Source organism: Ranitomeya variabilis, chromosome 1, assembly GCF_051348905.1.
Source record: "Ranitomeya variabilis isolate aRanVar5 chromosome 1, aRanVar5.hap1, whole genome shotgun sequence".
NCBI classification, from domain to species: Eukaryota; Metazoa; Chordata; class Amphibia; order Anura; family Dendrobatidae; genus Ranitomeya; species Ranitomeya variabilis.
The window spans coordinates 225,743,242-225,804,189 of NC_135232.1; the positions used below are offsets into that span (position 1 = coordinate 225,743,242).

At 46.6% G+C, this 60,948-nt stretch overlaps 1 protein-coding gene across 2 annotated transcripts; it reads left to right on the plus strand.

The window, feature by feature from the left end:
- Positions 1-27,894: 27,894 nt before the first annotated feature.
- On the plus strand, positions 27,895-60,564 carry DENR (density regulated re-initiation and release factor). 2 transcript variants are annotated; one of them, XM_077293165.1, is made up of 8 exons: positions 27,895-28,137; positions 29,889-30,007; positions 35,342-35,361; positions 39,570-39,654; positions 48,500-48,580; positions 54,992-55,108; positions 55,187-55,326; positions 60,303-60,564. In XM_077293165.1, exons 2-8 carry the CDS (start codon positions 29,899-29,901, stop codon positions 60,345-60,347), a joined length of 597 nt encoding a protein of 198 aa, XP_077149280.1. In that variant the 5' UTR covers positions 27,895-28,137; positions 29,889-29,898; the 3' UTR covers positions 60,348-60,564. The 2 variants fall into 2 exon arrangements, with proteins under 2 accessions (XP_077149280.1, XP_077149279.1); XM_077293164.1 differs by having other exon boundaries at positions 27,997-28,142.
- Positions 60,565-60,948: the final 384 nt, after the last annotated feature.

Below are 60,948 nucleotides of genomic sequence, written 5' to 3' on the forward strand. Positions count from 1 at the left end.
TCATAAAATGTTTTGGGCATGAGCTCTCCCTCCCATATACTCCGAAGTACCTTCAGTAAAAGTGGCGCCAAGTGACCTCGATATTTTTTATATAACTCAACGGGAAATCCGTCGGGTCCAGGGGCCTTCCCATTGGCCATATCCATAATAGCTTGTTCCACCTCCTCCAAAGTAAACTCAGCTTCCATGAAGGCTTGCTGAGCTGGGCTCAGTGAGGGGAACTCTAAGTCCGATAAATAATCTAGACATTCAGGGACATCAAGACCACTACCAGATCTATATAATGATTTATAGTAATCATGAAAACATCGGAGAATCCCTTCAGTAGAAGATACCAGTGTACCATCAAGTGCCCGGATTTGCAATATTGTATTAGAGGTGTTATGCTGTCTTACCAAAAAAGCTAAAAGTGTACTGGCCTGGTTCCCCAATTCAAAATAGGATTGACGGGTAAAGAATAATTTGCGTTTTGATTTAGTATCTATGTGTTGAGTATATAACCTCTGGAAGGTAAGCCATTCCACCCTGTTAACACTAGTCTGGTTAGCCACATAAGCGTCTTCCGAATCTTTCAGCCGTTGCTCCATCTCCTCATCCTTCCCCGCCGTTGTACGTTTAATATAAGAAATCGTGGAGGATAGACATCCCCTGAGGTATGCTTTTAGAGTATCCCAAAACAAACCAAGATTCGGAGGGTCTGGATGAGTGTAAATAAAGCATTTCAGCTGATCAACTGTTCTATCACTAGAATCTATTAATTTCAACCAGAAAGGGTTCAATTTCCAGGGTATAGTATTATTTAATTGACTGTATTTAAGTTTAAGAATAATTGGACTATGATCCGATACTCCCCTATTGCCATGTTCAACACTATCCACCCATAGTGCCAGACCGTTAGATCCAAATATGTAGTCTATACGAGACAGAGACTGTCTAGTTGATGAGTGGCAAGTGTATTCCTTTTTCTCAGGGTGACGTATTCTCCACAGGTCTAACCATCCACTGCCATCCATAAACAGTGCCAGTTGTGAGGGGGACTGGGAAGAGGGTTCCCCAGATATCGCGCCGTCTAACCTCAATCTATCCGTGGAAGTATCCATGACTAAATTAAAATCTCCCATACAAATGACATTAGCATCAGGGTAATTTAGGGAGAAGCCCATTGGCATGCGAAGAATCGATATATTAGCCGGGGGAGGGTTATAGACACATAATATCACGTATTCCCGTGTGTCAATAAAGGCGTGTACAAAAACAAAGCGACCCTCGTTGTCCCGCCGTGCCTCCCTGGCTTCCCATCTAACATTCCTATGTATCAGCAAAGAGACCCCTCTTGAATAACTGGTATCAAATGCGTGAAGAGACCACTGCACCCAGGGCTTTTGTGTACATTTTACTGTGTCTCTGGTCAGATGTGTTTCTACAAGGGATACCACATGGGGATGATAGCACTTGATCTGCGAAAAGACCTTGATTTTCTTACGAGGAGTCTTAATACCTCGTATGTTCCACGTCATACATATAATCTCAGACCCCATATCTACACCTCAGAAAAGGAAAAATGCACACCATAATCTGAATAGGAATCAGGGACATCCCGCAGAGCACAAAATTACCAATGGCGACTAACAAACTTATCAAACAAGCAAAACTAGTATAAAAACCCATACAAAACAAAACTTGAACAGAAGAGGAGTATAATCCTACACTCCTACAGTCAGATAGAAAAGGGGATACCCTCACTGAAACCAGCGTCCGGTATTGTTGAAAAGCTTAGCACCTACACGGAGAGCTCCAATTTGTAATGCCGTTAAACAAGTAGAACAGCTCAGGAGTCCGGCGTATCAGACGCTTTGTATGACCGCAACCATTCGGCTGCCTCCGCCGGATCTGTAAAAAACAAGGAAGAGCCCTCATGGACAACGCGGAGCCGTGCCGGGTAGAGCATAGAATAGACAATGTTTTTTTCCCTGAGTTGCCTCTTAACTTCCATGAACCGAACCCGCTGCTTCTGGAGCTCCATGGAAAAATCAGGGAAAATTGAAATTGTAGCATTATTGAACTTAATAGGGCCCTTCTGTCGCGCCAGGCGAAGGATCGCATCCCTGTCTCTGCAATTGAGGAGACGTGCCAAAAAGGGCCGGGGCGGAGTTCCAGGGGGAAGAGGTCTTGTTGGGACCCTATGGGCCCTTTCCACGGAAAATGTTGAGGAGAATCTATCTCCCAGAGAGGTTTTAAGCCAATCTTCCAGAAATTGCTCAGGTTGTTGACCCTCTGATCGCTCCGGCAGGCCGATAATTCAAATGTTATTGCGGCGCAGTCTGTTTTCCAGGTCATCTGCTTTTCGTTTCCAGGCATTCACGGAGCCGGTAGCCTTTGACAACTTAGCTTCCATAGGGGTAATGGTGTCTTCTATATGAGACACTCTAGTCTCCACTTCTGTGATACGTTCTCTCATAGCTTGCATATCGTGACGCAGGCGACCCACTTCCGTGTGTACGTCCCCTATCTTTTCAGTAAGAGAAGATCTAGTGAGGGATATGGCCTGCATTAATTGCTCAGACGCTTGTTTAAGGGTAAGTTCATTTTGCTCTCCCTCCTCATTACTGTCAGAGGGACGATTTTTCCCCCGTTGGCTCTGCGTAGGATTGTTTCTGAGAGTGCGTACATTATCAGGGGTATCTTCTCTGACATATTTGCTTAATTTGTCAGCAGCCCCAGCACCTTTGGAATGCTGCATGGCGGTTAGCAGAAGGACCCCACAAAAGGATCACTATTATAGTTATGGCTAGTCTATTCCACACCAACAGTCTCAGCAGAGTGTAGTATCAAAGCAAATCCCAGGTAGGCTACTGGCCAGATAGAGAGAGATTATCAGGGATTTATGCAGCAGCAGCCGAGTAGTCGCCCAGGCACTGCGCCCCGAAGCAGCCTCACAACCCCCACAGGCAGAGCAGCAGGGAGGGGGTTAATCCCTCCAGAGTTATGGCGCAAGCAGGGATTTATTGGATTAGGGGGATGCAGGGCCCAATCTTCCAGGGCACACACCGCATCACCCCCTTATTATTTCAGATTACCAGTACAATCCTTAAGCTGCACCGCAGGCGTACTGTAAAGCGCCGCTCTCCTTGCTGTTGGAGTGCGCGCTATAATAATGTCTGCTGTCTCCCCGGGCACCGCCGACCGGTCCGGACACCGCACCTGTAATCCGGCTCTCCCCAGCGTTCCTCCACCGCAGCGCAGGCTCCCGCTGTATCTCAGGGGGAAAAGCACCCGACTGGTGCTGCGTCCTGCCCGCCGGAGCGTGTGTGCAAAGATGGCCACCACAGCACAGGGATTCTGCCGCCTTCCAAATCGCCTCTGCTCCCGCCGCTCCAGGACTCCAGAACCGCCGACCGATAAGACCACCAGGCTCCTGAGGTCCCGAGGGTACCGTTCCCGCTGGCACAATCGGTAATTTAGGGGTATTTTATGGCAGAATATAACTCAGGATGGCCGGAGCTCCACGAGGTGCGTCCTCTCTCTAGTGCTGCATAGCCACGCCCCCTGCATGTCATATTTTAACCTTTGCCAATCCATGCCTGTTTTCTATATTTATATTTAATAAAGTTTTGTATTCATTGATATGGACTTTCTAATTGTCCTTTTTTTGTCTCTTCTCCCTCTCTATTATGAATATGTAGACAATTAGTCTCCACTCTGTCCAGTTTGTATGTTAGAAGCTGTGGATTTATATACAGCATTGCATTGCCTTTATGACACTATATGTATGATTCACTCCACTTCTAACATATAATGCCTGTCATTTACATCTTATGGTACAAGTTTATTAAAACTGCATAAACCGCTCTGGATAGCCAAAACAATAGCCTTTTCCAGCACAAAGTGAAAAGCAAACAGAAAAAAACCCAGTCCAAATAGTACTGTGGGTCCACCCGCTCAGATCAGTGTCTTTAGCACACACACACTGAAGGTCTCCATACCTCCAGCCACAGACATCGAATGAGACATTTGGCCTCCATTTTATTAGCCACACCATGCCCCTGGGGTTGGGGTATGTGAGCGGTCATTCCCACCCATCTCTTATGGCCATTCGTAAAACACGTGCTGGAGCATACTTCCGAGCTCACATCACCACAGCTAATAGCCGCAATGACACATATCTCCCCTCAAAGACTCGTCCGGCGGCCATCTTACATACCCTCCCCCTCTGCCCAAGGCCGGGGGAAACTTGGCACTTTCTGCCAACAAACAGTGGACTCTCGACAGAGCATCAGCATTGCCATGCAGTTCCCTGGCCTATACTCCACATGGAAGTTAAAATCCTGAAATGCTAGGAACCATCTGGTCACTTGGGCATTGCTCTCTTTTTTCTCCCTCATCCACTTCAGTGGTACATGGTCTAACACCAGCCTAAATTTCCTACCCAAGAGGTACTACCTTAGAGAGTGCAATGCCCACTTGATGGCTAAACATTCCTTCTCCACTATGGAGTAATTTTTCTAGCAGGTAGACAACTTCCAGCTGAGAAATATTATGGGGTGCTCTTCCCCATTCACCTCTTGAGATAGGACAGCATCCAGCCCGACAGCTGACGCACCTGTCTGGACCACAAACTCCTTAGAGAAATCAGGTACTAACAGCACTGGCTGTTTGCACAAGGCCAGCTTCAGTTCCTGGAAGGCCGTCTCAGCTTCTGGAGACCACTTAGCCATAGCTGACTTAGTCCCTTTAAGGAGATCCGTCAGAGGGGTGGCTACCATGGCAAAGTTCGGGATGATCCGGCGGTAATATCCCACAATGCCCAGTAATGCCCTGACTAGAGATGAGCGAATATACTCGTTACTCGAGATTTCCCGAGCACGCTCGGGTGTCATCCGAGTATTTTTTAGTGCCCGGAGATTTAGTTTTCCTTGCAGCAGCTGAATGATTTTCATCTGTTAGCCAACATAAGTACATGTGGGGATTCTCTAGCAACCAGGCAACCCCCACATGTACTTATGCTGGCTAACAGATGTAAATCATTCAGCTGCGGCGCTGAAAACTAAATCTCCGAGCACTTACAAATACTCGGAGCACACCCGAGTATGCTCGGGAAAACTCGAGTACCGAGTATATTCGCTCATCACTAGCCCTGACCTGTTTCTTCGAGAGGGGTTATGACCAGTCCTGGAACACCTCAACTTTATCTGGGGCTTTATTTCATCCCTGCCTACAACATAGCCCAAGTATCTCGCTTCCTCCTTTCCCAAGGCACACTTCTTTGGGTTTATGGAAAACTACGCCTTCCGTAGAGCATCAAATACCGCCTGGACCTTGCTCAGATGGCTTCCCCAATCCTGGCTGAAGATTACAATATTGTTCAGGTAGGCCGCTGCATACCTCTTATGAGGAGCTAGGATCCGGTCAATGGCTCCCTGGAATGCTGCTGGAGCGCCCTGTAACCCAAATGGCATCCTTGTGTATTGGAAGCATCCATCTGGTGTTGAGAACGCAGTCTTCTCTTTGGTGCCCTTGGACATGGGAATTTGCCAATACCCGTTTGTGAGGTCAAGGGTAGTAATGTACCAAGCTGGCCCTATCCTCTCAATTATATAATCAACCCGGGGTATCGGGTAGGCATCGGTCTTAGAAATCTTGTTCAGCTACCGATAGTCATGTAAAATCGCCATTCCTCTCCTGGTTCCGGCACTAGGACTATTGGGCTGGACCAGCCACACTTGGCTTTCTTGATGACTCCATGGCTCAGCATTCGCTTCACCTCCTTTGAGATCACCTCTCGACGTGCTTCAGAAATCCGGTATGGCTTCAAGTTGACCCGGGCATAAGGCTCCGTCAGGACGTCATGCTCTATGACCTTCATACAACCTGGAAGATCTGAGAACAGGTCTCTGTTACACTGTAGCAATTCTCAGCACTGCTGCTTCTCTGAGCGAGACAAGGTGTCTGCCACCTTAACATCCTCTGCACTGAAATCGGATCTGGCCATGAGACAAGGAGCTTCCACGGGTTCTCTGTCCTGCTACGGTTTGATCAGGTTCACGTGGTACACCTGGTAGGGCTTCAGCTTCCCTGGTAGGTGGACTTTGTAGCTGACCTCACCGACTTTCTTCACCACCACATAGGAACCCTGCCACTTGGCCAGGAATTTGGTCTCCACAGTGGGCACCAGCAGAAGTACTCAATGCCCTGGGTTGAACTGTCTTACCCTGGCTGACCTATTATATGCCCTGTACTGGGCTTCCTGAGCCTTGAGGAGGTGCTCCTTCTCAATGGGCATCACGTTGGCAATCCTCTCTTGCATCTGGGTAACATGCTTTACCACGCTTCTATAGGGGGTGGTTTCAGCCTCCTAGGATTCCTTCGCAACATCCAGGAGCCTTCGAGGGTGTAATCCATAGAGTGGTTCAAATGGAGAGAAGCCAGTGGGAACTTCCCAGATGGAGAACAACAGGTAAGGAAGCAGACAGTCCCAGTCTCAGCCTTCCTTCTCGACTGCTTTCATCAGTATTGCCTTCAACTTTTTGTTAAAAAAACTCCACCAGCCCATCAGTCTGGGGATGGTATACTGAGGTTCTGAGCTGAGAAATTTGCAGGGTCTTGCACAACTCCCTCATGACCTTCAACATGAAGGGGGTCCCTTGGTCTGTCAGTATCTCCTTCGGCAGTCCGGTTCGGGAGAAGATATTTAGCCAAACCACGCCCCTGGGGTTGGGATATGTGAGCGGTCATTCCCAGCCATCTCTTATGGCCCCTGGAAGAAGAATGGGCCCCCGGAAGAATAGGCGAAAGGCGCGTCGGGGTGAGACGCAGCTTATCGGTGTGAGACGCAGCTTATCGGCACTTCACAACAGGTATTAGTATGTGATTTTGCACGTTATCTTTTAAGCACTTTGCACAGAGACGCCTTAATATATCGATAGAAGGTGGCTGCTACAAATGGATTATCATCAGAAGTAATGTTTAAGTAGCACCTTCATGCACTCTGAATAGATTTAAATTGAGGTGTTTTGTTGTTACTATATCACAATGCCCATTTTGGTATATACCTGTATGTGAATTAATGTGTCTTTGGCTGTTAGTCGCTAGTTGTTCTGATGAGGCATCCATTATATACAATTTATGTGATTTTATTGAGCTTGATTGAAATAAACTTGATTTATTTTATGTACACTTCATGAGCCTCTTTTGTGGTTCTGTGAAACAACAGGGATGAAAACAGGTTCACACTGAGCAATTGACAGACGTGAGAGTGTGGAGACGCTGTGGAGAATGTCCTGCTGCCTGCAACATTCTCCAGCATAACCGGATTGGCAATGGGTCAGTAATGGTGTGGCAAGGCATTTCCTTGGAGGGCCACACAGCCCTCCATCTGCTAGCCAGAGGTACCCTGACCACTATTAGGTACCGGGATAAGATCTAAATCTAATCGAGCACATCTGGGATATCATGCCTCGTTCCATCCACCGTCACATTGCACCACAGACTGTCCAGGAGTTGACTGATGCATTAATCCAGGTCTGTGAGGAGATCCCTCAAGAGGACATCTGCTGCCTCATCAGGAGCATGCGCAGGCATTGTAGGGAGGTCATAAAGGCACGTGGAAGCCACACAGACTACTGAGTCTCATTTCTTTGTCTTCAGTCATTTCCACTGAAGTTGTATCTGCCTATAATTTGATTTTCCACTTTGATTTTGAGAATCATTCCAAAACCAGACCTCCATAGGATATTAATTTTGATTTACATTGATCATTGTTATGTTTTATTGTTCTCAATGCTTTCCACTATGTAACGAATAAAGATTTGCAAATGGAATATTACTATACAGGCCGAATGGACATCAGTTACAAGTACTGTATGGCTTCAGGGATAGGTGCGGTTAATAGAACAAGAGGAACAAAGCTATTACATTTTATATATTTAATCCAGAAAGATAGGCATATACAAAGGGATTACAAAATGGACCAAACAATATAGCATATACAATTACATAAAATAAAAAGTGATAACAAAAGAAAAGTACTAAATCTGTGTCAATGGAAATGGAGGAAAGCACTCCTTTTAGGGACTGAAAATGACAAAAAATTCAAACCTCTCATTTTATTATAGAAACACCACGCCTATATACCTCTGTTCAGTGACCTCATATGGGGGCTGGTCATGGGATGTGGCTAGGGTTCCAAAAAATTAAGTGATCCCCAACTTTCAGGATATCTTTGTTACACCCGGTCCAGTGCCTGTACTTTTGCGGGGTCCCCGTCGGGACTCCCACTCTGTGCCAGCTCCACACTGTCCTGATAGGGCCTCTGCTTCCCCTCCCTCCTCTGCTTCCTGGGATGCAGCCAGCATGTCCTCGGGCTGTGTGCTTAGGTCGCTCGCGCGCTCGCTCCCGGTCTCTAAAAGAGACAGCGCGCATTTTCCAAAAGGTGCTTCTGACCAATGGCGTGTTAATTACTATTTCTAGCCCCTCCACCATAGGGAGGGTGCCAAAACAACAAGTATCCTGAGTTGCTAACTTCCAGTTCCTGCAAGCATGTGCTTCTGTTTCTGAAGTCTCTGTCAGTGCTCCGCTTACACTGTTTGTCTCCACAGACTATCTGCTACCCGTTACCTGGCTTTCCTGGACGATCTCCAATCTGCTTACTCCAGTTCCGTCTCGTCCCTCCATTCAGTCACCTGAACCTCAGGACGTCAGTACCGCTGGAAATAGCTTCTACCTGTACCCCCGGTACCCACTGGTTAGCTCTACGTCACCCGCTAACCCTGCTTGTCCGTCTGTCCCGCTGGGTCAGGTACCACGAGTCCGGGGTCTAACTGGAGGTAGCACCTGTGTCCCCCAGGTATCCCATTCTGACCCTGTTCGAGGGGTCTTACCACGGGTGTCTGGGGCTCACGCAGTCACGCCACCTTCAGAGCCCCCCAGACCGTGGTCCAGAGGTTCCACGTTTAATTTCAATAAGAACGATTGTAAACTTCACAATCTGTGCCTCCGTTTCCATTTGTTACAATCTTCAACCCTGGAGGTCCCAGGAGGGAGATATTACTGCATAGTTTTGAGAATAAGTGACTTTTTCAGCACATTTTTTGTGCCCCCCCCTCGGCTTATACTCGAGTGAGGGTCTCAGAAGACGAAGGGAGAGAGGCAGCGGCAGAGCAGCAGGTCACAGGAGAAATGAGCCGGCTGCTGCGGCAAAAGCCTCCTGTGCCCTCTGCTAAAGAGAAATGAATATTCACTGCGCTGGCAGTGAATATTCATTTATCTTTAACAGCGGGTATGGTAGTCGCAGCCGCTGGCTTCCTGCAGTTGCAGGGTGATCACGTGTGCCTGCCGCTTAAGGGAATGAATATTCACTGCCCTCCACACCCATAGGCATGGAGGGCAGTGAATATTTTAAGTCGCAGGCACACGTGAATGCCCCACTGCTGCAGCTGCTGGCACCAGGACAAGACGCTGCGATGGAGCGCAAGGACATTAAGTAGGATGGGGATGAAGAGCCATGCATACCAGGGTAGGGAAGAGGAGCCATGCATACCAGGATAGGGATGAAGAACCATACATACAAGGATAGGGATGAAGAGCCATGCATACCAGGGTGGGCATGAGGAGACATGCACACCAGGATAGGGATGAGAGCCATGCATACCAGGATAAGGATGAGGAGCCATGCATACCAGAAAAGGGATGAAAAGCCATGCATGTCTGGATAGGGATAAGGAGCCATGCATACCAGGATGGGGTTGAGGAGGCCGAGCATACCAGGATAGGTATGAGGGGGCCATGCATACAAGAACTGGCATGAGGGGGCCATGCATACAAGAATGGGCATGAGGAGGCAATGAATACAAGGATGGGCATGAGGCCGTGCATACTAGGACAGAGGGGGCCATGCATACAAGGAGGAGAATGAGGAGGCCGTGTATACCAGGATAGGGATGAGCGGGCCATGCATCCAAGGGGGGCCATGCATACCAGAATAGGGATGAGGGGGCCATGCGTAAAAGTATGGGGATGAAGAGGCTATGCGTACTCGGCTTATACTCGAAGTCAATTTTCCCACCTTTTTGTGGTAAAATTAGGCTTATGCTCAGGTCAGCTTATACTCAGTATATACGGCAATATCATATTTCCAATTATGATTTTAGCTTCACATAGATAGAAAACATGGCACATATTGTCGTCCATATGTCAGATTTTAATTTGGGACTTGATGCGACGACCGCCCAGTGATGTAAGTCAATGCGTTACGTTTGTCACTTCGTCACACCGGAAATACATCTGACATAACTGTGATAGAAATATATATATATCATGTAGATCTCACTTGCATGTATACTCCTCTATAATCATATATACTCAGCTAGTTTATAATCAATTGCTCGACTTGACCACATGAGCTAGGCCAGATGGTTCCTTGGTACTTTCCAGACACCATAAAACAGGAACTTAGGCCAGATGTCCTGAAGTAATGCCTTGAATATCGCTGAATCTTGCTGAAATAGCAGGATAAGGGTGACAGCTACCTCCAAGAGTGCTAAATCAGCTTGTTGCCATTTAGCCTTAAGTCAGAATATACCATGTACTCAGTTAAATACATTATGTACTCAGTCAGCCAATGAAATAATAGCTAAATTGTATGGTAATTAACTAACCACCCCTAACCACTCCTTTCTATATGCAATTATAAATCCATGTATGTACAATAAATCATCAGTATTGATGGAATGTTATTGACACAATGGTGTGTAGTCTCATTCCTTGAGCGCTCAAAATACTCAGTCTTATAGGGAACGGCCGCAGCACACACAGGGATAGATTTATCCAAACCAAATTTCCATAACAACTGGCGTCTGCATGCGGGGCGTGGAAGAAACACACAGGGGACCCTGCTGACCGGAGAGAAGGAGGTGTTGGCCATGGCCTTGGTTCACAGGACGGAGACTGCGCAACTCCATAAGTAAGGTAAGAAAATGTAATCATCTTACCTGAAAGTCCCCTGTGCCCAGTCCGGGTCTATGCCTCTTGCCGGTCAGGTGTGGTCACCACCGCATTCCCAGGTAGTGTAAAAAGTCCAAGCCCGTATCCGAATCCTGGTTATAATATACTTATATAATATAAGTCAAGGTGTCTGCTGTGTGCCGTGTATGTGTTCCATGTTTGTGTAAGATCCAGGAGAAAGTTGGAACGGTGACTGTTTTGCTTGTGGTTGCTGGGTAACAGACCGCAGGAGGTCAAATTGCTCGATAAGTTATTGCAGGACTCCCGTGCATAGGAGGGACAGGTAGTCCCGGGGCAGGTGGTCCCAGGCTCCAGTAGTGATAACTTAGAGGGCTACTGCAGATTCCCGTAGTGCCGGCGAGCCAGTTAGGACGACCGGACCGGTGTGGTAGATTTCCCACTTGTGTTTCTCACTCAGGCAGCCAAGGCACAGGTGTGCTCAGTGCGATTGGCATTAGTCTGTTCCCAGAGCAACCTGCACGTGTCACAGAATAATAACAGAGGGCATTGATTCTCCCGGACGTCTGTATCTGTTTTTGTTCATGTCACGTACTGTTGCTTTAAAGTGCATACAATTGTAAAGGTAAGTTTTTTTTTTCTGAACTTCCCCTCCTCCATGCTGCTAGCAGAGATATATATCCATTGTAAATCACACTGTCACATTTGTTTTTGCAAAGTTTCCTGTTTCTGCATTCTGAGTAGTGCTACAGTGTAGCAATTTTTGGAGAAGTGAAACTAAATGGTATCTATCATTTTTGCTGTGACATACTTGTTTTCAGATACGTGATTTTAGACTTTCGATACAGCAGCATAAGAAAAGGGGAAGTGTGTGTGTCTGACTGCGTTTGAGCACAGAGGGGAAAAAAAAGAGAAAAGTCGTTTTAACTTTTTGCTCTTTTGAAGGTTTTCCTTCTGTCTGTTTTCATTTTAATTTTTTTTTTTTTTTTAACCCCTTAACGACCTTTGACGCATACGCTGCGTCATGAAAGTCGGTGCCAAAACGACCTATGACGCAGCGTATGCGTCATGGAATGATCGCGTCCCTGCAGATCGGGTGAAGGGGTTAACTCCTATTTTACCCGATCTGCAGGGAGAGGGGGAGTGGTGCTTCAGCCCAGGGGGGGTGGCTTCACCCCCCCGTGGCTACGATCGCTCTGATTGGCTGTTGAAAGTGAAACTGCCAATCAGAGCGATTTGTAATATTTCACCTAAAAAACTGGTGAAATATTACAATCCAGCCATGGCCGATGCTGCAATAACATCGGCCATGGCTGGAAATACTAAAGTGCCCCCCCCCACACCCACCGATCGCCCCCCCAGTGCTCCGTTAGTCCTCCGGTCCCCTCCGTCCGCCTGCCGGCTCCCCCGTCCTGCTGTCCGCTCCCTCCTTGCTCAGATCCCCCCCCCCTGTGCTCCGATCACCCCCCCTGTGCTCCGATCCACCCCCCCCACCACCCCTTCATACTTACGGATCCTCCCGGTGTCCGGCCGTCTCCTCCCTGGGCGCCGCCATCTTGGAAAATGGCGGGCGCATGCTCAGTGCGCCCGCCGAATCTGCCAGTCGGCAGATTCCTTACAGGTACATTTTGATCGCTGTGGTAGGTTCTATCACAGCGATCAAAATAAAAAAAATAATAAATAACCCCCCCCCCCTTTATCACCCCCATAGGGACAATAATAAAATAAAGATTTTTTTTTTTTTTTTTTTTCCACTAGGGTTAGGGTTAGAACTAGGGTTAGAACTAGGGGTAGGGTTAGGGTTACGGGTAGGGTTAGGGGTAGGGTTATGGCATGTGCACACAGAGCGGATCGGCCGCGGATCCGCAGCGGATCGGCCGCGGATCCGCAGCGGATCGGCAGCGGATTGGCCGCGGATCCGCAGCGGATTGGCCGCGGATCCGCAGCGGATTGGCAGCGGACCCGCAGCGGATCGGCCGCGGATCCGCCGCGGATCCGCAGCGGATCCGCAGCGGATCGGCAGCGGATCTGCCGCGGATCCGCAGCGGATCCGCAACGGATCGGCAGCGGATCCGCAGCGGATCGGCCGCGGATCCGCAGCGGATCCGCAGCGGATTGGCCGCGGATCCGCAGCGGATTGGCAGCGGATTGGCCGCGGATCCGCAGCGGATTGGCAGCGGATTGGCCGCGGATCCGCAGCGGATTGGCAGCGGATCGGCCGCGGATCCGCAGCGGATTGGCAGCGGACCCGCAGCGGATCGGCCGCGGATCGGCCGCGGATCCGCAGCGGATCGGCAGCGGATCGGCCGCGGATCCGCAGCGGATCGGCAGCGGATCGGCAGCGGATCCGCAACGGATCGGCAGCGGATCCGCAGCGGATCGGCCGCGGATCCGCAGCGGATCCGCAGCGGATTGGCAGCGGATCCGCAGCGGATTGGCCGCGGATCCGCAGCGGATCGGCAGCGGATTGGCCGCGGATCCGCAGCGGATTGGCCGCGGATCCGCAGCGGATTGGCCGCGGATCCGCAGCGGATTGGCCGCGGATCCGCAGCGGATTGGCCGCTGCGAATTCGAAGCAGTTTTCCATCAGGTTTACAGTACCATGTACACCTAAGGAAAACCAAATCCGCTGTGCCCATGGTGCGGAAAATTCCGTGCAGAAACGCTGCGTTGTATTTTCCGCAGCATGTCAATTCTTTGTGCGGATTCCGCAGCGTTTTACACCTGTTCCTCAATAGGAATCCGCAGGTGAAATCCGCACAAAAAAACACTGGAAATCTGCTGTAAATCCGCAGGTAAAACGCAGTGCCTTTTACCTGCAGATTTTTCAAAAATCGTGCGGAAAAATCTCACACGAATCCGCAACGTGGGCACATAGCCTTAGTGTTAGGGTTGGAATTAGAGTTAGGGTTGGAATTAGGGCTAGGGTTTGAAATAGGGTTAAGATTAGGCTTGTGGTTAGGGTTACGGATAGGGTTAGGGGTGTGTTGGGGTTACAGTTGTGGTTAGGGTTGGGATTAGGGTTACGGTTGGGATTAGGGTTAGGATTAGGGTTGGAATTAGGGTTACGGGTGTGTTGCGGTTAGGGTTGTGGTTAGGGGTGTGTTGGGGTTAGGGTTGTGATTAGGGTTATGGCTACAGTTGGGATTAGGATTAGGGGTGTGTTGGGGTTAGTGTTGAAGTTAGAATTGAGGGGTTTCCACTGTTTAGGCACATCAGGGGTCTCCAAACGCAACATGGCGCCACCATTGATTCCAGCCAATCTTGCGTTCAAAAAGTCAAATGGTGCTCCCGCCCTTCCAAGCCCCGACGTGCGCCCAAACAGTGGTTTACCCCCACATTTGGGGTACCAGCGTACTCAGGACAAACTGGGCAACAACTGTTGGGGTCCAATTTCTCCTGTTACCCTTGCAAAAATAAAAAATTACTTGCTAAAACATAATTTTTGAGGAAAGAACAATTATTTTTTATTTTCACGGCTCTGCGTTATAAACTTCTGTGAAGCACTTGGGGGTTGAAAGTGCTCACCACACATCTAGATAAGTTCCTTCGGGGGTCTAGTTTCCAAAATGGGGTCACTTGTGGGGTGTTTCTACTGTTTAGGCACATCAGGGGCTCTGCAAATGCAATGTGACGCCCGCAGACCATTCCATCAAAGTCTGCATTTCAAATGTCACTACTTCCCTTCCGAGCCCTGACGTGCGCCCAAACAGTGGTTTACCCCCACATATGGGGTATCAGCGTACTCACAACAAACTGGGCAACAAATATTGGGGTCCAAATTCTCCTGTTACCCTTGTGAAAATAAAAAATTGCTTGCTAAAACATCTTTTTTGAGGAAAGAAAAATGATTTTTTATTTTCACGGCTCTGCGTTGTAAACTTCTGTGAAGCACTTGGGGGTTGAACGTGCTCACCACACATCTAGATAAGTTCCTTGGGGGGTCTAGTTTCCAAAATGGGGTCACTTGTGGGGGGTTTCTACTGTTTAGGCATATCAGGGGCTCTGCAAACGTAACATGATGCCCGCAGACCATTCCATCAAAGTCTGCATTCCAAAACGTCACTACTTCCCTTCCGAGCCCCGGCATGTGCCCAAACAGTGGTTTACCCCCACATATGGGGTATCAGCGTACTCAGGAGAAACTGGACAACAACTTTTGGGGTCCAATTTCTCCTGTTACTCTTGCAAAAATAAAAAATTCTGGGCTAAAAAAATATTTTTGAGGAAAGGAAACACATTTATTATTTTCACGGCTCTGCATTATAAACTTCTGTGAAGCACTTGGGGGTTCAAAGTGCTCACCACACATCTAGATAAGTTCCCTTGGGGGTCTAGTTTCCAAAATGGAGTCACTTGTGGGGAGTTCCTACTGTTTAGGCACATCAGGGGCTCTGCAAACGCAACATGATGCCCGCAGAGCATTCCATCAAAGTCTGCATTTCAAAACGTCACTACTTCCCTTCCGAACCCCGACGTGTGCCAAAACAGTGGTTTACCCCCACATATGGGGTATCAGCGTACTCAGGAGAAACTGGACAACAACTTTTGGGGTCCAATTTCTCCTGTTACTCTTGCAAAAATAAAAAAATTCTGGGCTAAAAAAATATTTTTGAGGAAAGGAAACACATTTTTTATTTTCACGGCTCTGCGTTATAAACTTCTGTGAAGCACTTGGGGGTTCAAAGTGCTCACCACACATCTAGATTAGTTCCTTGGGAGGTCTAGTTTCCAAAATGGGGTCACTTGTGCGGGAGCTCCAATGTTTAGGCACACAGGGGCTCTCCAAACGCGACATGGTGTCCGCTAATGATTGGAGCTAATTTTCCATTCAAAAAGCCAAATGGCGTGCCTTCCCTTCCGAGCCCTGCCGTGCGCCCAAACAGTGGTTTACCCCCACATATGGGGTATCATCGTACTCAGGACAAACTGGACAACAACATTTGGGATCCAATTTCTCCTATTACCCTTGGGAAAATAAAAAATTCTGGGCTAAAAATCATTTTTGAGGAAAGAAAAATTATTTTTTTATTTTCACGGCTCTGCGTTATAAACTTCTGTGAAGCACCTGGAGGTTATAAGTGCTCACTATGCATCTAGATAAGTTCCTTGGGGGGTCTAGTTTCCAAAATGGGGTCACTTGTAGGGGAGCTCCAATGTTTAGGCACACAGGGGCTCTCCAAACGCGACATGGTGTCCGCTAACGATTGGAGCTAATTTTCCATTCAAAAAGTCAAATGGCACGCCTCCCTTTCCGAGCCTTGCCGTGCACCCAAACAGTGGTTTACCCCCACATATGAGGTATCGGCATACTCAGGAGAAATTGCCCAACAAATTTTAGGATCCATTTTATCCTGTTGCCCATGTGAAAATGAAAGAATTGAGGCTAAAAGAAATTTTGTGTGAAAAAAAAGTACTTTTTCATTTTTGCGGATCAATTTGTGAAGCACCTGGGGGTTTAAAGTGCTCACTATGCCTCTAGATGAGTTCCTTGGGGGGTCTAGTTTCCAAAATGGGGTCACTTGTGGAGGAGCTCCAATGTTTAGGCACACAGGGGCTTTCCAAACGCGACATGGTGTCCGCTAACGATGGAGATAATTTTTCATTCAAAAAGTCAAATGGCGCTCCTTCCCTTCCGAGCCTTACCATGTGCCCAAACAGTGGTTTACCCCCACATGTGAGGTATTGGTGTACTCAGGAGAAATTGCCCAACAAAATTTAGGATCCATTTTATCCTGTTGCCCATGTGAAAATGAAAAAATTGAGGCTAAAATAATTTTTTTGTGAAAAAAAAGTACTTTTTCATTTTTTCGGATCAATTTGTGAAGCACCTGGGGGTTTAAAGTGCTCACTATGCTTCTAGATAAGTTCCTTGGGGGGTCTAGTTTCCAAAATGGGGTCACTTGTGGGGGAGCTCCAATGTTTAGGCACACAGGGGCTCTCCAAACGTGACATGGTGTGGGCTAAAGATTGGAGCCAATTTTTCATTCAAAAAGTCAAATGGCGCTCCTTCCCTTCCGAGCCCTGCCGTGCGCCCAAACAGTGGTTTACCCCCACATATGAGGTATCAGCGTACTCAGGACAAATTGGACAACAACGTCCGTGGTCCAGTTTCTCCTTTTACCCTTGGGAAAATAAAAAATTTGTTGCTAAAAGATCATTTTTGTGACTAAAAAGTTAAATGTTCATTTTTTACTTCCATGTTGCTTCTGCTGCTGTGAAACACCTGAAGGGTTAATAAACTTCTTGAATGTGGTTTTGAGCACCTTGAGGGGTGCAGTTTTTAGAATGGTGTCACTTTTGGGTATTTTCAGCCATATAGAACCCTCAAAATGACTTCAAATGTGAGGTGGTCCCTAAAAAAAATGGTTTTGTAAATTTTGTTGTAAAAATAAGAAATCACTGGTCAAATTTTAACCCTTATAACTTCCTAGCAAAAAAAAAAAATGTTTCCAAAATTGTGCTGATGTAAAGTAGACATGTGGGAAACGTTATTTATTAACTATTTTGTGTCACATAACTCTCTGGTTTAACAGAATAAAAATTCAAAATGTGAAAATTGCGAAATTTTCAAATTTTTTGCCAAATTTCCGTTTTTTTCACAAATAAACTCAGAAATTATCGACCTAAATTTACCACTAACATGAAGCCCAATATGTCACGAAAAAACAATCTCAGAATCGCTAGGATCCGTTGAAGCGTTCCTGAGTTATTACCTCATAAAGGGACACTGGTCAGAATTTAAAAAAACGGCAAGGTCATTAAGGCCAAAATAGGCTGGGTCATGAAGGGGTTAAGTTTTTTTTAAGTTTTCTAAAGTTTTCCTTTCTGTCTCTTTACCTTTTTTTTTAAAGTTTTTCCTTTTGTATCAAAATTTTAAGGTTTTGGTTGTGTACCAAGGTTTTTTTTTATGGTTTTCTTTTCTTTTGGTTTCAACTTCTTGCACCAACTTTTTGAAGGTTTTCTTTTCTTTTTGTTTTTGGTGTTTTTATATACCAATCTTACTGAAGATTTTTGTTGTTTTTTTTTTCCTTTTTGTTTGTTTTACATTTTTGTTTTTGTCATGGGGAATAAGGTGGCCAAGCAACAGGAGGGTCTTTTACTTCCCGGAGAGAAAACGGCCCCCCAGATAGTGGCAGAACACGAAGGTGTTAAGTACCGTATGTCAAGAATTTTAGAAGGTATAAAGTATGTGAAATCCGTAAGAATGGCAGACTTCAAGCTGCGGAATGGCATGACATAGAAAGGAAAATAAGGGAAGTTAGCTGATGTTAAATTGCTAAATGCTAGTACATGGTATACAGTAGCAGCAGAGCTTACATCGCTTAGGTGGTACAGAAAGATATGTGAACAAACCAGGAAGTGATTTTTGTGTGTATATGATGGGGAAAGGTATTGAGCCATCAGTGCCTCCCCACACATCGGGTATGTGCAGTCTGCTCTCAACAGAATCCATGGTATAGGGAGTTTTTGCACAGCATGTGGCGCGCCCCGTCCCTCCCTACAGGGAGAAGGCATCATAGTTCCAACCATGCCCTCTGACACTCTTTATCTCCTCCTCTCTCACTCTCCTTTCCTCACCTCTTTCTCCACACTTTTCCCCTCTCTCTCCCTCTCTCTCCTCCACACCTCTCTACTCCTCCTTCTCTCTCTCCTCCACACCTCTTTCCTCCTTTGTCACTCACCCTGTCTCTCCTCCTTCTCCACTCCCCCACCACACCTATCTTCTCCTCCTGTTTCTTCTCCACTCCCTTCAACCAATCCTCCTGCTTCTTCTTCTCTCTCTCCACCTCCTTCTGCACACCCTGATTCTCCTCCTTTCTCTTCACCATACCTTTCTATCTCTATCTCCTCATTTTCCCTCTCCACACCCCTTTCCTCCTTCTTCACTCACCTTTTCTTTTTCCCTCTCCTCCACTCCTCCCATCTCTCTCCTCCTGTTCCTTTTTCTCACTCCTCACCTCCTCCTCCTATACACCTTTCATCAACCCCTCCTTCTTCTTCTGCTGGGCCAACGCCCAATTCAAACAATGTGGTGCTTATGGCACAAGGCACCCCTTCTATGTCACTGGCACAGTCCAGCCATTGCCAGTTGTAATATCGGGGAAAGGTGAAAATCCCCCTACACACAATGCAGTAGGCAACCTCCAGACACATCAGGCAGCAGACAGCTCACGCCTGGGTGCAGAGGGGGGAGGACTGCACTTACATCACCATTTGCTGATAATGTACAACTTCAGCACCGGTCAGAGCTGCCTACATTCACACCAACATAGAACTATAAGCCTATGCTTCAGCAAGGGGGGAGACATCCTCACACAAAAAGGCAACTTCTAAGTCCAAAATCAGCCAGTGTATGACCCTAGTACATACTTTCACAACTATTCCTCTGATGAAGATGAAGAGGGAACGTCATACATGCTGCCCAGTACTAGGAAAAGAAACCCACAGGCACCAAGAATGCAGGGGCAGATAGAGGCACCACCATTACACTATGTGCACTTCACCTCAAGTCAGGTGACAATCTTCCAGACCCAGGGATGCATCCCATGCCATTTTACCGAAGAATGTAGCAGAACCAGCGAACATATGCAGCCACCTGGAATGATCTCTGGGCCATAAATGGAAATAAAAGCAGGTGATGCACTCTGGCCAATCATGAAGGAACAATTCAAACTTCCAGCAGAATTAGATGTACATGCTTGGGAGTCAGGGCCACAGCTAATTGAACAGCTGAGAGAGTGGGTCAAAGGCAGATTGGCAGGACAAGCCCTCAGCTTACATGACATGAGCCAAGACAAGATGGAGTCTGTAAAGAAGTTTCATGGCAGAGTAATGCAAGTTTTCCAAGACTTGGGCTTCCCCACTCATGACCAGATACACAAGCAAATGTTGGCACAGGCTTTTGTGCATGGACTGAGACAGCCAATCAGGAAACCCCTGAAAGTGGCTAGGCCCGAGAACGGGTCAATAGCAGTGGACTGACCCAGCAAAACGGGTTATGTGCGCCTAGGAGACTGTTTATTGCCGATTGTCGCCAAAACTGCCACCATCATAGCGCCACAAAGAGCGCGAAGAAGGAAACGGGTGCCGTGCTGCTGAGAACGCCGGAAGGGGAGCCAGAGGTGAAGACGCTGCAAAGTGTCGAGTGACACACCGGAAGAACCGCTGCAGACTCCGGAGAGGAGACACCGACCTCAATAAGGTTAGCAAAGGGGGAAGAAGTGATGGCAGATGCAGCCGCAGCCCCTGTAATGCCCCAAGACCTCGGGTTGGATGCAGCCGCCGGTCTCATGGCACCCCCGGGCCTCACCACGGACGCACCTGCAGGCCCCATCTTACCACCGCAGCTTCAATCAGCAGGCCGGACCCCGCTGCCGCTACAGTGCCCATCATGCCGTTGTCCACAGTAGCCAAAAGGGATTGAGTCCCAACCAGGGGTGCAGAAGACAGACCCTCTCATGGTGACCACTGACCTGGAAGCGCAACCACCCTACAAAGAAGAAGTGCCAAGTGTTACAACTGTGGCAAGTTTGGCCATTTCCGGAACCAGTGCAGAGCACCCATGCAACCCAAGAGTTGGTCCAGAGAAACAAGTCAAGGAAAAAGTACAGAAAGCAGTGAAGTACCCCGTCCATAGGACAGGGGCAAGCAAGCCAGGTCCGCAAGACACTACGCTCCTGACATGTAAAACCCCATCTGCAGGACCAATACCTCAAATTACCCTGAAAATGGATGGCGTTGTCAGATCTTTTCTTCTTCACACCGGTGCAGCCAGAAGTGTGATGAGACCTGTGGAACTCCCCAATCCCACATGCCTATCAGAATCCTCTGTGTCTCGCATGGGCATTGATGGTCAAGTCAGACATTCCCAGCCTACAAAGCATCTGAGCGTGTGCACTCAGCCAGGAATCTCTATCCTGTCCCAGTTTGTGGTGTCAGGGACCTGCCACTCAACCTTCTGGGAGCGGACCTACTGCAGAAGCTGAAGGCAACCATAGTGTTCCAGGAAGATGGGACCGTGACCCTTTCTTCACCTCTGACTCAGGAAGAGTCAGTCATGCAGGCGGCCCTACAGGAACCTCAAACAACCGATGAGGCCTACCCAAGGAGGTACTGGACGTAGTACCAGAAAGTCTATGGTCTAAGGGACCCCAGGACGTGGGAAAACCTCAAGTTGCCCCAGTGCGGGTATCACTCAAGCCAAGCACTCCATATCGTCGTAAGGCCCAGTATCCCCTGTCCATCGCCCAGAGTCAAGCTGTCTCAGATCAATTGAAGGTGTTCCTGGAAATAGGGGTCGTTATCCCCTGCACATCTCCTTGCAATACCCCGCTTTTCCCGGTTAGGAAAAAGACTGTAACAGGAGAGCCAGCCAAGTTCAGAATGGTACATGACCTGAGAGCTGTGAATGACGCCACGGTGTTTGAAACTCCAATTGTGCCGAATCCGCACACTCTGTTCTCAAATGTGCCTTCCACAGCAAAAGTGTTCACAGTGACCGACCTGGCTAATGCCTTCTTCAGTGTTCCCCTTCATCCGGAAGACCAGTTCCTGTTTGCCTTAATGCACCAGAGGGCACAGCACACATGGACAGTGATGCCACAGCGGGTCCAGAACTGCCCTTCACAGTTCACCAAAGCAATGTGCACAGTCCTCACCAACTGGGTCACAGAACATGCAGAAGTAACCCTGCTACAATACGTGGACGATCTACTCCTTTGTGCAGTTGACTTTGACACGTGTAAAGCCCATTCCTTGTCTCTCCTACTCTACCTGGAGGAGCAGCACTGCAAGGTCTCAAAGAACAAAGTCCAGTGGTGTCTGAAGCGAGTTACGTTCCAGGGACACTGCATTGCTCACCAGACGAAACACCTGACAGATGACCGGAAGACCACAGTGGAGAAGATGGTTCCTCCAACAACTCCAAAGTTGCTACAGGCCTTCCTTGGCCTAGTTTTGTATTGCAGAGCCTGGATACCTGATGCCTCAGTCCTAATGCAGCCTCTGTATGATTGCGTCAACGTAACCCCGTTCCTCCTGACAGATGCAGCCTTCAGCTCGTTCAAGAAGTTAAAAGGCTCTGTAGTCTCAGCGCCTACCTGACTACGCGAAGCCATTTCATCTATACATGATGTAAAAAGAAGGCCTTGCTACTGGAGTCCTGACACAGCTTCAGGGGGGAAAGCAGAGACCTTTAGACTACTTTTCAGCTCGCCTGGATCCAGTTGCAAGGGGAGCCTCTTCCTCCTGCATGAGAGCAGCATTTGCAGCACACGCCCTCCTGGACAGGACTGCTGACATCATTCGTGGATATCCATTGGAAATCCAGGCTCCGCATGACATCTCAGCAATCCTCAACCAAAACATCTCTCCACCGCCAGGCATCTTTGCCTCCAGTGCTCTCTACTCCTGCCCGACAATGTCACCATCTCCAGATGCACAGTCCTTAACCTGTCCACTCTACTCCCACTCCCAAGGGGGGATACAGATATGGACCCTCAGATCAAAATTCTGGTCAAAATCTGCATGATACCTTCCGTAGGGATCTGGATTTGCTCCGGACAGGTGACCATGATTGCCTCTACATCATGCAACAGGAAACAGCAGGATGACCCAAGGTGGCAGAAGAGCCACTGACCAATCCAGAGTTGATCCTCTATGTGGATGGCTCCAGATTTGCAGATGATGAAGGAAGATTCCACACGGGATGTGCAGTGACCAGCAATCAAGAGATCCTGTGGGCCAGAAGTCTGCTGCCTAGTCTGTCAGCCCAGGAAGCAGAGCTGATAGCGCTGACGAAGGCCTACCAGATGGCAGAAGACAAGACTGCAGACATATATACCGATTCGAGGTACTCGCATGGCATAGCACACGACTTTGGACCCATCTGGACTGCAAGGGACTTCATCATAGCAAGCGGAACAACCGTGAAACATCATGGAGCCATCAAGGACCTGCTGGACACATTCCAACTACAAAAAATTTAGGCAGTACTAAAAGTCAGAGCACATGGAAAATTGAACACAGTAGAGGCACGGGGTAATAACATGGCGGATATGGCAGCCAAAGAAGCAGTCAAAGGAAGACAATATGAAGAAGTGGGAGAGGTCGTAGAGCCAGACGGCTACTACATGATGACTGAAGACAAGAAACCTGACCAGATGACGTCCTGGGATCTGCTCAAAAAGCTGCAAGAGCAAGCCTCAAAAGGACAAGAAGGAATGCTGGATGCGGAAGGGAGCAACACATGAAGAAGGAAGGATATACGCAATGGACTACAAACCCTGTTTACCCCGAAGCATGTACCCTATGGTGGTCCAATGGACACATGGGCCTACACACAGCTAAAAGACACAGATGAATTATCTGATTGGTGCTTACTGGTTCACTCCAGGGATCTCCACCCTAACAGCCAAGTTCACTAGCAGCTGTTTGACCTGCAGCAAATGCAACCCTGGAAGAATGGAGAAAGTTCCCACACATCATCTTGCCAGACCACTGTACCCCTTCCAGAGGATCCAGATAGACCACATTCAAATGCCGCCAAGTGGAGGATTCGAATATGCCCTTGTGGTCGTGGACGTGTTCTCAGGATGGCCAGAAGTTTTCCCAGTGAGGAACCAGTCAGCAAAGACTACTGCAAAGCTACTCTCAGAGACGAGATATGCAGCTATGGGGTCCCAGAAGTGATAGAGAGTGACCAGGGACCCGCATTCACAGCAAGTCTCACACGAGAGATCTGGTCAGCAGTAGGGTCAGACTACACACTCCTTACAATCCCCAGAGTAGCGAGAAAGTGGAAAGACTGAATGGGACACTTAAGACCAGGATGTTGAAAGTTGCCCAAGAGACACGCAAACCATGGCAGGAGACACTCCCAATCACACTACTTAGTGTAAGGCACACTTCCAGAGGCCCAGAAAAGCTGTCACCATAAGAAATTTTGTTTGGGTCTAGTCCCAGGTTAGGGGTATTCTTTCCCTCAGCAGCTGATTATGCAATATGATACTTTGTCTGCTTATGTAATTGAACTCACCGAGAAACTTGCTAACATCCATTCTCGAGTTTTTTCTTCATTGCCAGATCCAGATTCAGTGTCCGGTACGCACTCCTTGAAGCCAGGAGACTGGGTGTTGGTGAAAATAGTCTATAAGGAGAACACCACTCGATCCCTGATCTGATGGTCCTGTCCAAGTGCCGCTGATGACGCCAACCTCTGTGAAGCTGGAGGGAAGTCCAACTTGGATCCACTCGATACAATTGCATTGCAAGAAAGCTCACCTACCAGAGGATGACACCCAAGCCAGAATGATGTTGTGGATGCCCTGCCTGACCGGATAGATGACGTACCTGATAAAGAATACACACCGCTCACTACACATGCTGTTGACTAAGAGACTGATTGCAGCGAACCCCTGTTAGGGACAGATCTCCTGACCGCCCATTTGCGAAAAGTCTGTACGGAGTGGGGCGTATGCACTAGATGTGCGTCAGTTCACCGGCAGCACAAAAGAGTTGCAGCGCTTTGGGACAGGAGGCTAGGATTAGGGCAAGTGATATCTAAGGGGGGCTTGTGATAGAAATATATATATCATGTAGCTCTCACTTGCATGTATACTCCTCTATAATCATATATACTCAGCTAGTTTATAATCAATTGCTCGACTTGACCACATGAGCTAGGCCAGATGGTTCCTTGGTACTTTCCAGACACCATAAAACAGGAACTTAGGCCAGATGTCCTGAAGTAATGTCTAGAATATCGCTAAATCTTGCTGAAATAGCAGGATAAGGGTGACAGCTACGTCCAAGAGTGTTAAATCAGCTTGTTGCCAGGTAGACTTCAGTCAGAATATGCCATGTACTCAGTTAAATACATTATGTACTCAGTCAGCCAATGAAATAATAGCTAAATTGTATGGTAGTTAACTAACCACCCCTGTCCATTCCTTTCTATATGCAATTATAAATCCATGTATGTACAATAAATCATCAGTATTGATGGAATGTTATTGACACAATGGTGTGCAGTCTCATTCCTTGAGCGCTCAAAATACTCAGTCTTATTGGGAACGGCCGCAGCACACACAGGGATAGATTTATCCAAACCAAATTTCCATAACATAACTATAGGACCCTCACTGTTCATAAAAAAAAAATATTCATAATTTGAATAGGAAGTAGTGTGCAGTTCTCTGAACAAAGGGAGATTATAGCCATAGGGCATCTCCACAGACCATAAATCTGTCCGCCTTCCACATTCTTTTGCAAGTTGCCTTAAATTTGTTTCTGTGATTGATCAGACAACCAAGTTTAATTACCTGTTTGCAGCGGGGAAGTGGGGAGTGGGGGGCAACATGAACTATGAGATGGCTTTATAGATTTTACAATTACATCTATGACAATCACTATATAGTGACCAAATAATTGCACATGCAAAGTACATATACTGTCACATCACGACCAAACTACATAGAAACCAAAAAATACCAAGTACAAGGGAATACTGCTATAGCATGACCAGACCACATATTACCTCGACATATTGAGCGAATGATACTACCTACAAGGGACATATACCACCAAAGACAAGAACACATATTACCACCATTAAAAAAATACCACCACACTTTGTCAAGACCACATATTACCACTACAGTGACTGAAAAATACTACATACAAAAGACAAATAATGCCACACCATGACCAGATCACATATTACCACCACATAGTGACTGACTATACACATACAAAAGAATACCACCACACAATGACAGACCCCGTATCACCACCACAGTGACTGAATAATACCACAAATAAAGAACATCACACTTTGTTCAGACCACAGATTACCACTATATAGTGACTGAATAATACTACATACAAAACACAAATAATGCCACCGTCACATCACAACCAAACCACATAGAAACCGAAAAATACCAAGTACAAGGGAATACTGCTATAGCATGACCAGACCACATATTTCCACCACATAGTGACTGAATAATACTACATGCAAGGGACCAATTCTGCCATACAATGAACAGACCACATATTACCACCACATAGTGAATGAATAATACCACATACAAGGGCTAAATACTGCCACACCATGATCAGATCACATATCACCACCACTGCAATACAGATCATTAATAAAAAACACATACTAATAATAACATTGGTGACTTGATACACAAGAGCTCTGTATATAGTGTACAGGTAAAACAGGGATCACCAGAGACATTATACACAGAAGATCTGCATATAGTGTCAGTGTACAGGTAATTTAGTGTTCACCGATGATATTATACACAGGAGCTCTGTATATAGTGTACAGGTAATACAGTGATCACCAGTGACACTATACACAGGAGCTTTGTGTATAGAGTCAGAGTACAGGTAATACAGGGATCACCAGTTATATTATACACAGGAACTCTGTATATAGTGTCAGAGTACAAGTAATACAGTGATCACCAGTGACATTATACACAGGAGCTCTGTATATAGTGTCAGAGTACAGGTAATACAGTGATCACCAGTGACATTATATACAGGAGCTCTGTATATAGTGTCTGTGTACAGGTAATACAGTGATCACCAGTTACATTATACACAAGAGCTCTGTAGATCAGGGGTGTCAAACTGCATTCCTCGAGGGCCTCAAACCATGCGTGTTTTCAAGATTTCCTTCTCATTGCACAAGGTGCTGGAATCATTCTGTGCAGGTGATTAAATGATCACCTGTGCAATACAAGGAAATCCTGAAAACATGACCTGTTTGCAGCCCGGAATGCAGTTTGACACCCCTGCTGTAGATAGTGTCAGTGTACAGGTAATACAGTGATCACCAGTTACATTATACACAGGAGCTCTGTATATAGTGTCAGAGTACAGGCAATACAGTGATCACCAGTGACATTATACACAGGAGCTCTGTATATAGTGTCAGAGTACAGGTAATACAGTGATCACCAGTGACATTATACACAGGAGCTCTGTATATTGTGTCAGTGTACAGGCAATACAGTGATCACCAGTGACATTATGCACGGGAGCTCTGTATATAGTGTCAGTGTACAGGCAATACAGTGATCACCAGTGACATTATACACAGGAGCTCTGTACATAGTGTCAGTGTACAGGTAATACAGTGATCACCAGTGTCATTGTACACAGGAGCTCTGTATATAGTGTCAGTGTACAGGCAATACAGTGATCACCAGTGACATTATACACAGGAGCTCTGTATATAGTGTAAAGGTAATACAGGGATCACAAGTGACATTGTACACAGCTCTGTAGATTTTGCAGTGGGCAGAACAGTGGCTCAGTGGGTAGCCTCATTGCGCTGGAGTCATGTGTTCCAATACCACCAAGTTCAACATCTGCAAGGCGTTTGTATGTTCTCCCCGTGTTTGTGTGGGTTTCTTCCTGGTTCTCTGGTTTCCTCCCACACAAAGACATACTGATAGGGAGTAGATTGTGAGCCTCAACGGGGACAACGATGATAATGTCTGTAAAGTCGGGTGGAATACCATAGTGCTATTTAAGCAAAGCATAATAAATAAGCTTAATGGAAATCCCATCTCTAACCCATGCAACTTATCCGCCATTTATCCCACCACCAGATTCTAGCACTAACATCGCCTGCGCGGTCACAACCAGATAAACCCCTTAGTTCAGGTGACTTGCCACATAGCGCAGTGTGACCTTATTGTTTTTCAAAGTCAATAAACATGGAGGCTCAGTCATGAAAATATCTGACTTGATAGGGGGTCTTAGAATGTTTGAAATTGTCTTCCACACACTGCATCAGTAATGACAACTCTTAGCACATAGAACACCGGCACAAGGACGTAGTCTCCTCACTGCTCCCCTTTCCCATTGTACCAGCCTTGAACAATCGGCTACTGAGGAGCTGACAGCGATATACGTAAGACACGTGGAATAATGACCAGATTTCCTCACAACTTGTAATACGCATAACTACCTGGGTGTACAAAGATGGCGGCCGGAAGTCTAGTCACGGCTTGGGAAGGGCTCGCATCACGGCGGCGGAAGTGGCGGTGGTGCAGGGAGAAACGGCATTGGACAGCTTCCCCGGCGTGGGGACCGGGCTGTGATCTGCATGTGAAACGGATCCCGGGAGCAGAGAGGACGGCTGCTTTGGTAATGTGCGTTCTAATGAGGGGGAGTGAGAGCACCATGATGGCTGCCACTAGTATACCAGCCTCCGTCCTCCTAGGGCCCTACACATGAGAGCGGATCAGGGCCACACTCAGCATCCTGGTGGTGTCCTCTAGGCTCCCCTGCCCACCAGAGGCCTGGCAGAGCACGCCACCCACAAGAGAGCTGGACCTGCAGACATGTGCCTGCCACCTGCTGAGACACTACAGATGTCAGCAATCCCTGACAGCCCCGCCTGCTCCATACACCGCACAGACATTCAGGGGCTCCTATACCAGCATTTCCTAACCTGCCCAAATAGAGCAGATGGGTGGGTGACCAGATGGTGGGTGTGCCAGCTGTGGGCAGGGGGAGATCCAGTACCCGTGTTATATAGGGCCGCTGACAGGAATCCTCCCCACTGCCATCTACAGGTTATTACCGCCTTATCCGTTCCTGCGCTGGCACTGTCAATGGTGGTGTACGGGAGATCCCCATAGCGGACAATATAAATGTATAGTAGGTATGTGTCCCACCAATAGGACCTGCATTTATCTGAAGAACGGGGTCTTGGCATACACCAATGACAGCGGAGACTTGTACGGAAATCCCAAACAAATGAATGGGAATTCTGCCGCCTTGTCCCATTGCTGGGCCATATCTGCTGTGGAAACGTCATAGATGTAAGAGATGGAAATATCCCACTAATGGTCCCAACCGGTATCTAAATTCCATTGGTTTCCGCCTTAGTATGTAATATGTATGTAGGCCAGAAATGAGGCTCAGCAGTGGGTTTTGTGTTATTACCTCCATCTTTTTCCTTCTCCATCCCTTGCGGTCTCTGCATCATACGTTCTAGTATTCACTGCACCTCTCCCTTCTTATTTTCCAGTAGCCATTACAAGTATTTGATGAAGCATAAACGTGGGGATTGCCCATGTATGTTAGGTAATCCCCGCATGTGTTGTGCCTAACATCCACGAAACATGCAGCCGAGGAGACTTGACCATATTATTCAAGCCTGCCCAAGATACTCTGATAACACCCGAGCGTACTTTTCACTAGTATTTTCTCATTCATGTTACACCCAAAATTCCACAACCCTCCCGGGGGCCTTGTGGCCGTCATTTCTAGCATCCTATATGTCTCTGTTGTAGGTTCAGGGCGTAAGACCTGCCCTCGGGCTGGGAATTGTGGTTGTAAAGTGGACAATAAAATACAGCCCACGTCCACATGTGTATTGCGGCGGCTAGTGGCTTTACCATAGGCCATGCCATGTTGGAGTGATGGGAACACTGCCACTGTATAACATGCAGTTCTGATGTGATGGCAGTGCATCCGTGGTATAAACCAGTATAGTATTATTTATATGTCCCTCCACACCCCCAATGCCTGGTGTAAACCTATCTATAAAGTGATGTTCCCATCTCACATTTCTGGCATATCCACAGAATGAGCCCTAAGCGTATGAGACACGGGTCTATCTTGAGAACAGAGCTCGGTTGCCCATCGTTGTCAGCGGAGAGGTGGCCACACACTTTCAGCTTTTTATTTTTATGGGAGTACGCTCAGCAATTTTCTTACCTCCTATTGAAATGAATGGAGAGGCCATCTCCTCACTGCCAGCGGTGCCCGATGGGACCCACACTTATTGCATATCCTGTGGCTATGTTGTAAATGTATGAGATCGAGATGGACAACCCCTTTAAGCTATTTCTGTATTATAAGCTGTATTCTTGGCATCTCTTTCCCAGGGTCTTGGAGATGGCTAGTACAGCAACTGAAAATTCAGAGCCATCGCACGATTGTAAAGGAGATACAAGAATTCCTAAAGTGGATGGCGATTATCCACTAAAAGTACTGTACTGTGGAGGCAAGTATTTCTAGGTTATGTTTTACATTTTATTCCATTTCTGGAAGGGGTATTTGTAAATAAATCAAACATGACCGCGATTTAAAATTTATGGTACGTGATACATAAAATGGTTCTGTCCATCAGGCAGTGGTATAAAGGGGGACGAGGGCAGGCTGGAATACATGTGATCAGTGTATGAAGGGAACTGTGGTCTGCTACCACCCATAAGAGCTACGGATGAAGCCGAGACCACTGAAGAATAGCAACAATGTGACTAAACGGTGCAGGATACCTGATTAGGATGTAGCATTAGGGTGCTTTCACATTGCGTTTAGGCACCCGCTTAGTGGCTCATGCCTGGGCTTGTCCATATCCCGTTTTGCGGGTGGTCAGACATGGTAGACGTCGTCTGGGTGTCTGCTTCCAGTTGGCGTATACACCAGATAAGGTCCCATTGGCACCCTAAGTCCAAATAATCCCGTTTTGCGCGAGGTTAGACGTAAGCCCCAACGGGGCCGCTGAACCGGTGCCTAAACGCAATGTGAAAGCACTCTTAGGGCTTTACTGTGTGTAATGACCCTTCTTTTTTTTTTTTTCTTTTTTTTTTTAAGTATCTGAACAGCGTGATACCCCTTAATTAGCCACCTGCTACATTTTAGTTGTTAATTATTAACTGTTTTTTCTATAGGGTTAAAGGGGTTGTCCACTACTTTCAATTAACCCCCCCAATGTACCCCCCCGGGGCCCCTAATGAATTGTGCCATTACCTTCTGTTGACGTTTTCGCCTGTGAGCGGCGCTATTCCTCCTGCTGAGTCCGGGTCACATGACCCCCAGACTGCAGCCGCCGCTCATTTCCGCCGACGTCACGTCAATTTCCAGGCTCTGAAAATTGACGTGACGTCAGCAGCAGGCGTGACCAGCCCCCACAGTCAGCAGTCACTCAGCAAGAGTGACTGGGCTGTGGGCGGTGCTGGGGGCGGGCGGGGCTGTGTGTGCTCACTGCTCAGTGCTGGGATCATGATGTGTGGCTGGGCTGTGCTTCGGTCGCCGGGGGTCTGCCTGTGCTTGTGTCCGCCGGCGCCGGTGCATGTGCCCGCCGGTGCCGGTGCTTGTGCCCGCCGGTGCCGGTGCTTGTGACCGCCGGCGCCGGTACTTCTGCCCGCCGGCGCTGTGCGTGTGTGTGTGCCGGCGCTGTGCGTGTGTGTGTGTGCCGGCGCTGTGCGTGTGTGTGTGTGCCGGCGCTGTGTGTGTGTGTGTGTGTGTGTGTGTGTGTGCCGGCGCTGTGCGTGTGTGTGCAGGCATCGTCCGATGGGACTACAAGTCCCATCGGGCTCTGCCTGCTACAGTGACAGTGAGTGACACATTAGCCAATGATGGGACAGTAGTAGTCCCATCATCCGGCTAATGTGTTGAATGTAAAAAAACAAAACAAAAACACAGTACATACATACATACATACACACCATGCAACGACATGCACCATGCGACGACATGCGACAACATGCACCATGCGGCGACATGCACCATGCGACACATGCACCATGCAACGACATGCGATGACATGCACCATGCGACACATGCACCATGCGACACATGCACCATGCGACGACATGCACCATGCGACATGCACCATGCGACGACATGACCATGCGACGACATGCACCATGCAATGACATGCACCATGCAACGACATGCGCCATGCATCGACATGCACCATGCGTCGACATGCACCATGCGTCGACATGCGTCATGTGACGACATGCGCCATGCGACGACATGCGCCATGCGACGACATGCACCATACGACAACATGCACCATGCGACGACATGCAACAACATGCACCATGCGGCGACATGCACCATGCGACATGCACCATGCGACGACATGCACATGCGTCAACATGCGACATGCACCAACATGCGCCATGCGTCAACATGCACCATGCGTCAACATGAGACATGCACCATGCGACGACATGCAACACGCACCATGCGACGACATGCACCATGCATCGACATGCACCATGCGTCGACATGCACCATGCATCAACATGCACCATGCGACAACATGCGACATGCACCATGCGACGACATGCAACATGTGACATGCGACATGAAACATGCCACATACAGTACGTACATACAACAGACATACAGTACATATAACATAGATTACATACTCACCATCACTTGTCACTTTGATCCCCGAAGCCATTGTCATCTGTAAAAAATATTAAAATAATAAACAAACACTATACTCCCTGATCCGCAGAAATCCAATTAAAACGAGTGTCCCACGACGATCTCCCGTGGAGAGCAGGAGCCTCTGCTGATGCAACCACTCTCCAGGGGCTCCAGGAACACAATGAGGGGAGGAAGGTATCCTTCCACAATGTATTCCCCACAATGTATTCCTACACCCCTGTGAGAAAATAGTCCCTAGTCTCACTTTATGGCATGCTGTATGAGAAAGTTCCCACGCAGCTTTTTGCCATAAAGTGAGACCAGTGAACTTTAGTAACCTCAGTGATGCACTACAGGAGCCATTGTCTCCTGTCAGTGTGTCACTGAGGGTCCTATAGAGCAGTGACACCACCCAATGTCACTGTTCTATAGGGGAGATCGTCGTGGGACACTCGTTATTAATTGGACTACGGCGGACAGGTAGTATACGGTTTATTATTTTACTTTTTTGCAGGCACTGAAGTATGGTAAGTATGGTTAAATGAAGAATATTAAAATACTTTTTTCCTAATGTGTGTGTTTCATTAACCCTTTTTTAGTATTGGATTAATAATGGATAGGCGTCTTATTGACGCCTCTCCGTTATTAACCCGGCTTAATGTCACCTTACAATAGCAAGGTGACATTAACCCCTTATTACCCCATATCCCACCGCTACACGGGAGTGGGACTGAAATACATGGCACTTTAATACGTGGCACTGAAATACGTGGCACGTGGCACTTACATACGTGGCACTTATATACGTGGCACGTGGCACTTACATACGTGGCACTTATATACGTGGCACTGAAATAGGTGGCACTTAAATCCGTGGCACTGAAATACATCACGTGGCACTTACATACGTGGCACTTACATATGTGGCACTTACATACGTGGCACTTACATACGTGGCACTTACATACGTGGCACTTACATACGTGGCACTTACATACGTGGCACTTACATACGTGGCACTTACATACGTGGCACTTACATACGTGGCACTTACATACGTGGCACTTACATACGTGGCACTTACATACGTGGCACTTACATACGTGGCACTTACATACGTGGCACTTACATACGTGGCACTTACATACGTGGCACTTACATACGTGGCACTTACATACGTGGCACTTACATACGTGGCACGTACATACGTGGCACGTGGCACTTACATACGTGGCACTTACATACGTGGCACTTACATACGTGGCACTTACATACGTGGCACTTACATACGTGGCACTTACATACGTGGCACTTACATACGTGGCACGTGGCACTTACATACGTGGCACTTATATATGTGGCACTTATATACGTGGCACTGAAATACGTGGCACTGAAATATCGTGGCACTATGACTGTCAGAAAATGTTCATTAAACGGTTAGGGGTGAGGTTAGGGGTAGGGTTAGGGTTTGGATCCCTTTATCACCGTGATGGTGGTGGGTGTTTTTTCAGTTTTTTTTCTATAAAAACGCATCATCGGTGAGGGTGGAAGATATGGTTATCGCAATCCCAGTGATGACATAACCAAAGTAAAGACCATAAATATAAAGTAATGGACAAGTACTGAACAATCCCTTTAATATATGATACTAAAACTGTTTTGAATCTATAAAATGCACAGTGTAGACTACAGTCTACAAATCTGTAATTTCTCAGTGTGAATGCAGATTTTTGGTTACTCATATTACACTCAGAGTGAATACAAGGATGTGATTTGAATACTCCCAATGTTGTCACCACAGTTTCTCTCACGGAGAATTTGTGTCAGTGTCATTATGTGAACCCTGTGGACAATCAGTGGCTGCTTCACTGTCTTCGCCTTAGGAAGAAGTGGCTTACATTTGGTAATTCTTAAAAAAAATGCAGCAACACTCACTTCCTACAGATATAAGAGTTTGCTTAGAAGGTGGTGAGAGTGATGCGGCCACTGATTGACCACAGGTACAATCGCTGCGAGACACCGCGCCGACACTATTGGAACGTGCAGGCACTGGAATCTAGTAAACATACAGACTGAGAGGGGGTTGTTAGAATAGTGGACAAACCCTTCAAAGTTCTATATGTATGTATATATCACTGCAACAAAATATTAAAGTGTATGTATATGAATAAATAATTTATTCCATACATACACATAGAAGTATATATTGGTGTGTATATAAAAGGTGTGATCACATATTTGTGCAGCTAAAATGCAATGGGGGCCATTTCTACCTCGAAAGCAGGTGGAATTGTGACTTAGGATGAGCTGTTATTTCTGCAAATGGCCCATATATTGTTTCTGAAACTGGGGCCTCTCCTGTATATGAGCACAAATAGTGTAAAATAAGAACACACATAATATATACATGTACACAAGCGTATGTAGATGGACACATATAACCACACATGTACTGTGTAATTTACATATCTAAGACATATACGCAGTAGGATCTCTTTACAGTATATCATATGTATACTAAACTATATATACTATGAAATAGATGAGAAAGAAAAAAAGCTAAAAGCTTGATCACCATGGTTGTGCAGTTCTTGGTGCTGCTTTACAGCTTGTGACAAAGATGTGACCTCTCCTCATCAGCCTGAACAGAGAGGAGGGAGAGGAGGGAGAGGAGGGAGGGGTTTGGGTGTGTTTTGGAGAGGGTGTGCTAAGTTCGGGCTTAGAGGACAGTGCAAAGCATCATGGAACTTGTAGTATTAGGGCACAATAAGGAAGTAGTCGATTAACCCCATGAGAGCTGAATCCAGCACTGAAGATGTGCTGCTACAGCATGATAAAAGGTAATATTGTTAAAATAAACACAGTAGATGTTTTCAGTGGCACATAATAGCAAGATTTATGAAAAAAAAAAAACAACTTTATAGTAGTGGACAACTTCTTTAATGCATTTTTCAGCCGTACATTACCTTTGATGAGTTCATCTGTCCAGTTTTTCGCTGTTGGTTTCTTCTCCTTTTCTTATTATACCAGGCTTAGAAATCGTGCTATGTTATCCATGTTTGTTTTATTTTTAGACCTTTATTTTCTTGATGTTCTTGTCTTTGTTCTGAAAATGAAATCTCTTTGTAGACTTAACACTATGTCATTTCTTGTCCCTCTGCAGTGTGTTCACTACCAACAGAGGTAAGACTTCAGTTTTCTCCTTATTTCTGAAATGGCATTATTAAAGAGTGCTTGCCTTTAGCCAAACTTTACTAACCAGCTGATCAGGTTACTTTAGACCAGTGCAGGCTGAGCCTCTTGTGTCTGGAGTCCACCAAGTGCCATAGCTCACATCCTGAGTTCGGACATAAGGCACAAAATGATTTATTTATTTTACTCACTTATGTAGCACATTAATTCCACAGCGCTTTGCAGACATTATCTTTACTGTCCCCATTGGGGCTCACAATCTAGATTCCCTATCAGTATGTCTTTGGGGTGGGAGGAAACAAGTGGAAACCCATGCAAACATTGAGAGGACATACAATATCCTTGCTGATGTCGTCATTGGAAGGATTTGAACCCGTGGTAGAAAAGCAACAGTGCTAACCACTGAGCCACCTTGCTTTACACCTACTTCATGATGGGAATATTACATTACACTCTGCACAGATAATTGTGTACAGTACACCTGCAATTTCCTAAAGTGGTTGTTTATACTTATATTGATGACCTGTTATTGTTTTTATAGCATTATTGATTCCATGGTGCTTTACATGACAAGGGTTTATATACAATAGATAAATAAAAATTACAATGAACAAACTAATAGTGACAAACAGGTACAGAGGGCAGAGGACCCTGCCTTTGTAGGCTTACATTTCACATGATAATGGGGAAGGAAACTGTAGGTTTGGGGGGGGGTCTTGGCAGCTTGAAATCCCCCTTGAAAGTTCCGAAAGTAGAGGATAATCACACTTGTTTGGGCACAGAATTCCAGAGGATGGGGGATACTCTGGAGAAGTCAACTGGGGGAGGAACGTACGACTGTGGAGGAGAGGAGGAGGTCTTGGGAGGACCGAAGATTATGTGGTGGGAGGTATCTGTGGATTAGTTCAGAGATTTATTCGGGGAGACATATTATGGATAGTTTTATAGGGTAATGTTAGTAGCTTGAAGTGGATACGTTAGGGAATTGTGAGCCAATGAAGGAATTTGCAGAGGAGTAGTGAGGAGAGAGGTGGATTAGTCGGGCAGCAGAGTTAAGGACAGACTCGAAAGGTTTGAGTGTCAGCAGGAACACCGCAGAGGAGGATGATGCAACAGTCAAAGCGGGATGATGCAACAGTCAAAGTGGGAGATGATGAGCGCATGCACTAGTATTTTAGTAGATTGAGGGTTGAGGAAGGAATAGATTCTGGAGATATTTTTGAGTTGGAGGTGGCCAGGGCTTGGATATGTGATTTTGAAGGACAAGGGAGAGTCGAAGATTACTCCAAGGCAGCGGTCTTTAGGTACTAGGGAAAGCGTGATGTCATTTATTGGGAAAGATAGTTCAAATGGAAGAAGGATGATGAGCTCAGTTTTCTCTACGTTGAGCTTTAGGAAGCAAGAAGAGAATTAGGAAGATATGGCTGATGGAAACTCCGGGATTCTGGACAGCAGAGAGGTGACGTCTGGGCCAGAGAGGTAGATATGAGTGTCATCAGTGTATAGATGATATTTGAAATCATGGGGCTTTATCAGTTGTCCCAGACCAAAGGTATAGATGGAGAAGAAGGAAGGGATGAAGAGGTATTGTGGGAGATGATAAATGTGCGGTTAGAGAGGAATAAGGAGATCCAGGAGAGGGCAATGTCTTTGATACCGAAGGAAGAAAGGATCTGTATTAGGAGGGAGTGGTCTATTGTGTTGAAGATAGAGGACAGATCTAGGAGGAGGAGTATGGAGAAATGTATCTTAGCTTTGGCAGCAAGTCAATGGTAATTTTGGTTAGGGCAAATTCAAAGGAATTGTGGGGGGCAGAAGACGGATTGAAAGTTGTCAAAGAGTAGGTTAGATGAGAGATGGAAGGAAAGTACGGTGTGGACGTGCTTTTCTGGGCGTTTGGAGGTGAACGGGAGCAGTGATATGGGTCGATATCTGGATGTAGAGGTCTGGTCGAGGGATGGCTTCTTCAGAATAGGTGTAATTGTCTCATGTTTGAACGCAGAAGGGAAGGTACCAGAAGTTAGTGATAAGTTGAAGATATGTCTTAGAGCAGAGATGAGTGTGGTGATGAGGTTGGGGAGGAGGTGGGATGGGGTCAAATGCGCAGGTGAAGTGATTTGGAGAGGAGATGAGTAAGCTCTCCTTCCAGTGATCAGTGGTAATTCCCAGAGAATGCAGTCATAAAGTGTTGACTTTGCTGGCATGGAAGTCAAGGTCCCATACACACACTAAAGTCAAATGAACATGTTCCCATCTGCATTTGGGCACCCATCTGCCTGTTCTCCGTTTAGAAACAGATAAGCGGAATATATCTCCAAAACTGATCTGATGCACAACTGATTATTATGGGGTACATCTAGGTTATGGGTTCAGGGTTGTTTTTAGATCAGAAAACGTTTTTCTTACCAGACTTTTTTTTTTTTTTTTCTTTTAAAACATCTGTTTTAAAAACTGTCTTTCGTCAGTTATACAACAGATCCATTTTGGACGTGGATTCTGTCTGTCTGCCCTACCCTAAAACGGAACAGACAAATATAATGTCCTAACAAATTATATCCCAATGTGTATGGGGGCCTTCCTACTCCACCTAGACATGAATTTGAGTTAAAACACTTGGACCCAAATTCAGCAAGTCCAGCGATGTTCATATTGGTATTGATGAGGGAGTGTGTTGGAGTCACAGGTACCTGATTCGTTAAGAGCTAGTGTCTGCGACTATCCCCAATGTTACACCTATCCTGCCCCCAGGTATACCCATTTTGGTCTAGCCAAGTGAAATCTACGTTAAAGTGAATCTGTCACCCCGAAATTGGCCTATAAACTAAGGCCACCGGCATTAGGGGCTTATCTACAGCATTCTGTAATGCTGTAGATAAGCCCCGATGTCACCTGAAAGATAAGAAAAACAGGTTATATTATACTCACCCTGGGGAGGACCCAGTGCGGTTTGGGTCCGATGGGCGTTGTGTTCCGGGTCCGGCGCCTCCCATCTTCATACGGTGACGTCTTCCTGCCGCGGTTCCTGCGCAGGCGTACTTTGTCTGCTCTGTCCTCAACAGGGCAGACAAAGTACACCTGCGCCGGAGCTGCAGCATGAATACAAGAAGAGGACGTCATCGTAAGAAGATGGGAGGCCCCAGACCGGACCACGACGCCCATCAGACCAGAACCGGACCGGGACCGCCCCTGGGTGAGTATAATATAACCTCTTTTCTCATCTTTCAGGATACATCGGGGGCTTATCTACAGCATTCCAGAATGCTTTAGATAAGCCCCTGATGCTGGTGGCCTTAGTTTATAGGCCAATTTTGGGGTGACAGATTCCCTTGAAAATGCCAAGTCACAACATTTTGTGACTTTTCATAACACCAGAATTTTGGCGAACGTTATCTTTTATGAATCAGAGCCCAAATACTTATGTTCTGGAGGTAGAAAAGACTCGTCTGGCAGTGTCTTTCCCTGATCTTGTCAAAGAAATTGGGTGAGATAGCTGTGGGCTGACAGTTATCCAGGGCATATGGCCACCTTTAGCTTGAGATGGCGCATAACGAAAGTACTAAAATGGGTCATCCAGATCCAGAGATAGCCTCCCTTCTTGGTTGCTAATTGTTTGGCTAATGGAGTGAAGTCCCAAGAAGGGGGCCACTATCAAAGAGAAAAGGGTTCCCAACTCCAGTCCTCAGGATTTCTTTATTTATTTTACCCACTTATATAGCGCCATTAATTCCACATCGCTTTACAGACGTTATCGGCACTTTTCCCATTGGGGCTCACAATCTAAATTCCCTATCAGTATGTATTTGGAATGTGGGAGGACACCGGAGGAAATCCACGCAAACACGGGGAGAGCATGCAAACTCCTTGCAGAGAATCCCCCAAAACATCATGTTTTCACAATAGCTTTAGTATTGCCCAGATGATAATTCCATCACTTGTTCAATATCTGCAAAATCCTGAAAATGTGATCTGTTGGTGACGCTTGTGGACTGGAGTTGGGGAACACTGCTGTATGATGTCTGCACGCCCCAAAGGGAATATGGAAGGAGCTCGCCCTAATAGGACAAGTTCTTTAAGAAGTAAATAGAAAATATAATATTATAAACTGTACATTGATTAGAACCTAAAAATGGTGGAATATATGCTTTATAGTTACATACCGTACTCGCTGTGCCTCACGTATATTTCATTGCTTTGTTTAGTACTGTGAATACATGCCCGATGTTACGAAGTGCAGGCAATGGCTAGAGAAGAATTTTCCAAATGAGTTTGTTAAACTTACGTTAGGTAAGTGATTGCTGTATAGTTTTCTCTTATTTCGTGTGTGCTGCATGTACATCATAATTGTCATTTTGTGCAGTTGCCATGAAGACTTGCATCTTTTGACAAGGGGTCATATCCCTGAACTCCAAGAAAAATGCCGCTTAGGCATCTGTCCATCATAGGGTCCCACTGTCAATGGTATACATTTCTTTCTATTGTTCCTCTGTATAGGAAAGTGCAGTCTGCTGCACTCTCCTATGTAGTTACATAGATTGAGACCGAGTCACATGGAATCCAAAAGAAAACACATTCAGCCTTTGCTTGGTGAATGTTCGCCTATGGCGATGTTGTAGTATACGTTGGGGAAAATTCCCGACATAAACTGTGCTTTAAATGAAATCTGACAGCTGATTCATGCACCCAGGACCTTGGGTTTAGTTCCTGCAGCCGTTTTATATGTCGGGCTTCTTTCACACCTGTGTACTGTCTGAGTTTCTGTTTTGTGGATTTTGTTTGTTTGTTTTTTAGTTAAAATCAGAAAAAAACAGACCCATTATGTCAATTTCTGATGATCCAAATCTGATCAAGATAGCACGTGCTCTGAGTTTCATTTATGAATTTCATTTTAACAGATGTCTGAATAAATCCACTTAACTCAATGGGTCAGTGTGCTGTCTGATTAAGACAATCAAAAATCTGGCAGCACTTAGAAATTTAACATGGATGTCTCAGTCGTATTGTTCCTGGCCGGCTAATAAAAGTATGTTTGCAGTGTTGCAGAGTAAATGTCTGCAATAGCAGCGCTGGTCTTGGTTTGAGCAGCGTAAATCAGCTGTCTGGTTCCCTTTAATGTTTGCTGGTGGTTTCCATCATTCAGGATGGCGTCTGCAGCTCCATTTGGACAAGCATCTGTCAATGAAAAATGCTAATTTAACGTTCCACTAATGAATGTCATTCTATTGAAAAATTGCTATTTATGAACTGTCATATTTTAAAAAGGGGGGAGAAAATAAATTCACTTATTTATAAATTAATGTAAGAGTTTTTGCCTTGCTGATGTTACCATCCTGCTTAGGAAACCTTTTGTAATACGGCTGGAAAATGCTGGCAATGATCTTATTTTTATTTTTTGTTACTATAGAAGCTTAAGGGTATGTGCACACGCTGCGGATTTTGCTGCGCATCCGCAGCTGTTTTCCATGCATTTACAGTACCATGTAATGCTATGGGAAATGAAATCCGCAGTGCACATGCTGCGGAAAAAACCATGAGGAAACGCAGCGGTTTATTTTCCGCAGCATGTCAATTCTTTGTGCGGAATCCGCAGCGGTTTTTCACCTGCTCCAATAGGAAACTGCAGGTGAAAAACCGCAGCGGAAACCGCAATAAAAACCGCGATAAATCCGCAGTAAAAACTGCAGCGGTTTTGCACTGCGGATTTATCAAAACCGCTGCGGAAAATTCTGCAATGGAATCCGCTGCGTGTGCACATGGCCTAAAACATCAAGACAAATTATTTTACAGAAGAGTACACGCTCCCCAATAATATGGTATTGACCCCTTTGGGGGTATTTTATTTATTATTTTTAATGTATATGTTTTGGGCAAAAAAAAAACAATATTTGTTTTTTGTAATTTAATTTAAACATTTTCACCATTTTGGCTTTTACAGGTTCTTTGCTTATCTGTATATTGCTGGTCGCAGAATGACTTTTAGACAGGAGATCGTGTCAATTTTTTTTATGGGGTGTTTTATTTTGTATTTTTTCTGAGCTCCTTAGCTGATTTATGACCACAAAGTACATAATGTTTGTGTTGAAGTTTTTGGTCCTAAAACAGCACTAGAAAAGGCAGATAAGAGTTGCAAACTGCAGTCATCGATAGAAATTGCACAACAAAGGCTATAACAGGCATAACGTGCAATATTTTTAATGTAACTCAATTTCAAAAATGATTTTAGCCCAATCAGTATCTTGTTATACTGATGACCAGAATTTTTCCTTAGGTGCTGTGCCACCTTCGCTTGTAGGGCTAAGATTATGCTTTCACGTTGGATTGGAAACAAACTTCTACTTTTGGTGGCAGAAATCTAGGCTGCCCTTCAGATTCCTGCCATGGATGGGGATCTTGTACACTATGTATTTGCATAAGGGATTAGGCCCTTCAGGTCTGGCTTCATCAGTGACAGTTGATCCTACCAAACTGGCAGTTGACATCTATTTTTGTTTGATGCTTCTGTGCTGCACCATTCAAATTCTACTGGTATTAATGACTTTATTCTCAACTGCATTGGCCTCTCTGCTGGAACCCACCTTTGTCATAGATATTGTCTGCATGCAGCGCGGTTTTCTCTATGGCTTCATTGGGGGGCACAGGAAGCCAGGGGTGTATGCAGCTGCCACTAAGAGGCTGACACTAGTCAATAAAAGTTAGCTCCTCCTCAGTAGTACACACCCACCAACCGGAGCCAAACCGACCAGTTTAGCTGGTTTCTACCTTAGGTTTGTTGTATTTTATTAATGATTTCCATTTTTCTTCCATATACAGCTTGTGAAGCAGCCCTCTAGGCTGCTAAGGGTGACAGAGTGGAATTGTCACTCTGATCTCCACCCTCCCCAATGACCGAGAGTACAGTGTGGGATTGCATCACTACTGTTGTCTTCCAGGTCAATCTGGTAGGAGCCTATCCCCCTAACACATGTAGAGTTTCCAGGGCAACCACAGGCAGGCGGGTCACGGCTGGAGGAAAGAGTGGAGCATGGCTGCAGGCCGCAGGGGGTGTTTGGATGTGCGGCGCACCAATGCGCGTGTGCGGCGCACCAATGCGCGTGTCCGGTGCTGCTGGGGGCTCTGCCGACATTTTGTGAAAGGCCAGAGCCCCTGCAGTTCCATGGTTTCCTATGCGGTGGACTCCGGGAAAATGGCTGCCCGGGGTGGCGCATGCGCAGATGGAGATCTCGGCATAGGACTGGTTATATCAGCGACCCAAGTGCTCTGTCCGCTATCTAGCGAGGCACACCCACTTCATTCACGCTCTTCACCCTGATTATCAATTGCGCCTCAGTTGCCTGGTTCATCACGAGCATGAGCAGTCCTTTTCTCCCCAAAAAAGGGTTCATTATCCTTCCTCTTGGAACACGAGCTGCCCTTCTCTCCCTGAAGATGTGTTCTTTACTCTTCTTGGAGCTCAATCACCCTAACTTCCTTCCTATGCCCTCTAATTCGAGCATACTCTATTCTTAGCCTAGTAGTGGTGTCCTACCCTCCTTCGTCGTAAAGGACCCCTTCAGAGCGAAGGAAGTTCGTGTTGACAGACATCCTTCTTCGCAGTTAGGAACTTTATTCCATCATTGCACAGTTCAAGATCGCCTGTAGACTGGGTAAGTCATTCTTCATTTGGAACCTGGAGTGGTAGGTTTCTCTTTTACTTTCCAAGAAGAAACACTTTTTTCTTCTCCCTTCCAAGGTGGAACTCTTATCGTAGTCATCCTTGGCAGAGATATCTTGTCACCTGCTGGTGTTTCAGCAGTTCACTCGTCCACAGCTAGTTACTTTCTACCTGCTTCCTGACCTGCGAAAAGCCTTTGACAGGAGAAAGGTTGTCTCATCGGTCAATTCTTGCTTATGGCGGAACATGTCCAATATTGATCCAAAGGCAACCAGGGTGCTCTACAGGGACTTTCAGTCCACTTCCATATTCTACAACTCAGCAATTTGTTTCTCCAAAACTTCATTCTTTCCCTTTCCTTCAGTCCTCTCTTGCACAGATAGTCTATTTCTTACAGTCTCCTTCTGGAAACGTCCATATCTGTTTCCAGCTGCATCCTCTTCACTATCACGATTTTCCCTACTTTCTGTTTCACGGCCTAGGTCATGAACAGCAGTGTTCAATCTCCGGTTTCTTCAATCACGTCTTGATTGCGGCCTAAGTGTGGAATGCCTCTTATTCTCTCCTTCCTCTTCTCTCCCTCCTGACATCCTTATGTCGGGCCTTGATTCTTGTGTGTTCCTCGGCTCCCTAAGGTCAGTATTCTACTTTACTTTCAAAGTAAACTAGCTTTTATCCTTTCCAGTTTTCCTGTGGGTTGTGCATGCTTATTAACTTTCTAGTGACCTCCCGTGAACCTTGGGGGCCCCGATCTGGTGTTGAACGCTCTACTGCACTTTTCTTCTTACCCTTTTTAAGTCATACTTCCTTGCTCCCTGGAAAGCCCTTCCACCAACTGTTTTTCCAGCCCTGCCCTGTTGCCTTCACTTGCTGATCTTCTCGGGTCATGGTGCTCCTGCGTTCGGTCCTCTTATTCATTGTGGGAGAGATCCTTCTCTCTTTCCATTTTTCCTTCTACCATCGGTCTCTAGGATATATTGTATCTGGTCAGAGTGCAGCTCAGCGCCCTATGTGTCGGGAGCAGATTCCTTAGTCATTCATATTCCCTGCTTGTGTCTTGAGAGCCATCTTAATGGTCTTACAGTCTGGATCCCTCTGCCATTCTGGATGCAGACTGGCAAGGGACAGAACACCATCCCTGTCGTTCCTACTCTCTTCATCTGGGCCTAGGGGCCTCTCCTTCACCATTCTTTTTTAGGCCTCTGTGGCAGCTGTCTAAGTTGCTTCTTATTTATCTGTTCCTACCTTTTACAGGTGTTAGAGTACCCACTGTTATCCTTCTCCTTGGCTATTTCGGGCCTGGCTAGAAAGGTTTTGCATATTACAGTGGCTAGTTTCCAATCTGGGATTCTCGTCTCTGCTCTTACATTTGGTTAGCCCTTTTTTTTTCTTCCCTTCCCACACTTAGGAAGCCATGGGACATTTCAAAGTAGTCCCTGTGTTCCCCAATGAAGGGATAGAGAAATGAAGATTTTGGGTACTCACCGTAAAATCTTTCTCGGAGCCTTTATTGGGAGACACGGCACCTTCCCTTCTAAATGTTAAGTTGGGCTAGTCTGTGTTCTGTTTTAGATTGTTTTTCCTACTGCTTTCACACAACTGATCTGTTTGGATCTGGTTGGTGTGTGTGTACTACTGAAGAGGAGCTAAGTTTTTATTTTTTTATTTATTGCTTGGTGTTAGCCTCCTAATGGCAGCAGTATACACCTATGGTTACCTGTGTCACCTAATGAAGGCTCCAAGAAAGATTTTACGATGAGTACCCAAAATCTTAATTTTCTTGTCAGCACAACAAACAGCAGCTGAAGCTGAGAGACCCTATTAGTCAATGGCAATGGACTCTACTACAGTGTATGGCATCTCTGTACAAAGTGGAAAGGATGGATATCTTGACACTGAAGTGCAACAGCCTCACGTTACATGGAAAATAATAACTGGCGCTGTGTGATATTTGCACGATGGAACAAAACAGTTACACAAATCTAATATGAGATTATGAACATATGATGAGCGCAACACCCATCATATGCTATCATCACCAGGTGATTTCATTAGATTACCATGTAGTGGGCACTAAATATCTCATGACATGAGATGTGAACGTCACCTGCACTCACTAATTTTTTTGTTATTTTCTTGTACCAAAATCTATAATATAACGCTGGGAGCGTCACTCTGTCCGAAGCCTCTATAGACTGCGCAAGCGCACGCGCCGGCGCAGTCTGGACCGCACAGAGCGACGCTCCCAGGAGATCGCGGTATGCGTAAGCGCTGAACGCACACCGCGATCTCCACCGGACAAGCAGGGACGAGCCAGGAGGCGGAGGGTGAGTATACTTACCTGACCCGTTCCACCGACGCGCTTCCGGGCCGTGACTGTCCCCCTGCTCCCGGAATCGGCGCCTGCGCAGTCCGCGCTTTCCGGCGCCATTTTCTTGAAGACACATTGCAGTGTCTTCAAGAAAATGGCGCCGGAAAGCGCGGACTGCGCAGGCGCCGACTCCGGGAGCAGGACCAAGAAAATGGCCGCACCCAGCACAGCCGCTGCGCCCAGCACAGCCACGCACAGCCGCCCACAGCAACGCACAGCCGCTGCACCCAGCACAGCCGACCATAGCCGCCCACAGCCACGCACAGGCGCCCACAGCCACGCACAGCCGCACCCAGCACAGCCGCCGCACCCAGCACAGCTGCCCACAGCCACCCATAGCCACGCACAGCCGCCGCACCCAGCACAGCCGACCACAGCCACGCACAGCCGCCGCACCCAGCACAGCCGCCCACAGCCACGCACAGCCGCCCACAGCCACGCACAGCCGCCGCACCCAGCACAGCCGACCACAGCCACGCACAGCCGCCGCACCCAGCACAGCCGCCCACAGCCACGCACAGGCGCCCACAGCCACGCACAGCCGCACCCAGCACAGCCGCCGCACCCAGCACAGCTGCCCACAGCCACCCATAGCCACGCACAGCCGCCGCACCCAGCACAGCCGACCACAGCCACGCACAGCCGCCGCACCCAGCACAGCCGCCCACAGCCACGCACAGCCGCCCACAGCCACGCACAGCCGCCGCACCCAGCACAGCCGACCACAGCCACGCACAGCCGCCGCACCCAGCACAGCCGCCCACAGCCACGCACAGCCGCCCACAGCCACGCACAGCCGCCGCACCCAGCACAGCCACCCACAGCCGCCGCACCCAGCACAGCCGCCGCACCCAGCACATCCGCCGCACCCAGCACAGCCGCCACAGCCGCCTACAGCCACGCACAGCCGCCGCACCCAGCACAGCCTCCCACAGCCACCCACAGCCACGCACAGCCGCCCACAGCCACGGACAGCCGCCGCACCCAGCACAGCCGCCGCACCCAGCACAGCCGCCCACAGCCGCCCACAGCCACGCACAGCCGCCGCACCCAGCACAGCCGCCCACAGCCACCGCACCCAGCACAGCCGCCCACAGCCACGCACAACCGCTGCACCCAGCACAGCCACCCACAGCCGCCGCACCCAGCACAGCCGCCGCACCCAGCACAGCCGCCGCACCCAGCACAGCCGCCGCACCCAGCACAGCCGCCGCACCCAGCACAGCCGCCGCACCCAGCACAGCCGCCGCACCCAGCACGGCCGCCGCACCCAGCACATCCGCCGCACCCAGCACAGCCACGCACAGCCACCGCACCCAGCACAGCCGCCCACAGCCACGCACAACCGCTGCACCCAGCACAGCCACCCACAGCCGCCGCACCCAGCACAGCCGCCGCACCCAGCACATCCGCCGCACCCAGCACAGCCACACACAGCCGCCACAGCCACGCACAGCCGCCACAGCCACGCACAGCCGCCACAGCCACGCACAGCCGCCACAGCCACGCACAGCCGCCACAGCCACGCACAGCCGCCCACAGCCACGCACAGCCGCCCACAGCCACGCACAGCCGCCCACAGCCACGCACAGCCGCCCACAGCCACGCACAGCCGCCCACAGCCACGGACAGCCGCCGCACCCAGCACAGCCGCCGCACCCAGCACAGCCACCGCACCCAGCACAGCCGCCGCACCCAGCACAGCCGCCCACAGCCGCCGCACCCAGCACAGCCACGCACAGCCTCCCACAGCCACGCACAGCCACCTACAGCCACGCACAGCCGCCGCACCCAGCACAGCCACCGCACCCAGCACAGCCGTCCACAGCTGCCGCACCCAGCACAGCCGCCCGCACCCAGCACAGCCACATACAGCCGCCCGCACTCAGCACAGCCACATACAGCCGCCCGCACTCAGCACAGCCGCCCGCACTCAGCACAGCCGCCCGCACTCAGCACAGCCGCCCGCACTGATGGGGGCGCAGGATGGAGCAGCACGTGATAGGATGGGGGCGCAGGATGGGAGCACATGACAGGATGGGGATGAGGATGGAGCAGCACATGACACGGTGGAGTGGCACATGACAGGATGGGGGCGCAGGATGGAGCAGCACATGACACGGTGGAGCAGCACATGACAGGATGGGGGCGCAGGATGGAGCAGCACATGACACGGTGGAGCAGCACATGGCAGGATGGGGATGCAGGATGGAGCAGCACATGACACGGTGGAGCAGCACATGACAGGATGGGGGTGCAGGATGGAGCAGCACATGACACGGTGGAGCAGCACATGACAGGATGGGGGCGCAGGATGGAGCAGCATATGACAGGATGGGAGCAGCACATACCAGGATGGAGACCATATTCCAATATAAATGCTCGCCACCCGGGCGTAGAACGGGTTCAATAGCTAGTTGTAGTATATTCCTTATTGTCTTTAGTTTCTCAGAGGTTCTACAGTTTATGTAGTTGTCTGATGTATTTTGTTTCAATTCCAAAACATTTTAAGGCTATGTTCACACAATCCTTTTTTTGATCCTTTTTTTTTTCAGGTCCTTTTTCCATGCAGGGTACAGTCCAATGTTACTCTATGGAAAACAAAAACCGCTGTGCCCACTATCCTTTTTTTCTCAGGCAAATCCGCGAGGATTTGCCTGCAGAAAAAAAGAAGTACCATGTCACTTCTTTCTGCGGATTCAGCTCCTGTTTTCAACAGGCACCAATAGGAAAGTGCTGTTGAAAACCCGCAGAGGAATCTGCAGAAGAAACTGCAGGAAAATCAGCAGTGCAGTTTTGCACTGCGGGTTTTCCAAATCAGGACCTGCAAAAAAAAAGGATCAAAAAAAGGATCAAAAAAAGGATCGTGTGAACATGGCCTAAGATTTCTGCTTTCTATCCTCCCTATTCTCTCTATTCTGACTGTTAGCAAACTTCTAAGCACATAACATACATGCCTTTAGGTTCAATAGTCCTTTTTCTGTGCGTTTTTTTTCCCTGTCAAACAAGGGACCAGTATTTATTATTATTATTATTATTATTATTATTATTTCTCTATCTTCATGTAGATATTGCCTGTCACAAACTGTTTTATTTTTATTTTTTTCTAGGAAACTCTCCCAAACAAGAAACTCCTGGCGAGGGGTCAGGTCCCATAGGTGAAGAGGAGGAGAAGAAAAAACAAAAAAGAGGTAAAACATTTCTAATCAGCAAAAATGTGTTTCTTTAAAAAACAAACAAACAAAAAAGTTAACTTGCAGATATGGGGTTAATGTGTTAGAAAGGAGGCCACAGAGTAGGAGGTTGCAGTAGTCAAGGTGGGAGATGATGAGGGCATGCACTAGTGTGTTTGCAGATTCAGGAAATATTTTTGAGTTGGAGTCGGCAGGAAGTGGAGAGGGCTTGGATTTGTGGTTTGAAGAAGAGATCAGAGTCATGGATTACACTGAGGCAGTGACCTTGCAGAACTGGGGAGAATGAGCAGTCATTGACTTTGATGGATAGGTCTGTTGGGGGTGGGTGGTTGAGTGATATGGGGGAAATATGACCAAATCTGTTTTGTTCATGTTAAGTTTTAGAAATCTAGCACAGAAGGGTGATATAGCAGCCAGATATAGTGGGATTCTGGTTAGTAAGGAGGTGATATTAGGTCCAGAGAGATTTGTGTATTTTCAGCATTGAGATGATACAGAAAGCCATGGGACGCTGAGCTATCCCTGGCCAAAGGTGTAGAGCAGGGGTCCTAGAACTCAACTTGGGGGACACCAACAGATAGGGGGCAAGATGAGGAGGAGGTGGTGTGTGAGTGGGAGACACTGAATGTCCTGTTAGGTGTGAAGAGATCCAGGATAGGGCAGGCCTGTGATGTCAAGAGATAAGAGAATCTGTAGTAAGAGAAAATGGTCCACTGTGTCGAAGGACAGATTAGTGTCGCTTGTATTTGTCGGTTAGTAGGTTGGTGACTTAAGTCAGGGCAGTTTCAGTGGAAAGATGTGGTCAGAAACCAGATTGTAAGCAATCAAAGAGGGAGGAGAGATGGGAGAACAGTTCAAGAATGGACAATGTTGTTCCAGTAGTTTTGAGGCATAGGGGAGAAGTTATATGGGGCGATAGCTAGACACGGAGAATGGGTCAAGGGAGGGCTTTTTTGAGGGTGGGTGTGATTGAGGTATGTTTGAAGCAAGTTGAGAAGGCACCAGTTGTTAGTGATAGGTTGAAGAGATGGGTTAAGGTTGGGATGAAGACGGTAGTTAGGTGTGGGATGGGAGCGGGTCAAGTGTACAGGTGGGGAGATGTGTTCTGGCGAGTAGAGAAAAAAGTTTATTTTCCGTAATAGCGGAGAAGCTGGTTTTGAAGGAGGAGGGCTGAATAATTGAGATGGGGCTGTGGGAACTGTAGGCCAAAGTTTTCTCTGTTATCAATAGTGATGAGCTAACGTGCTCAGATATCGTGGTGTTCGAGTATCTTGGGCATGCTCGGATAATATATTCGAATCCCTGTGGCTGCATGTTTTGCGGCGGTAGACAACCGTAACACATGCAGGGTTGCCTGTTTGTTTGGCAATCCCTGCATGTGTTGTGGCTATCTACTGCTTCATATCATGCAGCTGCAGGGACTCGAATATATTATCCGAGGATAATATGTTATTCGAGCACGTTCTCTCATGACAAGTCATTAATCTTCCGCTTGAAGAATGAGGCAAAGTCTTCAGCTGAGAGGAGAGGAAGGAGCCGTTGAATGACGAAGGAGAGAATTGAAAGTGTTGAATAGCTGTTTAAGGTTGTGAGACAGGAAGGATATCAATGATGTAAAGTATATTTGTTTTGCTGCAGAGAGTGTGGTCTTGAAAGTAGTGAGGGATTGTTTGAATGTGATGGAGTGCTTGTTGGAGTGGGATATTTTCCAACTCCGCTCAGCAACCCTGGAAGCCCGAATCAGTTCTTTAGACAGGCTGGTGTGCCAGGGTTGCCTGTTGATTGTGGGAGCTTTGGTGTGTGTGACGGGGGAGATCAATTTGAGAGCTGCAACTGTTGTGGTGGTATATACAGCGGAAGCAGCATTTTTCATTTTGTAAGGAACTTATGTCTGCAAGAGGGAGAAGGGATTCAGAAAGTGAGTGTAGAACAAGGTGTTTGTGATTTCTGCTAGGGTAAGCAAGCTTGTGGAGTTGGGAATGTGCACCTGGAGAGGAGTAGAAAGAGAATGTAAGTAGGTGTGGTCAGACAGAGGGAGAGGTTTGTTTTGGTCTATGTGTTCATTGTTATGCTGTAATGTCTATTGTCTGTAAAAATCCCCTCTAAAATGTCATGTTCTGCACAGTATGTTGGCGCGATAGAAAAAAAAATATTATTATTATTAGAGGTGAGTTGGAGAGGTTAGATAGGGAACAGAGGCGGGTGAAGATGAGGTCCAGTGTGTGGCCACAAAGTGGCATTGAGCAAGGCTGAAGGAGGAAGTGAGATAGAAGCTTAGACACAGCTGAATGGGAAGTGTAATGGGGATGTTGAAGTCACTCTTGATAGTGGGGATGTCGGCTGCAAACAAATCAAGTAGCCAGTTGGTGAAGTGGTCAAAAAAGGTGGTGGCTGGCCCTGGAGGGCGGTAAATGACAGCCAGTTAAGGGGGAGTAGATGCGCACTGAGTACACCTCCAAAAGAAGGGAGAGTAATGGAGGGTGTCAGTGGAATTGGGGTGAAGGAGTACGTATCTGACAGGAGAAAAACAACTTATCCACCATGCTTATTGCTGGGTTGGGGGTGTGAGAGAGATGGAATCCACCAAAAGTGCAGCTGGAGAGGCTGTATCAGAGGGGGTGAGCCAGATTTCAATGATGCCGAAGAAAGGAGAGTTTGTTAGTAGTGAAAAAATCATGGCTGTATGCCAGTTTGTTGCAGACAGTGAGCGTTCCATAGAGCTCCTGTTAGATACCCTGAGGGAGCGGGGGCTGGGTGAATGTATATAAGGTTATAAAGGTTGTGGAAATTTGTGATCGATTGTGAATGGGAGGTAGAAGTGACTGAGGGGATGTGGTTAGGAGGACCAGGATTTAGAGAGATTTTGCTGGCAGAGAGGAGCAGAGAAAGTGTTAGGTGGGAGCTGGAGATGGCATGAGGTGGCTGTCTGTGTTTGGACACACAGGATTTTATGTTGAGGAACAGTTCTGAGAAGCTGATGGGATGGAGGAAAAGATAACCAGTTCATTACTATGTATAAGAATTAGTAGGTTAGTAGGAAGTGAATGACTATGGGGGTAAGAATGAAAACAAACAGAAACATTGTTTACGGTGACTATGTATCCAGTTACCTTCAATTCCCTTCTGGTTCAATTCTGAAATTCTGGTCTAATTCATTGCAGTACACTTACTGTAAGTGCTGCACTTAATAACGTTCTGAAATCGTGTGGTGGCCGCATTGAAAGCTCTGCTGCCGGAAGGAAATTAATTTTAATCCTCCGGCAGCCTCCAGCTTTCAGTCATAAGAGCGCCATTTGAGTCACCGCTCAGTATACAGTAAGCGATGGGTGTAACCACGCCCTGGCACTGATGGACAGCTAAGTCAGCAGTGCATCAACATGCAGTCGACTGTCGGTGTGCAACGACTAGAACCATACCCCCGGCACTATGTATTGTGTGGTAACTGAAGCTGCGCCTCTATGACTGAAAGCCGGAGGCTGCCAAGAGAAAGTTAATTTCCTTTCGGCTGCTGGGCTGTCAGTGCGGAGGCCGCAAGGCTTCATAATGCTATTAAACTGCAGATTAACCCCAAGTCTGCAAATTAATAGCGTTTTTTCACATAAGTTCCCTTTTGAAGACATACAGTGCCTTGCGAAAGTATTCGGCTCCCTGGAACATTTTAACCTTTTCCCACATATCATGCTTCAAACATAAAGATACGAAATTTATATTTTTGGTGAAGAATCAACAAGTGGAACACAATTGTGAAGTTGAACGAAATTTATTGGTTATTAAAATGTTTGTCGAAAATCAAAAACTGAAAAGTGGGGCGTGCAATAATATTCTGCCCCTTTACTTTCAGTGCAGCAAACTCACTCCAGAAGTTCATTGTAGATCTCTGAATGATCCAATGTTGTCCTAAATGTCTAATGATGATAAATATAATCCACCTGTGTGTAACCAAGTCTCCGTATAAATGCACCTGCTCTGTGATACACTCAAGGTTCTGTTTGAAGCACAGAGAGCATCATGAAGACCAAGGAACACAACAGGCAGGTCCGTGATACTCTTGTGGAGAAGTTTCAAGCTGGATTTGGATACAAAATGATTTCCAAAACTTTAAACATCCCAAGGAGCACTGTGCAAGCGATCATATTGAAATGGAAGGAGTATCATACCACTGCAAATCTACCAAGACCCGGCCGTCCCTCTAAACTTTCATCTCAAACAAGGAGAAGACTGATCAGAGATGCAGCCAAGAGGCCCATGATCACTCTGGATGAACTGCAGAGATCTACAGCTGAGGTGGGACAGTCTGTCCATAGGACAACAATCAGTCGTACACTGCACAAATCTGGCCTTTATGGAAGAGTGGCAAGAAAGCCATTTCTCAAAGATATCCATAAAAAGTGTAGTTTAAGGTTTGCAACAAGCCACCTGGGAGACAAACATGTAGAAGAAGGTGCTCTGGTCAGATGAAACCAAAATCAAACTTTTTGGCAACAATGCCAAACGATATGTTTGGCGTAAAGGCAACACGGCTCATCACCCTGAACACATAATCCCCACTCTCAAACATGGTGGTGGCAGCATCGTAGTTTGGGCCTGCTTTTCTTCAGCAGGGACAGCGAAGATGGTTAAAATTGATGGGAAGATGGATGGAGCCAAATACAGGACCATTGTTGAAGAATACCTGTTGGAGTCTGCAAAAGGCCTGATACTGGGACAGGGATTTGTCTCCCAACAAGACAATGATCCCAAACATAAAGCAAAATTTACAATGGAATGGTTCACAAATAAACGTATCCAGGTGTTAGAATGGCCAAGTCAAAGTCCAGACCTCAATCCAATCAAGAATCTGTGGAAAGAGCTGAAAACTGCTGTTCACAAACGATCTCCATCAAACCTCACTGAGCTCGAGCTTTTTGCCAAGGAAGAATGGGCAAGAATTTCAGTCTCTCCATGTACAAAACTGATAGCGACATACCCCAAGCGACTTGCAGCTGTAATCACAGCAAAAGGTGGCACAACAAAGTAGTAAGGTAAAGGGGCTGAATAATATTGCACTCCCCACTTTTCAGTTTTTGAATTTCCACAAAAATTAAAAATAACCACTAAATTTCGTTCAACTTCACAATTGTGTTCCACTTATTGTTGATTCTTCAGCAAAAATTTATATTTGGTATCTTTGTTTGAAGCATGATATGTGGGAAAAGGTTGAAAATTTCCAGGGAAGCGAATAATTTGGCAAGGCACTGTACACTGTATATTTTATGGGTATGTGCAGTGAAGTATGCATCCGGTAAAGAGGTTGTCCACTGTTCTGAGATGTCCTTCTTAAATGCTGTAATTACACAAGTAAAATAAAAATTACAGGTACTCACCTCATTCTCCTTTTGCTGTACCAGTGCTGTCCGTTTTTGGGGACTAATTTCAGCATGTAAACCCAGCTGGAGTAAGTCACCCAGCAGATGTCAGGGAGGTAGGATTTGGCATGTTGATTTCTTTTGAAGAGGTGGGGCGCAGTGGTTCATACATTTTTATTAAAAACCCTTGTCATTGGCACACTCGACTAACTGCTATGTATGGCCAGTTTCACACAACGTAATATGGGCACAAAACCTGTTTTATTGCGACCACATTATACTTCCATGAAAAGCAGCCTAAGATGTCTGCCCACCTTAACACCTTCCCTCCTGAGGACAGAACAGTACACCATGTGTGGGTGCCCCACACAGCGCAGGTGCTGATTGTTATTCTATGCAATAATAAAGAAATGTAAAAAAAAATATATAATCATTGTCACTGTCCGTAATAGCCCAATCTAGCAAAATATAAAATTATTTAACTTCTAAGAAAAATATAAAGAAGCTCCAGAATTTTTGGTTTTCAGTTACCTACCAAACCTTTTAAAACATGCAATAGAAAGTGATCAAAATGCCCTATGTACCCTAAAATGGTATCAATAAATACTGCAGCTCAGCACACAAACATCAGTCTACAGAAAAAAAAAATTGTATGGATCTCTGAAAAAGGCAGCGCAAACAAAAAATCGATTTAGTAATATTAGATTCTTTTTAAGCCACTGAAGTAATAATAATAAAAAAAAAAATTGGGTAATTTTTTTTTCTTTACCACATAAGTGGTGTAAAATCATGCCAGAATTGCAGGTTTGAATATTTTTTCACCATTTCACCCCACTGTCGACTCAAAAATATAAAACTTACTGCTCTTGGAAGAGACATAGAAATCAAAAATGCGAAAATGAAAATTGGCATCATTACGGGTTAATGTTATTAAAAAAAAAAACAACTAATAATAATAATGTGGAGTAATTAAAAGTAGTTAATCTGGCACACCAGTTGGAAGAATGGATTTAGGCCACCTTTTTATTGCATAGATTTGATTCAAGGGTTTGAACTTTTGCAGGAGGAAGAGGTCAGATTAAACAGAAGAAAAAGACTGTACCCCAAAAGGTTACAATAGCGAAAATCCCCAGAGCAAAGAAGAAATACGTAACCAGAGTGTGCGGGCTGGCGACATTTGGTGAGTCTGAGAAGTCTTGTGAGCGGACCTCAATCCTGATTCTTATATTTGCTCATTGATGGTAATTTATCTTTGCAGAAATTGATCTCAAGGAAGCACAACGATTCTTTGCTCAGAAATTCTCCTGTGGTGCCTCAGTGACGGGGGAAGATGAAATCATTATTCAGGGAGACTTCACAGATGATATTATTGATGTAATCCAGGAAAAGTGGCCAGAGGTAACCTACTGGAAACACAGACCACATCTGTACAATGTTTTTGTGCAATTGATGAGTGAGAATAAGTATGTTGCTTTGTTGACAGCTACCTGACCAAAGAGGTGATATATAGTATTTTTCTATTAAGGATGGCTCTTGCCTACCAGTGCTAGTATTGCTATCTTGTTTGGGCTTCTGTATGCGTATTTACACCACTTTTTTACATCCTTTGAGGCATAACTACTCGTGTAGGCAAGTCTGCTTCTGCCCTGGGGTGAGATGAGCATCTCTCTTCAGGCAATGGACTGAGATGTCCCTCAGCGGGGAGGAATAATGCCACCTCCCTGAGAACTCTGCCTTCATACTCCTCAGAGAGTGACAATGTGTGCAGAGGGGGTTCAGGAGCTCAACCCACTCTATACAGGGCAGATGCCGGCTGTATTACACAGGTAGCATCTGTCTCTAACAGCAGCGAATGAATCTGAGCTCCCTTAACCATTTACAGTTGTGCTTAAAAGTTTACATACCCTGGCAGAATTTTTGCTTTCTTTACCTTGTTTCAGAGAATATGAATGCTAACACCAAAACATTTTCTTCACTCATGGTTAGTGGTTGGGTGAAATCATTTATTGTCAAGCTACTGTGTTTTCTCTTTTTAAATCATGACCACCCAAAACATCCAAATGACCCTGGTCTTAAGTTCACATACCCATTTCTTTATACCATGTATTACCCCCTCTAACATCAATGACAGCTTGAAGTCTTTTGTGGTAGTTGTGGATGAGGTTCTTAATTTTCTCAGATGGTAAAGCTGCCCACTCTTCTTGGCAAAAAAAGCCTCCAATTCCTGTAAATTCCTGTGCTGTCTAGAATGAACTGCGCTTGAGATCTCCCCAGAGTGGCTCAATGATATTGAGGTCAGGATACGGAGATGTCCACTTCAGAACCTTCACATTATTCTACTGTAGCCAATGACAGGTCGACTTTGCCTTGTGTTTTGGACCGTTGTCATGTTGGAACGTCCAAGTACGTCCCATGCGCAGCTTCCGGGCTGACAAGTGCAAATTTGCCTCCAGTATTTGCTGATAATGTGCTGCATTCATCTTTCCTTCAACTTTGACGAAGTTTCCTGTGCCTTTGTAGCTCACACATCTCCAAAACATCAGCGATCCACCTACGTGCTTTACAGTAGGAATGGTGTTCCATTCATCATAGGCCTTGTTGTCCTCTCCAAATGTAACGTTTAGGATTGTGGCCAAAAAGTTCAATTTTGGCCTCATCACTCCAAATTACTTTGTTCCAGAAGTTTTGAGGCTTGTCTCTGTGCTGTTTTGCATATTGTAGGTGAGATACTTGTGGCATTTGCGCAGTAATGGCTTTCTTCTGGCGACTCGACCATGCAGCCCATTTTTCTTCAACTGCCTGCTTATTGTGCATCTTGAAACAGCCACATTGCTAGTTTTCAGAGAATCCTGTATTTCAGCTGATGTTATTTGTGGGTTTTTCTTTGCATCCCGAACAATTTTCCTGGCAATTGTGGACAACATTTTTGTTGGTCTACCTGACCGTGATTTTGTTTTTAGAGTCCCCGATTTTCCATTTGTTAATCACAGTTTGAACACTGCTGACTGGCATTATCAATTCCTTGGATATCTTTTTGTATCCCTTTCCTGTTTTATACAGTTCAACTACCTTTTCCTGTAGATCCGTTGACCATTCTTTTGCTTTCCCCATGACTCATAATCCAAAAACGTCAGTCGCTGTATGAAAGATGCAAGCGTGTGTCTGGATCTCAGAAACTCACTCAGCTTTTATGCACACACACTGATTACAAGCAAACAGGTCACAGGTGAGGATGTTACCTTTAGTAGCCATTCAAACCCATTTGTGTCAACTTCTGTGCTTGTTATCAGGCCAAAATTGCCAGGGTATGTGAACTTTTGATCACGGTCATTTGGATGTTTTGGGTTGTCATTAGGATTTAAAAAGAGAAAACACAGTAGTTTGACAATAAATGGCTTCACCCAACTACTAACCATGAGTGGAGAAAAAGTTAGTGTTGTTGTTCATATTCCCTGAAAAAAGGCCAAGAAAGCAAACATTCTGCCGGGGTGTGTAAACTTTTGAGCACAACTGTAGATGACACTTTCAATCTCAACAGCACATAAATGGATCAGTTGCCAGTGATTACTTGCGCTGGCTCCCATTGTCCCCCCTCCACGTGACGCTATCACATGGCACCGATAGGATCCATTGGCAGCCAGGGACCTACTCAAGTAGTCTGTCGCTGCCTTTATAGCTCCACAGTTTGAGATTTTAACTATGTACTGACATACTTGGGTAGTTCAATGGGTTGTCCGGGCTGAAATGAAAAGTCGGCAGATGAAGCTATTTGGCCCCTGACCACAAGTATAATTTATTATTATAGCGCCATTTATTCCATGGCGTATTACATGTGAGGAGGTGTATACATAATAAAAAGCAAGTACAGTAATCTTAACAATACAAGTCACGACTGGTACTGAAGAAGAGAGGACCCTGTCCGCGAGGGCTCACAGTCTACAAGGGATTGGTGAGGACACAGTAGGTGAGGGCAGAGCTGGTCGTTTGGCGGATCGATGGTTACTGCAGGTTGTAGGCGTTTCTGAAGAGGTGGGTCTTCGGGTTCCTTTTGAAGGTTTCCATGGTTGGCGAGAGTCTAATATGTTGTGGTAGAGTTCCACAATAGGGGCGATTTGCTGGAGAAATCTTGTCTGCGATTGAGGGGAGTAGAGAAGGAGATCTTGTGAGGATTGGAGGTTGCGTGCAGGCAAGTATCGGGAGACTAGGTCACAAATGTATGGAGGACACAGGTTTTGGATGGCTTTGTATGTCATGGTTAGGGTTTTGTACTGGAGTCTCTGGGTAATGGGGAGCCAGTGCAGGGATTGACAGAGGGGAGGGGCCGGGGAATAGCGGGGGGGGGGGACAGGTAGATTAGTTGGGCAGCAGAGTTTAGAATAGACTGGAGGGGTGCGAGAGCGTTATAGGGGAGGCCACAGAGCAGGAGGTTGCAGTAGTCAAGAAGGGAGATGATGAGGGCATGCACTAGTGTTTTTTTAGATTGTTGGTTGGGGAATGTATGGATCCGGGAAATATTTTTGAGTTGAAGTTGGCAGGAAGTGGAGAGGGCTTGGATATGTGGTTTGAAGGAGAGATCAGGGTTAAGGTTTACCCCGAAGCAGCGAGCTTGTGGGACTGGGGAGAGTGAGCAGCCATTTACTTTAATGGATAGGTCCATTGGGGGGGGGGGGTGGTCGAGTAAGATGGGGGAAAGATGATGAATTCTGTTTTGTCCATATTAAGTTTTAGAAATCTAGCTGAGAAGGATGAAATAGCAGACAGACATTGAGGGATTCTGGTTTGTAGGGAGGTGATATCTGGTCCAGAGATGTAGATCTGTCATCAGCCTAGAGGTTATACGGAAAGTCGTGAGATTCTATGAACTGTCCTAGGCCGAAGGTGTTAATGGAGAAGAGCAGGGGCCCTAGAACTGAAACTTGTGGGACTCTGACATATAGGGGGGCGAGATGAGGAGGTTGTGTGAGTGGGAGACACTGAATGTCCATTCTGTTAGGTATGACAAGATCCACGATATGGCCAAGTCTGTGATGCCAAGAGATGAGGGTCTGTAGTAATAGGGAATGGTCCAGGAGGAGGAGGACAGAGTAGTGTTGCTTGGCTTTGGCGGTTAATAGATCATTGGCAACTTTAGTTAGGACAGTTTCAGTGGAGTGATGCGGTCAGAAGCCAGATTGTAAGCTGTCGAAAAGGGAGCAGGAAGAGAGATGGGAGGACAGTTTAAGATGGACTTGTTGTTCCAGTAGTTTTGAAGCATAGAGTAGAGGTGATATGGGACGATAGCTACATACAAAGGATGGGTGGAGAGGGCTTTTTGAGGATGGGTTTTATTGAGGCATGTTTGAAGCATGATTAGAAAACGCCAGTTGTTAGTGATAGGTTGAAGAGATAGGTTAAGGATGAAGAGTGTGGTGAGGTTAGGGATGAAGTGGGATGAGATCTGGTGCAAGTTACCTACATATGGTCACATTGCTGACCCCCCTTGCAGAGACTATAGCTGAATTGTGATAATGTGCATAACACACTGTCATGATTCGGCAGACGTATAGAGTGACTGCACACTTTTTATTCAGCCCGGACAAAACCCTCTTATCCTGTACAGTAAATGACATAGAGAGAAAAAAGTTGAACACCAGAATTCGTTTCTCTTTATCACTTCATTGGGGGACACAAAAAAACATGGGTAAATGCTACTAGGAGGCTGGTGATGCAAAAAAATTAGCTCCTCCCGAGCAGCATACACCCCATCAACTGGCACAAGGCTTGTCTGTTAGTGAGCAAGCAGTAGAAATAAAGTCTCTGAGAGAGATTTTACGGTGAGTACCCAAAATCTTCATTTCTTGTTTTTTTTTTTTTGTTTTTTTTTGTCACCTTGCCTTGTCAGGTTAGTGTGCAAACCACTCTTTACATATTTCAATGGACGGAAAAATAATTTGTTTGGTATTGCCGTAGTCCACTGGCCTGGAGAATCGTGTTGACCAGTCACTTACATTACAAATAATTCCATAAAAAAATTAACCACCCAAAAAAGGCAGAATTGCATGTATTCAATGCAGGTTTATGTTACACTGTGGTACAACATGGATTTCAACATTTGCCTCAAGCATCAAGAAAGTCCAGAAAAGGCCTTGCATGTAGGATCAGAAATCGTACCTGCTCATCACCAGCTTACAGTTGCATTCTCCTAGCCTGTGGTGGCAGGGGAGGAAACTTATTTGTTATTTATGGGCTTATTACAATTGGATAGATCTTGTGGATGTGTTCTTCAGTTTAGTACGTACATAGGATGTGAGACAATAACGGTTATTGGCTTTTGTGTGTCTGTATTGGTGCAAGACCTTCGTAGTGACGTCAGTAAATGTTTCTCTCTTTGACAGGTTGATGATGACAGCATTGATGATCTTGGGGAAGTGAAGAAGTAACCTAACATCGTGCCTGTACTGTCCTAGACTATGTAGCCAAAGTGAGAGAGGATTCTCAGCTTTGTGTGTCCTCGGTCAAACTCTACCACCTTGTTTCACCACTGTAGAATGCTACTTTTTGTTTTTATTAAATGCCGAAACTTAAAGTAACTGGTTCCCTCATGCAATCGCATGATATGTGTTTAGTTTAATAAAAATGTTTTTGGTCATTATCAAATTGCCTAGGTTCAGAGTTATGATGTGCCACTGGAAGCCTTTTTTATTTGGCAGTTGGGGATTCCACCTTTTCTGATAGCATTCCAGTATGGCTATCCTTTTATTTAAACGATTCATGACATATGACGTGCAGTTACGTCTTATGTTTGGTTCTTGACTGATGCAGCCTTGCAAGCTGAGTTCTCATCTTTCCCAGCAGATGATGACTGAACTATTCAGTCATCATCTGCCTCTAACAGCTCCACCTTAACCTATTAAATGCCGCTGTCAGTCTCTGACAGCTGTATTTAATGTGTGCCTGCAGGGGGCCACGCCATTACGCACTCCCATGACATGATTGCTTGGTGCCGATGGGTTTCCATGACAGCTGGGAATTTGCTGAAGA

Excerpts from the sequence above, each read along its gene's own strand:
- DENR (XM_077293164.1), top strand. Across the intron at positions 39,655-48,499 it reads GTTTGTTAAACTTACGTTAG|GAAACTCTCCCAAACAAGAA; the intron begins GTAAGTGATTGC and ends ATTTTTTTCTAG. Across the intron at positions 48,581-54,991 it reads GAAGAAAAAACAAAAAAGAG|GAGGAAGAGGTCAGATTAAA; the intron begins GTAAAACATTTC and ends GAACTTTTGCAG.